General features: G+C 34.1%; 1 protein-coding gene and 1 non-coding gene across 2 annotated transcripts; both read left to right on the forward strand.

The window, feature by feature from the left end:
• The first annotated feature begins 47,383 nt into the window (after positions 1-47,383).
• Positions 47,384-47,490, forward strand: LOC145629628 (small nucleolar RNA R71). Its single transcript, XR_014111790.1, has one exon. It is a non-coding gene; the product is annotated as a small nucleolar RNA R71 (small nucleolar RNA).
• Positions 47,491-55,388: 7,898 nt separating this feature from the next.
• LOC145628097 (uncharacterized) lies at positions 55,389-60,526 on the forward strand. Its single transcript, XM_081680422.1, has 4 exons — positions 55,389-56,073; positions 57,042-57,623; positions 58,923-59,437; positions 59,999-60,526. Exons 1-4 carry the CDS (start codon positions 55,389-55,391, stop codon positions 60,524-60,526), a joined length of 2,310 nt encoding a protein of 769 aa, XP_081536548.1.
• Positions 60,527-60,948: the final 422 nt, after the last annotated feature.

Consider the following 60,948-nt stretch of genomic DNA (forward strand, 5'->3'; position numbering starts at 1 on the left):
TAAAAGAAGACCATAGTAGTTGGTGGGAACCATATATTGATAGAAAAATGTTAGACCCCAAGTAAGTTAATTTATGTAATTTATTTATTTCCATAACTAATTGTATACATGTCAATTTTCTGAAATAATTCTTATAATTCTAGTGAGAAAAAAAAGATCAAGGTAACTTTTATAATGTCAAAATCAATGCCAGAGACAAATCAACCAATAAGGTATCAAATTTTAATACTATCTTTAAAATTTAACATGTAAAATATAACCATTGTTTTCAAGTACATTTTCTATTTCAAACAATTTTAATAAAACAATTGGACTTAAAAACAATGCAGAGAAACAAATCAAGAGATGTCAACTACTGTTGATAAATCACAGAAAAGGTAAATGTTCATTTTAAAATCATTAAATAATCATTTACATAAATACAAATGATTGATTTTATACTGTTACAATTTTTTGCCTTTCAGTGATGAAGAAAAGAAAGAACAAACTCCTATGGCTCATGATGTAGAAAAACCCATGAACAAGGAGTAAGTATGCATAGAATAATACATGTTTATTAAAACTTTATAATATAAACATTTTCATTATTATTTACATTGACATATATAAATAAACTAATTTCAGAGATTCATTAGTCAGTGTACACAGTACTCCTGAAGTACATCAAAAACAATACAGAGGTATACATTCTACAACATCATAATCAACTGTTACAATTTTTATGCTGTTTGTATTCTAATATTTTTAGAATTATATGAAAATAATACAGCAAAATGGAAGCAATGCAACATGATGCAAGAAAAAATCCAAATTTTGCAAAAACAACTCAGAAAATTCTTCAAAAGCTGCAGAAGAAGAATCTGATGTTAAAATCAACAAAAAAGAAAAAAGAAAAAGTTGATGATGAGAAGAAATCAATTGAGGAAGGTAAACCTGTAGAGAAGCTGTCAAAAGAGGAAGGTGAAGGAAAAAAACCTATTGAAGGTAAATGTTCAAACATAACAAGTAAATTGAACATTTGTATGGGATTGTTTATTTGTCTTTTTTTTAATGTGTGAACATGTATGTATTTTAGGAAATGAACCAAAGGATTCATAAGATATTCCAAAGAGCCAGAGCCATAAAAAGAAAAAAAGCCCTCCAAAGGATAATGTTAAAGATACTCAAGGTAAAATGCTCAAACATAACAAGTAAATTGAACATTTGTGTGGGATTGTTTATTTGTCTACTTTTAATGTGTGAACATGTATCTATTGTAGGAGATGAACAAAAGGATTCAGAAGATATTCCAAAGAGCCAGAGCCATGAAAAGGAAAATGTTAAGATACTCAAGGTAAAATGCTCATCTTATTATATAAACTGATCAATGACATCTCATAAAATGAACATATTATCTGTTTTTACATAAATGTTCATTTAATATTCTGTATGTGATCATTTGACATAACTATTAAATTACATGCTAAAATAAATGCAGCAAAGAAAATATTGGATGATTTCATTATTGAGGATGAGACTGACCTCATTGATAAAGAAACGGAATCAGATAGTCTTGATGCTTCAATTGATCCTAGTGAAGGGTCAACAAAGAAGAAAACAAATTTTAAAATGGTTGCAAGAAGAGTGGGAAAAAAGAATTCCCCTTTGGTAGAGGAGCTGTCAATTGGTAGAGTTACAAGAAGCAAAGATAAAGGTATATATATTTTATATAAATTTGTAGACATAAAATGTTTTAGAAATGTCATTATCTAATTGACATTATCTAAATTTTGCAAATGTCCTATCTCAAGCTTCACAATCAGAACCTGCTGTGAAGGAAATTTCACCTAAACAAAAAAAGACAGCTGCTCTTGCTGAAGCAAAACAATCTGGAACTCCTGCAAAAGGTGATAAAATGCACATTTTATTATCTATATAAATAAAGAACATTTTTCTTTTTGAAAATGAAAATTTTGATTTAAAAAAAGATCATTTATGTTATTTTTATGTAGGAGGAAAAAGGACAACTGCTGCAGATATTAGTCCCATTCAAAAGAAACCAGGTGCTCCTGCTGAAAAAATAGTTAAAAAAGGTAAATATTCAATATGTTTTATATCATAATAATTTACTTTTTGAAAATGAACATTTTAATATCTAAATAAATAAAGAACATTTTTCTTTTTGAAAATGAACATTTTGTTTTAAAAAAATGATCATTTATGTTATTTTTATGTAGGAGGAAAAAGGACAACTACTGCAGATATTAGTCCTATTCAAAAGAAACCAGGTGCTCCAGCTGAAAAAATAGTTAAAAAAGGTAAATATTCAATATGTTTTATATCAGAATAATTTACTTTTTGAAAATGAACATTTTAATATCTAAATAATTAAAGAACATTTTCTTTTTGAAAATGAACATTTTGTTTTTAAAAAATGAACATTTTGTTTTAAAAAAAATGATCATTTATGTTATTTTATGTAGGAGGAAAAAGGACAACTGCTGCAGATATTAGTCCTATTCAAAAGAAACCAGGTGCTGCCGGTGAAAAAGCTGTTCAATCAGGAAAAAAGAGGTCTACTCCCACACCTGCAGGAGGAACAAAGAAAATTGCTAAGAAATCTGGTATAATTATGATCTTTATTAATGTTCATTTGCAAAAAACTTAATGATCATATATAGTAAAAGTTCATATTTATTTATTTAGATAAATTTAATTTATTAAAGTTCATTTTCAATAACTTAAATGTTCATAGTTAATGACTTTTATATTCATTTTCAGTTGTCAGCCCTGCAAAGAAGATTGCTGGGAAGAGGAAAAAAATAGAGGAAGTTCCATCTGATGACTCATCTCAGGATCCTTCTGATGAAGATTCCACTGACAGTGGTGATGACAGTGAAGATTCTGTCTACAAAGATGAAACAGAGCTTATTGATGATGAAGATGATGAAGATGATGAATTGGAGGAGGAGGAAGTTGAAGTAAAATCGAAGAAGAAAAAGGTAATGAAAAGGGGCCAAAGAAAGTTAAGGCAGAAACTGAGAAGGAGGAGAAAAAGTTAGTAGTGTATAATCAACAGAAGAGTGAAGGAAGAGGGAGAAAAAAGATGAAAACAGAAATAGTTTTGGCAGGTGAAACTGATGAGATTGAGGAAATTCAGGAAGAGGAGTTTGAGGAAGAAAGATCATCAAAAATGGGGGGACATTTCAAGTTCATAGCATGGGTAAATAAGATGACAAAAACCGAAAAGCAAGAAATTGTTGATATAGGTTTAGGATCACTTCTTGAAATCAATTTACCACAACTTGATCAAAAGTTCTGTAACTGGGTATTGGATAGTTTTGAAGAGAATAGTCAGAATTTTGAATTGCCAAAGAATATACAAAATTCAAGTTGAGGTAGAGGATGTGAGGGTAGTTTATGGATTGTCTACGGGAGAAATTCCAATTATTGAGGCAAAGTCTGATAAAGCTAGTAAAGAATATGCAGAATTTCTGAAGAAATGGAGAAAGTCATGAGGAGGAAAGACTCCATCAGTGAGTCAGGTATAATCACTTACTTTCTTTAAATGTTCATTTTTAATACACTAAATGATCATTAATAGTAATTGTCTTGTTCATTTGCTTTACAGATTGTGAATGGATACATACATGACAAATTCAAGAACAACAGACCACCAAGTGAACATTGCATAACCAATTTTTTAGCAGTTGCTGTGAACTGCATGATAAAGTGCATATCAAACAATCAATGTCCTTTCAAGTTTCTTTTTTCAATGATGGACAAAGAAAGAATAAGAAATTTAAATTGGTGTCAGTATGTCTTTGATTCACTAATAAAGAGTCATGTTGATTGGAGAAAGCAAAATGGAAAGGGGTTCTACAAAGGCCCTCTGCAATTTCTGATGGTAATATATGGTTTTATAAAATGTTCATTTATAATATGTAAAATGATCATTCATTTTATGATTATGTTCATTTGTATTTTCATTGATGTTCATTTTCTATTTTGTCTTGTAGCTGTTTTACTTTAATAGGGTTCAAAGGTTGGACAAACGGCCTCCAAGAACATTCCCCATTATATCTGTTTGGAAAAGAGACATGGTTCTTGAGAGGTTGAAAATAGAGTATGAACTGGGGTTTGGTAGAGGTAAAATCTTACCTAGAATTGTTGTAAAAGTGGAAGAAAGTCCAGAGGTTAGGAAAATGATCAATAATAATGACATAAATGTTCAGTTTATTTATAATAAATTTATTTTAGTAATTCTTATAATTTGATTTGCAATATAGGTTTTCTTGAATGATTTTGTTAGCCTAGTGAAAGAGACTAGTACAAACCTTTCAAGACTTTCAGGAAAATTGATGAAGGCAAAGGAAATATTTCCAGAAATCATTTGGTGAAAAAAGTTGATGAAGTTTTAGGAAGAATGGCTACAAGGGAGCAATCAATCCTAAGCTAAGATGAAGAGTTCTATGAATCAGAGGAGTTTTTGAATGCAATTGCTCAAATAGAAAAAGATCTCATGGAAGCAGCTGATTTGAACAAAACTAGAAATTGGAAAAAGCAAGATTATGATGTACGAAAAGCATTCGCCTTCCATTTAACTCCACCGTCTCCAGCGACTGGTAAATACAAATTATATTTTTTTAAAGCATCATGTCATCGGTTTTAATTTAACAACTTTTTTTAACTAACAAAATTTAATTCAAAACAGGAACAGGTCCTAGTTCTTCAACACAAGCCTTGATTCTTGAACCCCCAATGCAAACAGTTTCAGGATCAACTGGAAAGGCTAATGAAGGAACATCTGCTATAGGTTCAATATGTTCATACTTAATAATCATAGTATTCATTTTCAATATTTGAATGTCTAAAATAAATTGATCATATTACAGATAAAAGAAATGTAGCCCCTGCTACAACAGCAGCTGAAAAGACTACTGAAGAAAGTTCAGCTTCAGGTAAAAGATGTTCATATATAATGAATATAATGATCATTTACAAGTATATTTCATTATAATTGTTTATTTTCAATAATTGAATTTGTAAAATAAATTAAACATATTTTACAGAACAAAGAAAAGTAGCCTCTGCTATAGAACCAGTTGAAAAGGCTAATGAAGGAAGTTCAGCCTCAGGTATAAGATGGTCATATAAAATAAGTATGATGATCATTTACAAATACAAGAAATTGTTTATTTTCACATAATTAAAAGTGTTATTTTTTTAGGTGATCCAAAGAAGGGTTATTCTACAATTCCTCCTGATGATATTGATTTGAAATTGAGCATAGGAGGAAAGAATGAAGATGTATTGGAAAAAGACAAACAAGGAGGACAGGGGTAATATGAAAAATCTCACCAAACTTTCAAGATGTATTAAGTGGATATGTATCTTTAAAACAATCTAAATATGTAATAAGTAAGCCCAGTGTTTTATTTTGGGGATGAAGAAGTAGTGTTTATTTTGCTAAGAACAATTTGTGTTATGGTAATTTATTTTGCTAAGAACAATTAGTATTATGTATAATTGTTATATTTAAATTATGTAATTAAAGTTTTTAACTTTTTCAATATAAGAATGTTTAAAAATGATGGGTATTCTCAAGAGGTTATTAAGAATGAACATTTAATGTTGTATGATTGTACATTTATGTACCTACTAACTACCTTTGATATTTCAGTGGGAACAAGGAAAAAGATTCATCAGGGAAACTCATGGACAGGTAAACAATTTTAAATAGTAATGAACATTTTCAGATAAGTAAATATTCATTTGTTTTCAATGTTAAATTATAATGAACATTTATAGATTACTAAATGTTCAATTGTGTTGTTTAATATGTTCAGGAATGATGAAAAGAAAAACCCAATTGCAGAAAAGAGTAAAAAGGCTAGAAAGGAAAAAGTTGAAAGGTATAATTTCAAATTTATTTATATACATTTAAATATTCATTTAATGTTCTTAATATAACTATAGTAAATTTGATGAACATCAAGACCTCAACGTGAAAAGCAAACAATTCCTCATGCTTTCCGTTCTCCGTACATGATCAAGTACAAAGACCTATTCAAAGAGGAGAAAACAATGAACCAAATTGTAGTGGACTTTGCTCTCAGTGGTGAAGATGAAAGGTAAATACTTACTTTAATTTAATTAAAGTGGAATATATTATCTAACAATATGTTCATATATATATTACAAAATGTTCATATTGCAGTGCACTTTTATATTATGATGGCTTGAATCTCATCAATAGACAAGAAATGAAAACACTTGGAGATGATGTTCAAGTAACAAATTGTGTGATAGATGGCTGGGCAAGAGTTCTTAATCATAAAAAGCCAAAAAGCAAAATTTACTTCTCAACAATGCTTCACGTTAGTTTTACTTCTTTTTTTTATACTACAAGTGTTGTTTTATATGATTATTTTATACAAAATTTTCACTAATTTTGTATATCATTGTTTCTATTTCAACAACACATTATGTGTACAAATAGAGTTTGTAAAGAAGGTTCATCCATGGAAAAAAGAATTCATGCCTTCATAGAAAGAATTGACAATGAGTTGAAAATGAATAAGATTGATAGCCTTGTTGGATACAAACAGGTATTGCCATAAAGTTCATAATAAAAATGTTCAATTATGAATAGTAAAATGATCAATAACAATATAATATTTGTCCAGGTTTTCTTCCCAGTTTCAACTTTTGAGCATTTTTTTCTATTGTGCATTAATCATATGGAAGAGAAAATTCATATTATTGACAATAGGAAACTACCTCAACATATCTCAGTCCAATCAAAGTATGAAGAGCAACCAAAAATGATGGTTAGTAATTATGTTCATTTTTGTTTGGCTAAATGATCAGTTTCTGTTTCTATTTGTTCATGTATTCTACACAATGCCAAATTCTAAGTATTTTTTACTATTGCTTTTATTAGCTGAAGGGATTGGCAGGATACATGAAACACCTTGGGTATGAAGATGCTGATAGAATTGAAGAGTACAAAATTGTTTTGGAGAAGATGAAATGGTGTAGCAACGAGGATCATACAAACTGTGGTGTATACATTATGAAGCACATGGAAACCTTCACTGGTGATCCTAATGAAAGTTGGATATGTGATTTAAAACCAAACAATGTAAGTATACTAAATGTTCAATTATATAATATAGAATGTTCATTTATAAAAAAAGGTACAAAATAATAATCATTTTAATTTATTTTGTTCAACAGGTGAACCAAATTAGAAAGCTAAGGATACAATACGTAGCAGAGCTGATGCTATTTGAAGAAAACACTGAAGTAATGATAAATAGAAGAAAAGCGAGAAAGTTTACAAAGGATTAATTTGACATGTTCATTTACGAATATGCATATGATCAATGTTTAAATATAGACATATAGATTTTTTATTTTTCACAAAGTATTCTATGTTATATTTCTTATGGTTATTCGAATGCAAACAATATTTTTATCTTTTTAAGATACAGTTTATATGAAAATTGCAAATTTTATACATTTGCTCTTATTCTTGAATATAAAATACTTAATAAACAAAATAATAAAAATGTTCATTACCAATAGAGTATATGATCATTACAAAAATCAAATATGTTCAATTACATATCTTGCAACAAAATATTAAAGTGGAGCAAAATAGTTCAACAAAACAAGTTTTTACTTGTTATTTTTTGCCAACCTCTTAGCTACATTAGTATCAAAAAATGCTAAAAACCTATCATACTTATAAGAAACATGTTGACCACCACGCTTAGTGCCTTGAACTTGTTCATCATTTGAAGAAGCTGTAACTTCAATGCTTCTTGACGATGGAACAGAAACTTGAACAGGTTTTGGAGGTAACTGAACATTTCTTGGAGGTACTTGAACATTTTTTGAATGACCTTGAACATTTGTTGGAGGAACTTGAACATTTCTTGCAGAAACTTGAACATTTCTTGGAGGAACTTGAACATTTCTTGGAGGAACACTTGAAGAAGCATGAGCATTACTTGAAAATTTTAAATCCTTCTCCTGGATAAAAAATATTAAGCATTATAATAAATATAAATATACATAAAAAAAATTATAAATGACATTTAAAAAGAGTAAATAAACCTTAGCAAGAGCAGAAATATCTTCATCAAAAGATAAATTGGATCCAAAAGAATTTTCAACAGCAACCTACAAAAAAAATTACAATTAACCAACAAAACAAGAATACAAAAATTATATTTACATAATGCCAATAATTTTTAAAATAAAAAGAATTAAAAAAACAAATACCTGATTAAAACCATTAAAAATACTTTCATCAAAGTCATTAGAACAATAAGGATCTTTTTCTACAGAAGATGCCTTCCTAGCAACCTAAATTATAAAAACATGAAATATGATCATTCATAAAAACGTAAATGAACAAATTTAGGGAAAAAAAAAAAGTTATAAAAATATTACCTTAGAAGGTGGGTTTTTCAATATAACCAGTTCATCAGAATCACACATAGAATTAGCATAAGAAACAGGAAGTCCAATATCATCAAATTCCTAAAACAAAAAAAAAAAACATTAGTATCAAATAAAATGATCAAATATAAAAACCTTTATGTTCAATAGTACCTGAACTCCTGATTGACCTTTAGCCCTCATGTAAGGTGTATATAAAGACTTTCTCTTCCTCCAATTACCCCTAGCTTTATTAAACTCCTTTTCTACAGTACTTTTAGGCCGAACATTTCTCTCACCAACAGGTCGTTTTTTGGGAGGATCATTAACTTCATGATCAACAATTTCAACACCTTCAGCAGCCTCATTGAAATCAATTGTGCCCCTAACACTCTCAACTTTGTCTTTTAAAATATCAAAATAGAGGTCAACTTCAGCTCTTGCAGGCAAAGAATTTTGACAACTAGTTACCAACTTCACAAACTTCCTTAATGTTTGCAACCTCCAAACAGTAGAGGACACCAAATTAGTTCTTGAAGAAGGTTTATCAACAGTAGTATGAGTACACATTGCAGCCTTGGTCCAACGCTTCATAATATACTCATCCGGAATCTTAGGTACACAATGTAAATGATATACACGAAGAGAATGAGAACATAACAATCCCATTTCACTAAAGTACATGCATGTGCAGCATATAGCATGAGTTTCCTTGTTGAAAACAACTTCATGCCTAATCTTATCTTTACCATATCTCCATAAATGGTATGAATATTCAGGAAAATGAAGAACAACATCAGAATGTTCATAAGCAGTACCCTTAATGAACTCCTCTTTAAAAATAATATATGCTTGAATGGTGTACAAAGACTTAGCATGAACTAAAATGCTAATATAAGCAAAAGCAAGATGACGATTACCCCTCAATGTATTAAAATCATTTCCATTCACTTTGGTCCTCCACTCAGAGATAACATCAAGAAAAACATGGTAGAAGTCACACAAACCTTGGGTCTTATTAAGCCTTTCCGAAACAGATTTATTTGTAGTTTCACTTCGTTGAGATGATAAAACACCACAGACCAATGCTTCTTAGAATAGGCTGGAAACCAAATCTCTTTAATCTTGTACAAATCACACAACCAATCATCTTTTTCACATTTATATTTCATTAACATTCTGCATAAAACATATAATCATTAGATATTGTATAAATGAACAAATTATATTATAAAATGTACATATATACAAAACTAAATGATCATATTATATAACTAAAATAAACAAACTTTAAAATACATATTATAATTAAAAAAATTATCAATACCTTTTCCAAAAATGTTCAAATTCAGCAGGGGTTTCACAATACTTGAGCAAATAACCAAACAAATCTGTAAATCCATCCAAAGCTCTCAAAGCCCCAATATGCTTCTTTGAATTTTGCTCAATGTGCCAAACACAAAGACGATGATGCACACTTGGAGGAAATACATTCCGAATACCAGCTGTAATAGCTTGAGCTTGGTCTGTCATAATTGTGATATGACTTTTGTTTCCCATAGATTTCAAGAATGTATCAAAAATCCACACAAAAGACTCGGTTCGCTCATTGAAAATAAAACCCATACCAAACATGAGGTTATTAGCATGATGATTCATACCAACAAATGGAGCACAAATCATTCCATATTTATTTGTCCTATACGTGGTATCAAAAACCAGCAAATCTCCAAAATACTCATAATCTCTCTTCATCCGACCATCACGCCAAAAACAGTTAACTAAACACCCATCCTCATCTTGTTCAAAGTCATAGTAAAATTCAGCTTCATCAAGTTGTCTTTTAGCAAAGTATTTGATCAATTGATGATTGTCACAACCATTAAGTAAAGCTCGTTTTTCAGCAGATAAAGCATTATAGGCATCCGGTGCTGTAAATCCTAAATTAGGAGAGCCACCAACATTCTTCTTCATTGCCCTCAAGGCTGCATAAATTTTAACTCCACTACACCTCAATGTAGACATGAATTGCAAATTTTCTTTAGAAACATTCCTTTGAGACCTTAACAAATGTCTCTTTTCAAGAGGAATCATATGATGATTATGTTTCATGTAATGCTTTGTACATGTCCATAAACCTAAACGGTCAATCTTAAACTGAATAAAAGCCAAACAACCAGTTCTTATATTAAGTCTCTCATAAGTCCTTTTATTCTTTGCCTTCTCATCCTTCCAACCTTCATTGCAACAAACAAATCTTTTCATCTTCAAAGAGCCATCATTTCGACTTTTACTTTTATCAATTCTAATCCCAAATCCATGCTTAAAAGCATATTCATTATAAATATCATAATTAAGCTTCTTCTTCAGAATTAAAATCTTTATAAAGTAACTATGATTTAGTTGCCTCTTCAAACAGAATTTCATCACTAGTACCCACTGTATAAGTTTTTAAAAATGAACATAATAAATAACAGATATGTACAAATACAAAGCAGTACACATATAAATGATCATTTAGCATAATCAATATGATCAAAATATTTAAATAAAATAAATTACTGAATATTAGTATAATTGATAATGATCATTTAAAATTATTCAACTATTCAAAATAATAATACACAGTACCGTAATCAACAATCAAAATCACAAATCACAAATAAAACTAAATAAAAAACACAGTCAAATAATTATATAACAAATAAAAATAAAATAGAAATCAAAATCAGAGTACTCAAAATCAAGCTAAAACAGAGACTAAATTGATCTAAAACAAAAACAATTTAATCAAACAAATCAAAATCATAAAACAACTAAAACAAAAGCAAAATCAATTCAAAAAACTAGCATTAATCATAATCAAACAAATCAAATTCATTAATTAACTAAAACAGAAACAAAATTAATCAAAACAACTCACATTCATCATAATCAAACTAATTACATTCATAAAACAATCAAATCAAAATCAAAAATGATCAAAACAACTTACATTGATCAACAAATGAATTCAGCAATCCAGTAGAAGACGGAAAAACAACTTCACAATCACGATCAAACTCGGAAATCGAAGAATGCTGAAGTTCACAATCACGATCAACATCTAGAATCACGAATTCATCCATAATTGAGAGAAAAAGGAACGATCTAGAGAGAGAAAATGAACAAAAAAGAGACAAAAATACAAAAATTAGGTTGAAATTGAAATATATAGGTAGCTTGAACAGTAAGTAAGGAAAATTAAAAGAAAAGAAGGAAAGTCAGGAAAAAAAAAAGCCAAGAATGATCAAAACAACGTAGCTACATGGGGAGAGTAGACAACAATAGCTAAAGGAGGGTATAGGTAAAAATTTTCAGATATATGCATGGCATAGCACGAGCCACCACCAGGCATGGCAAGGCTCGGCCCGCGACGCCCCAACACAGCACATTGCCCACCTCTACTAATACTCCAACCATAAAAATAATACTCCCTCCGTTTCATAATGTTAATCCCATATGGAATCAGTCACATAAAATAAGAAAACAAATATATTTGGAATCTAACATTAAAGTACAACAGATTTCATAATTAGTTTACCTTATTTAATTTTTTTTTTTATTTTCATTAGGAAAGTACAATTCATAATTGCATAATTTAAGGTAAAAATTTCCTAACTTAAAGTCATGTCATCAATACACAATCAATCAATTAAAAAAAAATCAAGTTATAAATAAAATATATTCAATATGGGTAGATCTTTTGGAAACGCACAAAATAGTATATAGGACTAACATTATGAAACGGAGGGAGTATTTAATATTGAATTAATATAATAATAATTAATATTTAATAATAATAATAAATATATAATTATAATAATTAAAATTGAATTATTATTATAATAATAATAATTAATATTTAATAATAAAATAATTAATTTTTAATAATTTTAATAAATATAATTATAATTAATATTTAACGACAATGAAAATATTAAATATTAGTATTAAATAATTATAATAAATAAATAATATTTAATAATAATATTATTATTAAAAATTAATATTTAATAATAATAAATAATTAATATTAAATAATTATATAATTAATATATAATAATAATTGTGGGGAATATTTCAAGCGTTAATCCCCTTGCTTGAACCCCACTGTGATCATACACTAAAATACGGTGGCGTCCAAAAGGGAAGAAGATAGAGCAAAAAAGTCGCCAACAAATTTTAGGAACTTGTAAACCGTTCACAGGGTGAAGGTTACACCCCTTAACGATCCAAGAGATCGTCAACTCCATAAGGTCTAGAACCAAATAAGGGTTCGGGGATGAAGGTACAAATCCAACCTAAAAGAGATCGAACCTGCCCTAATAATAGGCCTCTACTTTATTCAGATCGTATTCATGTGCGCTTTCTGACTAACATGCAATCAATAGGTTTAACCCTAAACCTGTTTATCTATGTTGGCTGAATATTAATGCACAAACAAACTATTATTGGCGATCACTTGAATTATAATCAAATTAATTCTAAATAAGATTATTAATTATCTTATTCAGCGTGATTACAAGTACAAATTCCCTTAAACATGCATAAAAGGTGTGATCAAGCAATACCAATAAATATATCAAGCAACATAATAAATATATAATAATCATAATCATCAAAACAATAATCATAATAACAATCATATTAATAATAATAATTATGGCAATAATAAAATTATAATCATAATCATCATAAATAAAATAATCATCATCAAAATAATAATAATCATAAATTATAACAATTATAATCATAATCATGTTCATGTTAATATTAAAGCATAATAACAATAGCAAGATCCTAGGCATGATACTAACAAGATTAATAACAAACCCTAGCATGTCACTAAGCAATAAAAATCAAATCTTTAACCCTAACATGATACTAACAATCATAAATATTAGGAAGAACATAGGAAGCATCGTGACAATCATATTTAATATTAAAATTACCCTAGACATGATACTAGGAATATCATAATAACAATTTAAACATGATTTCTACATCATAACATCAATTAATCAATTAAAGTACTTACTTTGATGCATCGTACCTTTTTCTAATAACAAAATACACACGTTAGTAACTTCAAGGAAAATAATAATTAAAACAATTAAATTAAATAATTGAAAGAGAGATTTGGGACCAAACCCTCAGAAATTAAACCTTTCACGTCTAGGGCGAAGGCAACTTCGAATATGGCTAGGTGTTTCTAGATCTTGCGAATGCGGAATTTTGTATGTAAAAAGCAAGTTTAGAAAAGAGAAAGAGAAAGAGAGAGATGGTGAATGATTAAAAGAGATCTTGATGAGAATTAGCGAATGATTAAAGAGAATGAGAGAGAATTGAAAACTGGTTGTAGGTGAATGTAGATGAATGTTGATGAGAATTGGTGAATGAAAACGGAGTTTTTGATACGTTATTTATAGAGAAAATCAGCTAAAAAGATAAAATTAACGAAACAGAGCATCGGCGCACAGAAAACAGAGCTGGCGCCAGCACCAGCTAATTGGCGCCAAGCGCCAGGCTTGGTTCCAGGCGCCAATGGCTGGCGTTGGACGCTAAACCTGTTTTTGATGCGTTTTCTAAAATCAGATATATTTTGCCGTACAGGAGGATAAAATCGTATATTTTCCTCAAAAATGCTCTTTGATTTTAATTAAAACTCTGAAAAGTCAACAAAAGTCAATTTATCAATGCTAATTGGATTAGGAATTAAAAGAACCTTCTAGAAGAATCTAGAAGACTAAAACCATTCCCAATTGCATTAGGAATGATAAATCATATTAGGCCCTCCCCTAGATCATTGGGCCGCATATAAAGCTCAAACCGGGCCCAGTTTGGTAAATTGGTCGTAACTTCCTCAATATTCATCGGAATTGGGCTTATAATATATCGTTGGAAAGCTCTTGTCAATTTCCATCCAACTACAGTACTATTGGACCCATATCATGGACCAACCAAACTGGATTGACTGTTTTCTTAAAATAAGTTTTCAAAAACAGATAGAAGAGAAAAGAAATTAAAACTATCCGCAACACTAAACTTTCCACACTTTCGCTTCATTCGATTATGATTTGACGCGAAAGGTACTCATCACTGGGTTTGGTTTTGGGGAGACACAAATGGGTGTCTACAATAATAAATATATAATATTTAATAATTATAATAATAATAATAATTATTATTATTTAATTATTATAATATTAATAATTAATATTTAATAATAATAATAATAGTAGTAATAATAATATTAATAGTAATCCTTATTATTAATAATATTAATTATTGTTATTATTACTATTATTGTTATTATTCATTATATAAACATTAATAATTAAAGATAATAACTAAAATTTAAAGATAATAATAATTATTTAAAATATTTAATAATAATAATAATTATTATTATTATTATTATAATTATTATAATTATTATAATAATAAAAATTAAAATAGTAGTAGTAATAATTTCTTCTCATTTTCTTCGTTTGGGGAATTAAACAAGGAGGTTGTTGCGTTGCTGAATCGGGTTCAGAAATTCTCAACAACTCAGAACATCGGGGCACGTGCTTCTGCTCATATTTTTTATTAGGATAGGCTTTTCTATAGCTAGAGGAGTGGGGCCCAGATTGTATCTCGGTTTTTCACTAATTTTTTGTAGGTTGTATGACTTTATCTGTTTTTGAGATATAATAATAATTATAATACTTCCTCCGTTCTTTTTTTATTGCACCATGAGGGATTTCATGCTTGTCAATGCATTACTTTAGCTATTAATATCTTCAATTATACTTTTGTAAAAATTTGATATTTGAAAAGATGATTTTGAAATGAATACAACTAGATCCCACATGAATATATTTTTCATAATGCATAAATCACAAATGATGATCAAAGAAGATTAAGTGAATAGTGTAAAAGTCTTAATGGTGCAATAAAATAAAAACGGAGGAAGTGATTTCATAATAATAATAATGTATTATTATTATTATTATTATTATTATTATTATTATTATTATTATTATTATTATTATTATTATTATTATTATTATTATTATTATTATTATTATTATTATTATTATTATGAAATCTGCTTTGCTCTACTAAAATTTGCTTTGCTTTGCTTTGAACTGTCTAGAAGCTGTAAAAAAAAAAGGGCCTAAGTAAATTTGTAAAAGGGTGGGTGTCAATGTGTCGTAAAATAAAGAGGAAACTAATAGAGTGTGGGTCCAATTGTCTATGTTTAATTTAAGCCATTCAAATTCTACTCGTAATAGGTCTAGTTTACTACGTTATTAATACCTACATCCTAGTGTAGGGTATTAGTACCTACACCCCCCCTCCCCACATACACTATATAACCTATACCTACATCATACTGTAGATATTTTCACCTTTTCTCTCTCCTCTTATAAATTAATTTCCCTATAATTTTACCAATATTTTAAATTTCTCTCTCCTCATAATTTAATTCCTTTCTCTCTCCATTTTCTCACTCCTAAGCTATCAAAATCTCCCAAATTTGTCTTACAAAAAAAAAATAAATAAATAAAAATCAAACACTCTTAGATCTCTACCAAAATATAGTATGTAAGAGAAAAAATTGCAGAAAATTTCTACAAAAGAACGACTAACAATCAAATTGTAAGTTGATTTTGTTTATTTTTGAGATATATGTACATATATATATATATATATATATATATATATATATATATAGGAAAAATTGTCCGGAATAATCCTACCTTTGGGTCGTCCGCTGAAAATAATCCCACCTTTACCCCCCCAATCTTTTTTATTGGTCCCAACCGGTTAGTTAACTTGTTATAGCAAGTTACTAGCCACATGTCGGCACCCAATTAGTCCAAAAAATAAAAATAAAAATAAAAATAAAAATAAAACAATTAATTAATTTATAAATCACCCACCAGCCAAACCACCTCCCCTGCCACCAATCCCGGCGCGCCGGCCTCCTCTCCCCTGAACCACCCTCGAACCCCTCCCTTCGACCCTCCCTCACGAACCCCCACATAAACCACCCTCGAACCCTCACAAAACCAAGCTAACCCGCAACCGACCAACCCCATTCATGCGGCTTCGGCGAGCCAGACCTTAAACCCAGCTCCGGCTTACCCTCCACCTCCCGTGAACCACCAACCCTCTCCCTCACTCCTTCCCCCGCAAAAACCCAACCCTTAAACCCAGGCTCCGTCCGCAAAAACCCACCAACTCCTTCGAACCTAGCTCCGGCGCGCTGACCTCCCTCATCCCAAGATCTGCTCGCGTGGTGGGTTTCGATTTTTGAAAGGGTTTTGGGGTTGGGTTGGGATATTAGTCGGTTTCTAGGTGGCGGTGAATACGGGTTGGGTGGAGCGGTGGTTTTCGTTCTGGGTGGGGTGGTAGTTCTAGGGTCTGGGTTAGGGTGGTGGTGGGGATGGTGGTGGCTGTGGTGTGGCTTAGGTGGTTTTTTTTTATTATTTATTTTTATTTTTTATTTTTGTATATGCTTTTACTTTTTTTATTACTAATTTTATTTTTATTATTTTGGACGAATCAAGTTATGACACGTGTATATTAAAAAAAATTAAAAAAGAAAAAATTACCTTTTCAACCGGTTACTGGTCACCTGGGATCATTTTGAGCGGATTGGACATAAAGGTCGGATTATTAAAAAAATAATCCAAAGGTGGGATTATTTTGGGCAGACGGCTCAAGGATGGGATTATTCCAGGAAATTTTTCCATATATATATATATAAAATTCCAGTATTACTTCATGATTTCTTATAATTTCATCATAACAATGGTTTTTTTAATAATTTTTGTCATAACAATGATTTCTTATAATTATAGTAGAATGATGTTTGGTATAATAATCCACTTTAAGTTTAATTAATTTGTGGTGTATTATTAGCTTATAAATGTCCTAGACCAAAAAAAAAAAAAAAAAAAAAGAGTTTAATTGCCCTATTTTTCTGGATTTGATCTATTTCGTATGACTATAGAAAATAAAAATTTAGCTCGTATATGAAAGTTCATTTTCATTTTGATAAATGTTCATATATGTACTAATATATGTTCATGTGCATATTAATATACGTCATTAGAATCACAATAAATGTCCTTATCTCCATTTTCTTCCTATACTTTCTATTGATCTAATAAGGAATATCAGTTTATTGTAAATTTTCATTTTAGGTGGAACATTGATCATTTTAGATGGATTTCATGTTCATTTATATTCAATTAATTTTGATACATGTTCATTCTCTTTACATTATATATTCATTCTTATATTTAAAGATGTTCATTTGCATTGCAATCTAATTCAATATTTATTCTCCTATATAAACATTTTCATATAGATTTATACTTAGGGCCTGTTCACATTTACTGAACTGAGTTGAACTGAACTGAACTGATTGGAGCTGAACTGAACTGAACTGATTGGAGCTGAATTGAACTGAACTAAGCTGAAATGAATATTTTATGAGAGAGGGAAATTAAGAGCTGAACTGAACTGAACTGATTGGAGCTGAACTGAACTGAACTGAACTGATTGGAGTTGAACTGAACTGAACTGAACTGAAATTAAGTAAATGTGAACAGACCCTTATTCATTCATTCTCACATTAAAAGACATTTGTTCCAATTTTAATACTTGTTTGTTATCATATTGAAAAATGTTCAATTAAATTTTAATATTTGTTCTTTCTCGTAGTGAAAAATGTTTATTTAGATTATGATATTACTTGTTCATCTTCATATTGAACTATGTTCATTATTTTCTGGCAATATGTTAAAATTTTGTATGTTAAAATGTTTCTCTTGTTTACAGTACGTGTGTTTAGATTTTTACTAACATTTTACTTTATAAAATTTTGATCTCTTATCACACAGGACAATTAATTAAATAAAAAAAAAAGTCGAATACGATAATGTATGTATATTGATGAAAATATATGTACCAAGGAAAACACACACACATCATAAGAGTACGTAGAAGGGTATCTATTACCAGGAGGGATTACTCTACAAACTTTTTATGTATACCAAATGTTAAATTAGAGACGATGTTCAATTTATTTTGTAAGACACATATTTACCAAATAAATTATATGTACATTTGAAGTTTAAGATTTTCACTTTTGATTTTTTTCTTTTATAAAAGTTTCTACTTTTAATTAATAAATTGAGCTTGTGTACATTTATACATTTGAAAAGATAAAAAAGTTATGCTTAAGAAACAATAAATATATAGTATCATCGTATTAACAATATTGAACATTTAATGATATAAAACTGAACATTTATATCTACAAAAATGAACATTTATATATACCAAAATGAACATTTTACATATGATTCGAAATCGAAAAATTATAAGATGACGTCATTATGATGAAGAGGGGGTGCAGGTAGTGCTACCTACATAGAGGGGTGTATGCAAAAATTTGTAGTCACACCTTGAGCGCATGGGCTCCTTTGATGGACTTAAGACTTAACTAATGCCTTTGGACTAATCTGCCTGCATATTGGGCATGGTGACCCAATTGAGAAATGAGGCCCAAAATGGTTATCCATTTAAACAATGAATACAAAAAGTTACTCCGTTTGTTTTTTTTTTATATATAAGTTATAGTTAAATTTGCACATTTATCGAGACGCAACTTTAACCATCTATATCTTTAATTAGAGGTTGGTAAAAATTATGAAAATTTTAATTTTTAAACGTAAACATTATGACAAATCCAACAACATTATATATAGGAAATTCTCAATGGTAGCCACGTACTATTGCTTATCAGGGGTGAGCAAACCGGGTACTCGGTAAAAATTTTAGGACCCGGACTTGGAACTGGTTGAAACCGGGTCCTAAAATTCGGATCCGGAATTGGAATTGGTTCAACCGGGTCCTAAAATTTAGGAATCGGTGTTGGAACCACCGGGTACCGGTTCCGGTTCTGGGTACCCACTTATATATGTAATTGTTAAAATATAATTCAAATTATAATTCTTATTTTAGTTAGGTTCATTTTTAGCGTTTAATATATATATGCATTAAGCTATTTGTATTTATGTTAGGTATTAATAATAATTTTTTAATTTACAAATTAGATACATTCAACATATTTTTATTATTTAAAATTTATTTAGTTTAACATATATTAGGTAACCGAGTACTCAACCGGTTCCGGTTCCAAAAAGTTTAGAATTGAAATTGGTTATAACCGGGTCCTTAATTTATTACCCGGAATTGGAATCACCGGGTCCAATTCCGATTCCGGACCCGCCGGTTCCTAACCGGTTCCGATTCCAATTACGGGTACACGGAATTTATGCTCACCCCTATTGCTTATTTCCAATGGTAGCCATTTTTTTTTCCCGATTCTCAATGGTATCCTTCAACTTTGTAAAAGTTTCAATCATAGCCTCATTTACTAAAAAATCATTAAATAATTGTTAACGGCTTGTTTGACATCATTTTTGGTTTTCAGTTTCCTGTCTTTTTGAAAACCAAAAACCAAAAACATGAAACAAGAAAAAGGTATTTCCACTTTTTTATTGTCAGTTTTTAAAAATATCATGATTTTAATAAGTTTAAATAATTTTTTATTTATTATGGGACATATATTGTATACTTTTAAAAACAAAAAACAAAAAAACGAAAATCACATCAATGTCAAACGAACCCTAAGTTAACTGTTGTAATATAAGAAGTATTTTCAAGGCTACAAAAAATAAGAGAACAATAAGATTGAAAAGTTGATCTTGTAAACAATGGAACAAATATGGTGTGTCGTGATGCAAATTACTGACTTGAAAACGAAATTCCGACGCAATCGTGGTGCTCAATTGTATTCACCGGCACGTTCCATAAGGTTAATTCACCACTCTCATACAAAGACACTTATGGATGAGAGGTTGGAGTCGTATAAACTTATGCCCAAAAAGAGGAATGTGTTTAGTTTAAAGTGTTTGATAATTGGTTTTTTTTTTTCCCAATCATGAAAATATATAATAAAAGATGAAGAGCAAGAGGATGAATCTAGACATCAAAGGACGATTAAATCACAATAAACATTCAATTGAATAGGAGGTTTCAAGAGAATACAAGAGATAAAGGAAGAATGCCAAAAGTTTAATGTATGTAGACATGAAAAGTCTACTCCACAACCCACTTGTGGGCAATCGTTGTTAGCCAAAACCTACTTGTAGAGTGGCTGATTTCACCTTATAAAGTAGATTTAAAAGTCTACTTCACAACCTACTAGTGGGCAAACATTGTAGGCCACAACCTCCTTTTGGAGAAAACTAATCAACCTCCAAAAAACTTGGTTCTACTATTTTTAATCCAACATTAATTACAGTTAAGAAAAATAATTGTTAAATTTAACTATAGTTAAAAAATTTCTCTTTCCTTCCCTTCATCTTCATGGTTGTCACCCATCCACATTCTTTTTCATCTTCTTCCTCCTTTCATGGCTTTCATCCCTAACTCTTTCTGTCGTTCTATCCCACCGGCACCAACCAACCCCCACCCACTAACAATTCTCCCCGGCATCTAGCCCCTTCCTCCTTTCAAACCCATCTCCCTTCACCTACCCCCAAATGCACTCGCGATGATTTCGATCAAACTTGGTGACATTAATGGTAGAAGCTTGCACACGACCACAATCATCGTAATCGGCAAAAGTTGATCTTCTAAACAAAGGAAGTCATTGGATAGCAACCCAAATAAGGGCGTCTTCGTCTTTAGCGATCGATTCGGAGTTGGAAATTAGGGCTTGATTGAGTTGAAGTTTGATAAAATCGGGGGAATTAATTAAGGAATTATACAATTTGCACATGCATTGGAAGCATAGAAGTGACTTAACGGGCAAGTGTGAGACAATTTTGGTGGTTACTTCGGTCATGAATATCGCCATTGTTGCTTTAGCTTGAGCTTGAAATCAGAGGGGGTGAGGAAAAGGTGGGTATGTATCAGGGTGGGGGAAGAGGATGAGTTAGGTCTCAGGTAGAGTTGCCGGTGGAGGTTAGCCGTGCGCCAACGGTGGAGGAGGTGGGGAGAGGGTTGGTGGATTGGTCTGGAGGGTTGTTTTATTTTTTACTTATTTTGTTTGTATATTTATTAATTTTTTTTTTAAAAAAAAAGTTAACCTTGGTTTTAAATAAGGTTAGATCGATGTAACAAAAAATTAACGGAAAAAACATATATAAGGTTACGGTTGAAAATTTTAAAAATTTGAAGGATACCTTGAGAATTGAAAAAATAAAATAAAATTGGCTACCATTGAAAATAAGCAATAGTACATGGCTACCATTGTGAATTTCCCTTTATATATTATATATTGGTAAAAAAAATTGAGTCAATCATGACTTATGAATAGTGAAAAATCCAAACTCTAACCTATAAAAAAATTAGGGAGACCCATTATCTCAAATAGAGATACATTTTTTATTTTTCAAAATGGCATTATGGTAAATAGGAAGAAAGTATGAAAATTTTAATATTTTTTTGTACTATGTTTTTGTCCTTTTATTCTTTTTCCAGCTCTTTTTTATTTATTTATTTTTATCATCCTCCATGTTCACGATTACCTCTATCTTCTTCATGCTTACCTCCATCCTCCATCTTCACCTTCTTCATGCTCCATCTCCATCTTCTTCATGCTATCACCACTATATTTTAACGACTTCGCCGCTGAATTAAACTAAAACCCTAATAGAAAAGGGGAAAAGAAGGGTATGCTTAACCCTTATAAGGAAGGTTATGTCTTTCTCCATTGAAAACCTTCACCATGTTCGATTACCCATTTAAGTTTTTTAACTTTTCCAGTAATGTTTTTCAGTTCTCCATTGAAAACTTTTGATTTTGTTTGAAAATAAAGATTTTTTTAGAATATGAAAATAGGTAAATTCTACCCCGAACCCACAATTATATTTATTGTAACCAAGATGACATGTGGTGTCATAAAAAGTTTTAAACCAATTAATATTTTATTTGTTTAAATATTTTCCATCAAATTTTCTCCCTTTATCCATCAAATCAGACTAATTAAACATAAATACAAAGGGTAATGATATATGTATTCATAAGGGTTACATATAAGTATAAATGAATTTCCTAAAATGGTATAAATTTGGGAATTTATGGCAAAAATATATGTGGATCGGTGTAATTAGTGTTAGGTTCTTATATATAGCCCTTAGAGATTTGTTTATCATTTTCAAATGCAAAATAGAGATGATATATAATACTTAATTGTATATAATTTATACACCTCGAAAAGAAGATATACTATGTACTTCAACCCTTTTCTAATAATCGTAATATTGGGGGTTTACATTATTCATACACTATCATGTAACAATCTCCTATAATTTTTATACGAGAAAAAATATATTAGTCAAGTGAGATATTATTAATTGAATGAATTAAAGTTTCAAATAATACATTGAAAAGCGTAAAACTCTAATTGTTGGATTTTTTAATTTAAAAATGTAAAAAGTATATTGATAAATTTATTATAATTTTTATTTATAATTTTTTATTTACAAGTTGTCAAGTAAAATACGGAGTATAATGCAAACCTTGTCAAGTATCACAACCCGCCTTACTCTATGATTTTTTCACAACTGAAAACTACCCTTCTCTATGATTTACAACAGGATTTTTCTGGTACATTGTACCAGCGTGCGCACAAGCGCAAGTGCACAACCCCCTCATAAAAGGGGGGAAATAGGTGGTTTTGGGAATTTATTAAAAGAAATAATTCATTTTAATTTTTTCTAATTGGTTGAGAATGAAGTGTGTTGTTGTACTAACTGTCATTTACAGCGATTGCATATGAAAATATTCCGATTTACTATACAAACTAATTTACCTTTCTTTCTTAAAAAAAAAAGAAGATAATCGTCCTTTACTTGTAAAAATGGAAGTATTAGAGATAGGCATGGACTAGGTCGGCACAAAAATAGTCAGACCCTACATGAGCCCGTCGCGGTATGAGAGAAACGCACGATCTGTAATACTCCTCATGATTGCTTTAAAAGGATTTGATATACTACTCATATCAACAAGATGCATCTTCCTTTTAGGGAGCTCATATGCTAAGAATACTCCATAGTTAACCGTGCTTGGCTGGGAGTAGTCTAAGGATGGGTGACCTCCTGGGAAGTTTTCTCGGGGTGCGCATGAGTGAGGACAAAATGCGCCGGAAGGACTTGTGTTGGTCTGTGAGGACAGTTGTTGGCCCTCGATGCGCATTTTGTGACAATAGGCCCCTCCCTAATTTGTTTGGGGTCGGGGTGTTACAAATGGTATCAAAGCAACCCTGCGACCGCGTGCTGACTGTGGATAATTAATCTTATGTCAGTCGTCTAGCGGGGGAGAATTCTGGGGCCATATGGCCATAACCAGACTGGATGTAACACTTTGGCTACCCAGTTGCCATTAGGCGTAAAACTGGAGTCCCTAGCTTTCCAGGTGCAACGAGGGCGTTGCCGTTCTCAAGTGGGGGTGTATGTAATACCCCTCATGATGCTTTAAAAAGATTTGATATACTACTCATATCAACAAGATGCATCTTACTTTTAAGGAGCTCATATGCTAAGAATACTCCATAGTTAAGCGTGCTTGGCTGGGAGTAGTCTTCGGATGGGTGACCTCCTGGGAAGTTTTCTCGGGGTGCGCATGAGTGAGGACAAAATGCGCCGGAAGGACTTGTGTTGGTCTGTGAGGACAATTGTTGGCCCTCGATGCGCATTTCGTGACAATAGGCCCCTCCCTAATTTGTTTGGGGTCGGGGTGTTACACGACCAGTCCTCAACCTAAGCATGTCGGGTCCGATTTCGGCCAAATTTTATCCGATCCAATTAAACCCGCCCCAGCCAGATCACTTGTTGGTCGAATACGAATTGGGGTTGGCTGACCTAACTTAGTCCTCAACCCGACCTGGCCAAGCCTAACCCATTTGTTGGACATCATTATTAAGAAGTGATTTTTAATAAATAAGTATTACATAGTGTACTATAATTACTTTTATATTTTAAGAGGAACTTCGTTGGGCAACTTTATTAGAAAAATAGGTAAATTTTATTTTTTATCATGTTAAATTTTGTTTATTTTGTGGTAAATTTTCATTTGACGTACAAAGTGCACCATATACCAGCTTTATATAAAAGTTTCATACAAAATTCACTGTATACCAGCTTTATATAAATTTTGTTTATATAGGAAAATTTAAAATTGTGTAAAATATTGCTATATTGAGCGTTGGTATTTATAGAAGACAAATTAAGTTTTTATTTAGGAAATTTTAGATTTTAACACCATGCAAATCAATGAAAATTGATATTAACACCACCCAAAAAAAAAAGTTTAATTTAACACCACATAAAAAATTGAAAATTTGAAGTTACCACCGGATAACGGTTTCTGTGACGGAAAAGTGATGTGGGTCCCATGTTTTAGGTTTGCCTCCAAATTTCACACTTAGTAAACACGATTCTTCCTCTTCATTGATTACTTCCAACCATCTTCATTGAATTCACTCTGAATTTTCATCTACTCAAAGTAATATCTTCATCTAGGGCATTCAATTGCTTAAAATTTGTGTGGTTGGGGATAGGAAAGTACAAGGGAGCTGTCATTAGCAGAAGAAAAGCGTTCGAGGATTTCGTCATCCATCTTCAAAAAAAGGGCGAAAATTGCTGGCAATTTGACAATTACAGGTGAAAGATTCCAAAGAAGGTATCTTTTTTATCTTTTTACAGCAATTTCGTCTATTATTGGTGAATGGTTGATGTCAATTTTGCAATTTTATGCTTAATTGGGGTTACTTTGGCAACTGAAACTGAGAACCCTAGAAAAAGGGATAATTTTGAAATTGACTGCGAATTAGGTTAATTGGTGGTTTAGGTTGAAATTTGACACTAATTAATTGGGGTTTATGTGAATGAACTTATTGAAGACTGTATATTTGTGATTTGTTTATTGATGCATGTTGGACTGGATTATTTGTTTATTTGTATATTTGAAGTTAAATATTCAATTACTGTAGTTGATTAATAAAGTGTTGATATTATATGTCTTATAATAAAGTAATAATACTATTGTATCTGTGTTATTGGTGGGTAGATAATGGGTGACAATGAAGATATGGTTGACATCTGTCTAAGGGTGGGGGGTGCATTTGTCCCTAAAAGAGTTAGCAAAGATAGACAGCTGCTTTGTTGGTGTGGGGGGTGGTGTTATTGGAGAAGAAAAGTCTCAGTGTCTAAGTTGGATGTACAGGAGATTAGGTCAGCTGCAATTCATGGATTTGTTAATGGTGATATGGAGGTGCCTGTCTATTTCAATTGTTAGTATAGGCAGAAGGGGAAAACTTTTAACACTGGTAGAAGGGAACTAGTCAACAGTGATGAAGTGAGGGGCCTTTTAGAGACTAGAAATGGAGAGGGTTATGTAGAAGTCTTTGTGACAGCACAGCCTAATTTGAAGCCCACAACTAAGGCCCATTTCAATCCCTAGCCAAAGGATAAGGTTACTAAAAAAGGGAAGAAGGGTCAAAGTACTTCAACGGTCAGTATTAGGAGAAGCCCTAGATTTAAGAAGACTGAGACTGAAAGGGAGGAAAGTCCACCAAGGGAGAAACTAAAGGGGAAGGTTGCAGAAGCTGGAGTGTCTGGTAGTTCAAAACAAAAGAGTAAGCTCAAAGGTAAAGCCTCAGCAAAGGCTAAAGCATTGGTGTTTGAAGAGGATGATGATGGTGGCAATAAATCTGATTACTCTAGCTCAGATTTGAGTGATGAAGACCTAGATTGGGAACCAGGTGAAGAAGAATTTGATGAAGGGGATGAAGAATGGTTTATTGAAGGGTCTAAGGACATCTTAGGGAAGGTTAACAAGAATTTGAGGAAACTGCAGGGAAGTGGCATAGATGAGGGTGTTGTGAAAGATAAGAGGTCAGATCTTAAAGATGACCTGGATATAGGAACAGTTAGGGTCAATCTAGAGGGTGATGAAGGTGATTCAGAGAGTTCAAGAAGCTTGTGTGGATTTGATTCAGAGGAGGATACTGCTCCATGGTTTAATGAAGATGTGGACTTCCAGAAGCCCATCCAGCTGCAGGTGAGGCAGAAGTTCAAGAATGCTGCAATATTGAGAAGGGTATTGAGACTGCATGCCATTCAAGAGAGGTATGAGTTTTATTTCTTGCATAATGACTCTAATAGGATTACAGTGCAGTGTAGGTATAGATGTGACTATGAGTTCAATAGTTATACTTGTAGAATGCCTGCATGTACATGTGTGGGGGGGGGGGGGTAAAGTGTCATTTTAAGGTGTATGCATCAAAACTGGTCAAGCAGGATACTTGGCAAATTAAAAGCTGTAAATTGAAACACAGTTGTCTTAGAGTCAAGAAGAATAGGATGATTACTGCTGAGTTCATTGCAGACAGATATCTAGAGGAGTTTAGGTGTAATTCTGCATGGAGAATTAAGGATATTAGGGCTAGGGTTCTTAATGACTTAGGTATTGAGGTGACATACTTTAAAGCATGGATGGCTAGGTGTAGGGCTAAACTCATCATATATGGGTCAGCAAGGGAGCAATATGCTAAGGTGTGGGATTATGGGAGGGCTGTGATGAAGTATAACCCTAGGTCTGGGTGCAATGTGGTTTTGGAAGGTATAGACAGTCCTGAGCCCCCTATGTTTTTGAGAATGTTCATGTGTCTAAGGCCTTTGAGAGATGGGTTTGCTAAGGGTTGTAGGCCAATGATTGGGGTGGATGGTTGTCACCTCAAGGGTGCATATCCTGGAATTATATTGGTGGCAGTAGATAAGGATGGGAATAACAACCTGTTCCCCCTAGCTTGGGCAACAGTGGAGGCAGAGAATAAAGATAGCTGGGGTTGGTTCCTAGAGTCTCTAATGGCAATGTTCACACATGATCAAGGAGAAGGGCTTACAATAATGTCAGACAGGCAAAAGGTAACCGTTTTTTGCCTTTTTTTTTTTGCACATTTTCATTTTCATTTGTACTTGTTTTTTTGCACATATTCTTTTACGCTACAATACAAATAGATTAACATCATGCAAATCAATGAAAATTGATATTAACACCACCCAAAAAAAAAAGTTTATTTTAACACCACATAAAAAATTGAACATTTGAAGTTACCACCAAAATCTTGCTTCTGTTAACGGAACTGTTACTGAGCCCTACTCCAACGGTCACTTTTTACAAATAGATATACACCATGCATATTTGTATTGTTTTTTTTTGCACCATACAAATAGATATACACCATGCATATTTGTATTGTTTTTTTTTGCACCATGCTTATAAATAATGTCAGACAGGCCAAAGGTACATATTCTTTTTTTTTGCACAATACAACTACGTACCTAAAATTTTCATTGATTTTCATGGTGTCTTTTATTTTAAAAAATAAGTTGTCTTTCAGTAAAAATTAACGTTGTAATCTATTTGTATTGTAGCGTAAAATTTTACTCAGCTCGTAGTTGTAGCAAGGAAAACAAAGAATATGTAGATGTTGAAAATTGAAAGGAAAAGAGGAAATGACACAATAAGCGAAGTTGGGATGACTGACATTTTACATTATATACGTATAGCACAAGTTAATCATCCAAAAACATGTTACAAGTAGTTTAGGTACGTGAATCTCTTCTATTAGGCTAGTGTACTAGTGAGGACTAACATTAGAGTTCTAATAATACGACAGTAATAATAATTTTTTTCTCAAAAAACAATACAGTAAAAATAAAATTAAAAATAAAAATACTGATCATTGACGCTTTTTTAAAAAAATAAGTTGGGAGCACAGTTGTAAACCAGGGCCATGAGACCCTGTGCAAAAATAAAAATGAGTCCCGCCTCTAAATAAGAAATACTCATCGATCTCTAGTGTTAAAAGTCTTTGCTATCATACAAAACTAGTCAAGTAACACTATATGCATTAATATACAATATATATAATACATTTATCATCTTTTTTAAACAAATTAATTATAATTACTAATTATCATTCATATTAGATAAATTATATGAATCAAATCTGAAAGTTCATGTCTACTGTTCGATAACAAAACAAGCGTTGAAGAAATTGTTCAATTTTATTAATGAGAAAATTAGAAAAAAAAATACCCCAAATATAAAACAATTATGTGAATATTAAGATAAAATAAAAATGAGTTTGAAATTGGATGATTTTATTTAGATAAATTTAGACATATAAAACTGATTTTCAAATATTTAGCATAATCAAATCTCTGACTCTTTGAATTTAGGGAGGAGTCTCGAATTATTTAAGAAAAATGTGAAGAGTCAAATAAAATTAATTGTAGGTAAGCCTCTAAAAGTAAGATCTTTCTATTCAAACTCTAATTAACAATAATTAATCAAACAATTGATCAGGTTGCAAGATTAACAATAAAACACTATCAATTAGAGAAATCAATAATCAAAATATTAAAAATACCAATCAAGATTCATTATATAATCATGGATTCCCAAACCCTAGAAATAAACTACACTAGCATGAAATAAATATTTAAAACTAGATCTAAGGAAGAAAACATAATTAAAGTAAAGAAATAAAATTACCTCGATAAATTAATGTATCAAACTCAAGGACAAATCCATGGAGGAATCCATGTCCATGAAAAACTAGGGCTAGAGAGAAAACTACAACGAACGTAAAATAAAAAGTATAAAAAGGCATACGGAAAAATAATAATCCCTTGAAGTATTTATATTATCTTAAAACTAAAATAAGGATAAATAAATAAAATAAAATCAAAAAAATAGCAATCACATAAATTATATATTGTGATTGGTCGACTAAGGTGATAAGTGGAATCGCATTCGATGAAGCTTGTGAAGGTGGAAAGACGAGGCCCATCACGAGCTGCTTTTGTGCACGGCCAAACCAGCATCCACTGGATATCCATCGGGCCAAGCAGAAGCTCGCTCGTGACTGTGAGTACCAAGCTGCGCCCGCAGCTTGTTCGCTGGTTCGTAGGGTCGTTTTTCAGGGGCTATATCTCACGTTTTAGGAAGTGTATAGGAACGTGTGACATATTGTTGGAAAGATATTCAAGTCTTGTTTCCAACGGAATTTGAATCGGTTCAATTTGATCTGTAGAACTAAAGTTATGATCAAAAGAGTGAACAAGAGTTAGTTTTGCCACTTTGCAAACCTTCGTTTTTCTTCGTTTCTAACTTAAATTCTTTTCCGAAAAGTGTATAACGAACCTTGTGGATGCTATTATCATTCCTCCTGCATATAAATCTCCAAATAATCTTCTACAAACTCATATACTTCATTGATCGACCTTGATTCATCGACGTTTCATCATTTCATTGTCCGATTCTTCCAAAACTACTTCGAGAATAGTTATAAAAACTACTTGAAACATTAAGAAAACACAAACGAAGCGTAGTAGAGTACAAAACAAACAACTTATGCATTTAAGACCTAAAAAGCGACAAAAAGACCTAAAACAACTATAAAACTAGCATAAACGTGCCTACAAATCCTATATAAATGTGATTCATCAGACCCTATTGCACCACGAGGCGCTATCGCCGAGTCGGGTTGTTTGGTAATGTAGCCTCAAGTGAGCGGTAAGTTCCGTCCAAGGATAAATATCGGCAAGAGATCGATATATAGCGAGCAAGTATCGCAAAAAGATGAAAAGGACTTTGAAAAGAGAGTCAAAGAGTGCTTGAAATTGTCATGAGGGAAGCAAATAGGGGCCGGTGATGCGCCCTGGTCAGATGTGGAACGACCTGATTAGCCTATTAGCTCGAGGTGCGGACCGACGCGGATTGGGAGAGCATCTAAACTCCAGTTTTCTAGGAATGTCGTCCCCTCGATTGTGGTAGGCAAGGCGCCAAGCGTCAGACCAAGGAGTCTGACATATGTGCAAGTCAACGGCCGAGTAAACCCGTACATCATAAGGAAGCTAATTGACGGGATACCCTAGCGGGTGCACCGCTGGGCGACCTTGATCTTATGAGAAGGGTTCGATTGAGAGCAAACTTTTCCAGACCTAAAAGATGGTGAACTATGCCTAAGCGGGTGGCCGATATTGTGTGAGGATTTTCGTGGGTGTGGCAGTTGGTCTGTGGGTGGAAGTGGCCAGCCGTGGGTGAGGTTTTTCGTGGATGGGCAGCCATGGCTGGTCTGTGGGATCGGAGGGAATGGCCTGTCGTTGGTGGGAGTGGCCGATCGTGGGTGAAGGTACCTGATTTCACAGAGGAGGTGACTGCTTGTGGGAGGTGGTTGGTCTGGCTGACCGGGGATTAATGGAGGGGAAGGGGAAAAGGAAAGAGCAAATAGAAAGAAAAAATTAAAAATAAAATAAAAAGTTTTGAATAAAATTTAACTTTAAAAATAATGTTTGGACGAATCATAAATTGACACGTGGCATGTTAACCTATTATACCAGTTAATAACAGGTCAGGGACAATCATCATCCCTTTGGAACCTCATTGTCGAGATACGATGAGTTCCTTCCTACTATGCACCTTCAACTGTTCATGTTCCTATTGATATCAGGTAGGAACATGACCTTCTGGTCCTTTCGACCATTGTATCTTGGGTAGAGGAACATGTTGATTTAATCTCAAATTCTTCAACACCTTGTTAAAGTTCCTCAAATATTCATTCGAAAGATATAACCTGATGAATAATCAAAACCCAAGAAATTCCTTTGTGCATTTAAAATGTCAATAGGTTAGTCAAAAGAGATGGATTAAACCTAAAGCATAAAAAGTACTTGAGCATAGAGTTCCTGTAAGAATACTCCCTTTTGGATGTCGTTCTATAAACAAAATTATGAATCTCCAACACGTAGTCTAAGATAGTCATCATCTTGCTTCATCATCCTTCATAAGGGTCTGCAACAGGAATTTATGCTTTGTTCCAAGGAACTTTGAACGATAGGAACTTGACCGGAACTTAAACAAGAAGCTAAATAGATACTTATACTTTAACTCCTATTGCATCTTGATATAGAAGCTTTGTTTTTCCTATATCCCTAATTTGTTTTGTCATTCCAAGTTCACCAAGTTCTAGCAAAGTTAAGCACTGAGTTCCTAATAGAACAAACTAAAATGCACCGATTTATCTCAATGGAAAAACCTATAAAACAATCATTAATAACCAGCACAAAACTAGAAGAGAATTTAGTTTGTCATGATATACGTTATAAGCTTCAAACCAACTTCTCTTTTACATCCATTCACAAGTACCACCTTGGAAATATGTAATTGAAGTTCAAGAGGAATTTTTGAAGGATTAATATATATACCCAAAGAAAATGACCAGCTTTTACATAGAGATGTATAGGAACCTTACACACTTTTCAATATTGTTGCTTCACCTACTACAAACCTCTTATAAAGACTTTCTAGTGAGAGGAACTTGCACATAATTCCTTATATACAAACAATCACAATATCCTCATTATTAATAGGTTGTCTCCACTCACATAGCCTGCAAAATCAGTCACTTTTTGGCTTTGGTTACGTAATATATATTGGGTACCTTCTTATTAGTAATAGTCGTCAATAATCCATAATTAAAACAACTTCAATAAACATCATGTGTCTACATAATAAATATTCAGAATAATAAAAACACATGATAAGGTCATTCTTTGGAAAATATTCAAAATATATGTTTATTACCTTGCCTAAAGAATTAAGTTTCCATTCAGGGGTAGTCCAAGTTTCGAAAGACCAAATATGCATAATTCTAAACAATAAGTTCCTTGAACTATTTCTAGTAAACTGATTCTTTATTAATAAATCAATTTATAAATCTGAAAAATGATTTTCAAATACACTCCAAATCAGATTTGAGGTTACACAAAATTGATTTAAAAATATTAACAATAAAATCAACAGTTTAACTAGAAATACTGTAAGGAACTTGCACACATAATAACATGCATATAACAAAGAATTCAAAGACGAGACACTTACCTCCAAGATTTTAATCTTTGAATTAATTCTGCTTTACAAGCCGATTTTGGTCTTCATGTGGTGTTGGGAACATTCTCGGGCCGAGTTCCAATCGCTGCATTCCTCGTAGATATACATCCTAGCCTGAAACTTGCTCCTCGGGGATACCCGGTTTTCTCTAGAGCATTGGCTCTGATACCAATTGTTATTTCAGATGATATACTACAAGAGGGGGGGGGTGAATTTGAAGGAGTTATGTCTTCGTCGTGTGCAATTACTAGATATATAAATGGATCAAATTATGGAGATAATTAAGTTCGTACTTTTGGGTCGTCGTTTTGCCATAGCTAGAGGTACTAACGATCTCTGGACTAGTAAAATAGCCCAAAGCCCAATTGGACGGATCCTATAAGGTCACACAAAGGGGATAGATCGAGCATTAGAGGACGAGGCCCATCATGGGCCTCATCACTCTAGGTGGCCGGCCATATGAAGGATTAGAAGGAGTTTTGGGCTTCGTTCCTTAGTCTAATTATAATGAGATTATAAATAGACTAGGTGCCGAGGTTTGCATGTAAGCAATTAATTGATCAGTGTGATCAAACCCGAATTAGCAAACACGAAACCCAACCCCTCTCAAAGTCCTCTCTCTCACATGGCTCTCTCCTCCTCCTCACGTCGGTGGTGGTTCGTGGTGGTGGTGGTGGTTCGTGTGGTGGTCGGTTGTCCATAAAGGTGGTGATCGCGGTTTTCCTCAATCACTCGACCAATCTAGTATTGGTGGACGGCTCGTTCGAATCTCGTGGACTAAGTAGAGGAGCAAGACTTGGAGCTCTATTCTCTCCCTAATTTGCCTGTCGAATAGCTACGTGGAATTCACGCGTCAAAGGTATGTTTATGTGTCTTGTGTGTTATACATGTGATCTTGGGATTGGTACTTGATTGAATATGATTCATGTTTTTCCGCTGTGTAGTACCTATAAACTCCTACAGTGGTATCAGTTAGGCTCTTGCATGAACGCGCTAGATCATAATAATACGATTATTTGATGTCCACGTTAATTTTATAATCAATTAAGAGGGAGAAATTAATTTAATTATGGTTCAATTATTATTTTAATGTGATTAAACTTTTGGAATCGATTAAATGTGATTTAACTATGCTCAAAATAGCCATGAAGAGACCGAAATTTAGCCCTAAATTGTTCAAAATTTTCGAACCCCCTAACCCTATTTTTCGAAAACCCTAGTCCTAAAATATGATTTTTGTGCTTGATTTTGATTTAATTCGATTTATTTTATGATTCATAATTTTAATTGGATTGATTTATGCATAAAGGTGTTTTGTGTATGATCATCAATTTAATTTTAAAAGTTAGAATTAAATTAGTATAAATTTTATGAAGAACCGAAATTTTAAGAATGAATATTGATATAATTTTAAATTTTTGGACTGATTTAATTTAATTTTAATAAATATTATTTTAATTAAATTAAAAACACACAAAAAAATATTATTTTGGTCGGCAACCGCGGCTGGGTGGCGCAGGCACGACGGCTGTCGACTAGGTGGCAGTCCGAGAGGGAGGGAGGGAGGGCAGGCGGTCGGGGGTGGCAGTGGGCAGCAGCGTGCAAGCGTTGCACGGCTGCTGCCACGGCTGTCAGAGCTGCTGCCTTGCGGCAGTGGCTGATGTTGTGGCAGCTAGCCAACCACGGTGGCCGGCGATGGTGGCTGGCGGTATTTAAAAAAAAATCTGTTTTGAAAAATTATTTCAAGATAATTATGAATTATTTTGGGATAAAACTAGTTTTATTTTGGATAAGTTAAAATATTTTGAAAATACGATCTTTTATGTTAAAAGATAAAATTGGTTTTATTTGGATAAAATCTTTTATTTTAGGATAAAATCAAATACTCAAAAGTTGGTATATTTGATATTATCCATATTTAAAGTTGTTAAATTGGTAATTATCCTAATTAAAGTGGTTAATTTTGGATAAGATTGATTAGGATATTCTGAGAATATTCCAAAAGGATAATAATTGGTTTAAATAATATGATTATCACATAATTAGATTAGGATATAATTGATTATAAAATTATTTGATTGGCTAGTAATTAGGATAGAATCTCCTAAATTTGTTAGAATAATCATGGAAGATTAAATATGATTTATCTTTCTAGATTAAAATATGATTTGATCTATCTCATGACTAAATTAAATATATAATATTTTATAAACGGTCATGAATAATATATGATATTATCTAATTATGATTAAAATATAAGATATTTTAAGAAATGCGTTGACTTTATTATGAACATTCGATGTTGTAGTTTAGACAAGCATGTTGAGTGATTTATTATATGGCACTTTTATAATATATGATATTATGTTGCTGTATATAGACTAGTGTGGCCCATAGATTCTTAAATACGATATGCGCATCGTGATGTATTTTTGTAATCTAAATACGGTCTGCGTACCGCTAAGTATTTTTGTAAATTTTATTTAAAGTAAATAGAATAGTTATTTAAATAGTGTTAGTCCAAAGAAGCCCATGAAGTGAAGGCCCAAAGGAGCAAGGTGGATGGAGATCCATGATGATTCAAGTGGGAGTTTTTTCATTTCTAGTTTTCTTAGGACTAAGGGGTCATACTATGTCATGATTTATTGCATTAGTAGACTATGCATGTTAGATTTTATTTATGTTGATTGATGATGCGCTAGAGTTCACTAAATAATCACAACATAATAAATCTAGGTCCCAGTAACATTGAGATTGCTTTTCCAATTAAAAACCCGATGCAACCTTTGATGTTTATGATGGGTCATGCCAACGCTGGGTGTCATATTATATCTTAGGGGAGTGGGGGTAAAAAAAATTTTACACTTTTGATTGGTTATGCTCAACAAGGTTACCTAAAGAGTTTAGAACCTTGAAGCAAAGGGAAATAATTAAACATGTGATGATTAATTATTCAACCAAGAGTTACAACAGTTGTAATTAGTAAAGAGTTTACTCACCTTGAAAATGTAATGATTGATGGTAGGGCCAAAGTCCGGTTAATTATTGCACAAATAAAGGATCTTGGAGTCACTTAAATTCAATTTAGATCAATTAAATATTGAATAAAGTGTTTTAAAGTTACCAATGAATGCGTTTATGGTACTTTAATTTTAAATTTAAACATAATTATTAAACTTTGCCTTATTTTGACATAGATGGGTAGCCGTAACAATGATGACAATTCTTTACCTCCAACGATGATAACAAGGCTTAACTTTCTCAACTTCAATGATTGGGAAAGCGAACTTAGAAGTGTTATAAGGAACGAAAATCTTGAATTTTGTTTAGACTTACCAATCGAGGGCAGATTTAGTCCAGGCATGACTCTTGAGAAGCATTTGAGAAATGTTTCAGATTGTGAGAGAATTGCGCATATGATGTTGTCTTCTATTCCAGAGGATTGGGCTAAAAGATTCATGAACTATGAACCTTATCTCTTATTCAAGTGCTTACGTGATGTTTGCTATGGAATTCTAAATTCCCATGTTGATGGAGAAATGGATGAAAACGTCAAGGAAATCATTAATATGGTTCCCAAGAATGACGACTCTTAGACTGGAAGTATTAGGTTTGAAATCTACAAGCCCAAGGGCGAAATTATTTCAAGAAAACTCTTGTCAGGCCAGTCAGTACAGATTCATGTGGATACGATGGTTGAACTATTTGACCGCATGAGTATGTTAGGGAGACCATATGAAGATCATCAAGTTCATGATATAATTCTGCATTCTTTACATGATGGTTTTGACCTCCAGAAACTTTGTCAAGATGATGAAGATTCTGGAGTCAAACTAGTTGATTTACTCAAGAATCATGAAGAGGATTATCTGAGAGGAGAATAAGCCAGTGCTTGAATAAGGATGTCCTCACTAGGATGAAGTGACAGGTAAGAGTTACCTAACACTCTTGTTATAAACATTTTAAACTTTCACTTAGGTATGTGATACCAAGTTGCAGTGCTTAACATAGTGATATTGCGCAGGAACTGCAAACAAGTGAAGCTAGCAAGGAAATGGATCTTGAAGGTGCACTAGGAGTATTTGAGTGACCAGAGATAGCTTCATAGCTTTAAATTTTGATTAGTTCATCATGAGTTTAGAACAATTTCAAGTTTTGATGAGCTACTTTGAAGTTCAAGTATAGAGCTTCCGTATACATTAGTGGATTCCTTTGACATGAGTGAAACATTGATTTCATTCAATGGATGTTGAGACTGTGGTACACTCAAACGTCTAGCCGTAACTGGAGATTATAAAGGGTGTTTCCCGGTTATTTCAGAAGTTGAGTGGGAGTCATGTTACCACAAGATTGGATAGAGTCTACCTATTAAATTAGGAAAGGTGTCATGGCCTCTTGAAGAGGGAGAATTCAGAAAATATGTGGCCGCGTTCAAATGCATTACAAAGTAATCATTTGGTTTTGTAATTCTAACTCAGATTTCAAGAAACGATTTGTAGATTAATATGATCTCAACATGTGATGCAATCACATTATCAAATCGACACATATATTGACTTAAGGAATTTGAATATTGCACCCTTGTCTCAGACAAGTGGGAGATTGAAGGAGTTATGTCTTCGTCGTGTGCAATTACTAGATATATAAATGGATCAAATTATGGAGATAATTAAGTTCGTACTTTTGGGTCGTCGTTTTTCCATAGCTAGAGGTACTAACGATCTTTGGACTAGTAAAATAGCCTTAAGCCCAATTGGACGGATCCTATAAGGTCACACAAAGGGGATAGATCGAGCATTAGAGGACGAGGCCCATCATGGGCCTCATCACTCTAGGTGGCCGCCCATATAAAGGATTAGAAGGAGTTTTGGGCTTCGTTCCCTAGTCTAATTATAATGAGATTATAAATAGACTAGGTGCCTAGGTTTGCATGTAAGCAATTAATTGATCAGTGTGATCAAACCCGAATTAGAAAACACGAAACCCAACCCCTCTCAAAGTCCTCTCTCTCACACGGCTCTCTCCTCCTCCTCACGTCGGTGGTGGTTCGTGGTGGTGGTGGTGGTTTGTGCGGTGGTCAGTTGTCCATAAAGGTGGTGATCGCGGTTTTCCTCAATCACTCAACCAATCTAGTATTGGTGGACGGCTCGTTCGAATCTCGTGGACTAAGTAGAGGAGCAACACTTAGAGCTCTATTCTCAACCTGGTTTTCCTGTCGAATAGCTACGTGGAATTCAAGCGTCAAAAGTATGATTATATGTCTTGTGTGTTATGCATGTGATCTTGGGATTGGTACTTGATTGAATATGATTCATGTTTTTCCGCTACGTAGTACCTATAAACTCCTACAGAATTGTAGTATGTTCCTTGTGCCTAATTTTTGTGGAATATAAACTGATTGCTGTTAGGAAATTAGACAATGCAAAGCGGATTTTACGAGGAAACCATCGAGGGCCCAACTGGAAGTAAAACCTCGACCCACCAAGGGATTTTCAACACAAACATTTCACTATAATAGGGCAATACCAAATTACAACCTATTATACACAGACCTTTCTCACAAGTTCACCAAGGACACTTGCTACTCGATAGGTCCCTATCCTACCCAACCTAAGTCCCACACTTAGATTCACTCGTACTCCCAAAGTACTACTCACAGCTACAACTCGAATTTTAGAGAATTTCAAACTCCTCACACCCCAATACATAAAACACTCTAAACCCTTTTTCCCAATTACAAGATCTCAAAGAATAACTCTAAATACATATCAATGAATAAAGAGATAAAACTAATATCCTGGACACTTAAGATCTGTCTGGAACTTACTGGACGAACTGAAACCAAACATGAATGGAACTTTGACCTGGAGGTTTGACTTAGCTTTGTGGTGAAGGATGAAACTATTAAGCACGACCACTAAGCTTCGTCAGCCTCGACTTTGAATGAATACATATGAGCATATTTATAGTACACCCAAATCATTCTTTTCGTAAAAGATAAGTTTTCTCAAAATATATGTTTAAAAGATATTTACTAAAAATAAGTTTTTCCAAAAATATATTTTTGTTAAAATAATAATAAGATATATTTTCTATAAAATCAGATTTTATTTAAAACATATACTTTCCAAATATATTAACTTATATTTTTCAAAACATATACTTATCATAAAATCATTTTTATTCTAAACTTATATTTTCCAAATATACCAGCTTATCTTTTTTAAAAGATATACTTATCATAAAATCAGATTTTATTCCAAACTTATATTTTCCAAATATACTAGTTTATCTTTTTCAAAGATATACTTTAATAAAATCATATTTTATTCTAAACTTATTTTTGCTTAAAATACTTCCCAAAAATAACTTATCTTTTTCGAAAAGGGATTTATTAGAAAATAAATATCTTTATTCTGTAAAACCAAATCCCTAAAAGATATGCATGTATTAGGTAAATATTTATATCATTAAACCGACCTTTAACGACGTGCAGACATAAGTTCCGATTAGGTTCTGGAACTCTGACAATCTCCGAGTTCCTGACAAGTCAGTAACTCTAATTTTATTGACTATCAGGAGTTCACCTAGGTTCTGTAGACTTATTCCAGACTGAATTTTATGTCCAACATACTGACATGAATCCTAGAGCAATATACTTTGATTTCTCCGTCTTCATGTTGTTTCTTTGAAACTCTTGATCTGGAATCTTGTAGTATTGATTTATTCTAGATCTTGGGGCAACGCTCGAACCGCAGGCCAAGTTCCTAACTGGAACTTGCTATCTTCAACGCAGACCAAGTCAACTCCTTAACTTGTTGTCTTCAAGTTCCTGTTAGGGAACATGCTCTGGCTTTCGTGAGAAAGCCTGCCGAAAGTTCCTTTTGGATCTTGTTAGAGAATACCTTCAGGTTCCTTCGTGGTTTGGTTCTCATGGGAGAACTTGCTTTAGGTTCATTTATTCTCTCTTGTTCCTCTTGAAGTCTTCTATGTTCCAACCCATTGACTTCACCTAAGTCAGTTCCTGTCTTCACATAAACACTTAAGAGAAACATTAGATTAAAGTTTGTTTGTCATAAACAAACTTCAAGTGAGAGAACTAATTAAACTTAAAGCTTATGTAAATACTTCTACACATATACAGCTCATGTATGCATAGTGTACTTACCTCATGAAGCTAACATATGCAAACACCTATTTACATAGTTACCTTCATGGTTCTTTAGCCATCATCATGCTTATCAACCATGACACTCATCATTGTTCTTGTTTCTCTATTGCTTATTGACAGGGTAAAGTCGTATTCCCTAATCAAAAATAATTCCTAAGTCCTCTAACTAAAGCAGATAGGGAAGTAGGGTCGATCTCCACAGGGAAACAAGTCTTTCTATTCCTAATTACCTCAAATAATCTAGATTATGAAGTAACCAATAATTATATTTGAGTATGAAACTAAACTACAAAGAATGAGAATAGGGAGAAAACTATATATAAAGGGATCTAGGGCATAGGTTCACCAATAAATAATATTCCAGGGTAAAATATAATAATCATTCATCAAAGCATACATCAATCAGATTATAAAGGGCTTTCGCTACGTATTATAATCACACAATTAATTTACCGGTATTAAATCTCATCTTTCGAATCTCGACCTAACCATTTATAAATTAACCTGCCTATTGAAACTAGACCTAAACATCAATTCTCATCTGTCGAATCTCGAATCAATATTGTTAAAATCATGCATAAAAGATCTGCGCAAATCTAGTCACAGAGCATTAAACCAATCAATAGGAAATTAATCTAGCATTGATAATTAACAACAATAAATTACCCTTTCATATTATTTATGGATCCCCATAAACCCTAGAAATAAAACTACTCACACATGGTAAAAACTAAACTAATTAAAGCAATAAAATAAGACATGATTAAAGAAATAAAATAAATAACTAAGATTAAGAGAAGAGGAATCGTTACCAAAATAAATCTGGAATTAATGGAAATAATCAAGAACAAGAGTTGAGAGAGAGAATTCTAAGAGAATAATTAAGAGAGTAAAGAAAGAGTAAAAGGAGAAGAAGAGATACTAAAATCGTATTACGGAGGAGTATTTATACTCCGTACAAAAATCCTAAACTAAAACAAATTAAAACGACGTTAAGCGTCAACTAATAAAAACACGCGCTCGATCAGGCGAGGCATCGCCCGATCGGGCGAGCCTTTTTTGCTCCCTAATACTAAACTCGCGCCCGGCCGGGCGCGTCACCGGGCGCCAGCCTAAGCTTCTCCCGCCCGGCCAGGCGGCTCAATTGGGCCAATATTTTGACTACAATTGGGCTCCAATTCTTCGGGCCAATCTGGATTTCCTCTTCCGGTCTTGAATACTCGGTCCAAATGCCCCGGTATCACCTATATCGAGCCCTTAATCACCGGTTCGATGGCTCTAACTATAGAATCTGGTCGTGCTTCTCCAATGTTTGTGATTGCTCCAAAATATCTCGGGAAAATACTCCAAAAGCGTAAATCCCTGCAAAAGTCAACCAAATCTACGAAAACACTAGAAAACACCAATTAGTAATAAAAGTGGCTCTAACGAGCCAAAAACACTACTAATTATGACCAAGGGACGGGGGTAAAATACTGTATAAAATAGACACATCAAACTCCCCCAAACCAAACCTTTGCTTGTCCCTAAGCAAAGATCTCATCAATGAATCAATAAATATGCTTCACCCCAAAAAGTAAAAATCAAGCACAAACGATCCAGAGTAAATCAAATAAACATGCTTTAGAGTCAACCAATCAAATCCATCCAATTACCTTTCTACCCTAACAATTGTCAAATAGAGCAAACCACAAGAGCATATAGAATTCAAGACTAGTGCTCACACACTCAACTCTCATTTTTGTGGCGAGTAAAAGATGTACTCGATCGCTCTCCATCCAACCCCTTTATGTGAACAATGCCCTCCCAACTCACACTCTCGTGTGTATAAAACAATGAACGCTCAAACCTACTAGTCGACTCGAAATATGCCAAATCATAACTTGCATTGATAAACAACACTTTCACATTCATACAATTCTATGCACAGAGGTCAGAAGGTCTTTAAAGCTTGTAATGTAAGGCTAGGGTAAAGGGTATGATAAATTTGGGAATAAGTGAGAGAAAAGCTATGCTTAAAGGAGCCATATCCTAATAAAACCCATGATCAAAATAAATAGTGATCATACATCTCCTACATAACCAACTCTAACATCAACCAAATATACTCCAATCATAATAAACAATCCCAACACTTACAATTTCACTCATAAAAATATAATAATGAAGAAATAGAGTGAATAAACAAACTTTATTTTCCAAACTTGAATTTTTTTCATTGAGGCTCAAAATTATTTTTCTTTGATCAACCTCCAACTAGAACATTTGAACATTGAGTATTTTTTTTCTTTTCTTTTGAAGTTCACTTATTTTTTACATTTTTTTTTCTTGAACTTCTCTATTTTTTTCCATAACATCATGCTTTATTTTTTCAAGAAAATATAACTCTCAAACTCATCAAAAATAAACATGAATAACAACAAAACAACTTCTCAAATCCCACCCAAATTGTGCAAATAATAAGCACACCACAAACTCCCTCACCTCACTCACTAATAGCTCCCCGAAGCCAAGCTTGGGACTAGTAACCAATTGGGCAAAATAGGCTTGTAATGCGGCTAATAAACAACAAAAGGTCAAGGCAACAACATGGGTAGCAAGAAGGGAACAAATGTAACTACAATCACCTGGAGGCTACCTAAAAAGAACAAATTCCTTCGTTCTACTCAATGTGCATAAAATGAATCATATAAATATTACTAATAGTTGCAAACCAATACTCAAATTCATTGACATACCAGGAACTATGGAACTATCACACATTCCTAACCAAATCAACTAGTCAAGCACTATATTCACAAGTAGTTGGACAAAGTTGACGCATGTTAAGGTTTCAAGGCAATCAAACATCAAATCATGATCAACTAATCCACAATGCTTATCATCAAATACCAAGAATCAAAACAATTTTCTCAAGTAAGGGGCACAGGGAAGCATAATTTATAATTCATTGGAACGTATTTTTGGATTTTTTATTTTTCAATTTTTTTTTATTTTTATAAATATAAGAAAGCAATAAAAACTACCCTAGAAAGCAGGAAATCTAACCTAAGAAAACACACCAAAAGAAAAAAAAGAAAAAGAAATATACCAAATCAAAATCTCCCCCAAGCCAGAATCACACAATGTCCTCATTGGCTCGGGAACTAGCCCAGCATAGCTAGTCCTCATCATCCTCATCCATCGAGCCAAAACCTACACCTCCACTGCCACCTGCACCACCTGCACCAGAAGAGCTACCACCAAAATAATCAGCGTGAAAACTCCCTCCCCCCGCCGGTCCCCCAAAAGGAATGTCATGGCCGTACCTGAAGAAAGAAGAATAGTCAGTGTAAATACAACGGGCAGTGGGATCCCTATCGTATCCCTGGGGTGGAGGCTGAAACCAGTCAGGGTGAATAGCGTCTTCGGGAATGTTGCCTCGACGAGCATAATCATCGTACATAGGGTAGAGAGCTCTACCCTGGTTCCTCTCTAGGTACCCTAATCTCTGGTCTATGGAGCCTACCATCCTCCTAAGGTCAGTATGTGAATGCTCGATACGTCCTAGGGCCTGACCTATACTCTGAAGATCCCAAACTGGGTCAGAGTCAACATGAGGGACGGAGTGGGACATGCGAGGTGGAGAGAAAGCCACCTCGGGCTGAGGCTGGGGTGGTGGAACTGGTGGTGGTGGTGCCTTCCCCCTAGCGTTGGCAACTAAAACATCACAAGTGTAAGAAGGTTGCCCTGGGGGAAAGGCGGTCAAGTCAGGACTAGATAGGGGAAAAATGGGCAAAGGTTGCTCGTTCCCAGTCCGAATACACCAAAAGGGTGTTTGCTCGCTATCCGGTCTAACCCACCCCACATCCTCAAAATACCTAGCAATCATGTAGGTATCTGGTCCACAGTTAGTCAGCTGGTGGGGTCCGTCTACTACAAAACCGGCCTTTTTCACTGCTATTCGAGTGATAAGGCCACCTAAACGGATAGGGGTCTTGGAAGTGGTGCTGGCTGTGGCATGCCTACTCAAATGGTGAACTATAAACCTACCTATGTTCAATTTCCCGTACCCGTACACATAGTGTCCTATGAAAGCTAGTTTGTTAGATTGAGCGTTATGGGGCTCGGCCCTACCTAAAAAACACAAACCCGCAAATCTTTGCCAGATTTTTGGGACAGGGTGGTGAATAGGTTTGGTACTAGCATGTTGGGGGTCGGGGGTAGGTAAACCAGTCAAAGCATAATATAAGTCACCCATTTTATAGTCTGCATGCCACTGGTGAGATAATTCAGAATTTAATTCAAAAATTTTACAAAATTCTACAAAAGTTAAACTAATATTTCTATTATTTAACCTGAAAAATAAATTTGGCCCATTTCTACTACTAACAACATGAAAAGTGGACAGGAATTCACAAGTAAGTTCTCGGTATGTAGGATAGTGCATATCAACAAATTTTCTCATGCCAATGTCATTCAAAAATCGTTTTACAAAATCATACAAACCAAATGATTCTAGGGTAGGGCGGTGTAACCACTGAGAAGGAATTACCTCACGACCGATTAAGTGCTCTAGTCGTTCCTTTTGTTCTCGGCTCACAATCCGGATCGTCGGCCAGTACGGGAGTTACAAGTCCGGGTCGTATTCCTCCCTCGAACTGGAGCTCCTACCAAAAATGGACCTAGCCCTCTTTGAAGCCATGTTCAAGAAACGGGTTTTGAAAATTTATTGAATTAAAACTGAAAATTTTTTATATGAAAGTGTAGAGGATGAAGAGAGGATCACAAATATGTAAAGATTTTTGAATTTGGGTAAGAAATGGAGGAGAAATCTTAGAGAGAAGATAGAGAGAATTTGAGTTTTAGAGAGAGAAAGTAATGGAGGAAAGAAGAAATGGAGAAAGAAAGAAGAAAAGAAAGAAGAAAAGAAAGAAGAAGAAGGGGGCGGATACGCTCGCGCCCGGTCGGGCGATCTTCTTTTTTTAAAAATTGTTAAGCTCTCGCGCCCGGTCGGGCGCCAGTCGCCCGGCCGGGCGATCTAAGTTGCCCGATTTTGACCAATTCTCGCGCTCGGTCGGGCGATCTATATTACCAATTTTCCTTTGGTCTCGCGCCCGGTCGGGCGCCCTTCGCCCGATCGGGTGATCTTGAGGTTCAAAATTTCGCCCTTCTCGCGCCCGGTCGGGCGAGGCTTGCCTGATTGGGCGGATAAATTAGTCCGTATACGACGAATTTCGCGCCCGGTCGGGCGAAATTACTTATTTTCAGATCCTTTCTCTCGCGCCCGATCGGGCGAGCTTCGCCCGGTCGGGCGAGCTTCGCCCGGTCGGGCGAGCTTCGCCCGGTCGGGCCCGAGACTAAATCGGCGAAATATTAATTTTCTTCTTTTCTCCAAAATTGGCTAACTCTTTTCCTTCAAACCTGTACAAACACTCATAAAACTCATTAAATTCCCTCATCTCTCCTCTCATAAGAAAAAGAAAATAAAAAAACTAGACTAAAAAACATTAAAAATACGGGTTGCCTCCCGCAAAGTGCTGGTTTATCTAGGTCCCGCACGACCTTCTTACCAAGTATAATTTCTAGGACCCTTGGCCTAACGCTTGATCGGGTGGTTTCTCACCCGGTCTAGCAATGCTTAGGCTGCGATGCGGCTTCCTGACATACCTTGTGGGACGCCAAATCTCCTTATCTGGTGGATCCTCCTTGACTTGGACTAGGGGATCTTCAATGCTACGCACCAAAGATCCTTCTTTGATCGAGGATTGCTTCAAATTGTCATTGCGTTCAACACTTGCAACTCGATCCGGTGGAACACTTACCGTAGGCTCGGTTTGCACACTTTGCTTGATCGGTTCCACCTTTTCATCCTCAAAACCAAGACCAACATTGTAGAGTGCTCTTTCTATTGCATCGACTTCCTTTTGTCATTTGTCTATCTCATCTGAAAAGGATGCAACACAAGATACCGCCTCCAAGGGATCTTTATCAAGAGCTTGGGGCTTGTTAGAATAATTTACAACCACATTAACACTGAAAAATTTCACCTCAGTCATGGAGCTTTTAGGGGCATTATTCAGATTAAAAACAACTTTATCATCCCCTACTGATAATGTTAACTTACCACTTCTTACATCTATGACTGCTCCCGCAGTGTTAAGGAATGGTCTACCCAAAATAATTGGGGTTTGCATATCCTCAGCCATATCAAGAACAACAAAATCTACAGGTATATAAAATTTACCTACTCTAACGGGGACATCCTCTAAAACACCTAAGGGGTATTTGAAAGAACGGTCGGCCATTTGTAGAGTTATATTGGTAGCTTTTAATTTACCCATATTCAATTTAGAACACACAGATAATGGCATGACGCTAACACTAGCACCCAAATCACATAATGCATTATCAATCAAGAGATTGCCAATATGACAAGGGATAGAAAAACTACCCGGATCTTTTAATTTAGGTGGAGACTTATTTTGAAGTACGGCACTACACTCTGCAGTGAAAGCTACTGTCTCTACCTCACTAATAGACCTTTTCCTCGTCAATATTTCTTTCATAAATTTTGCATACGAGGGGATCTGTGTGATTAATTCAGTAAAGGGCACTGTTACCTTCAAATCTTTTACCACCTCCAGGAACTTACCAAACTGCTTATCCAAGTTTGTCTTCAATTGACGATTGGGGAAAGGAAGTTTGATAATTGGCTTTGGAGCATTATTATTCTTGTCTGGAGTAGCCACCTTCTCTGGAGTTGTACCCTGCAATGTAGAATTAGATATGTTAGTATTATCCTTTAGCTCTGCAGGGCTATCAACTACATTGTTTGGTTTAATGGGATCAAGATTAGCATTATTTGATATAACAGGTTCATCAACTCTGGGCATAGAGAGCCCTTCATAGTTTGAACCACTCCTTAGAGTAATTGCAAATGCTTGATCCGTAGGCCTAGTAGGCTGTGCCGGCAAGGCTCCCTGTTGGCGGGCTTGTAGAGTAGCGGAGAGTTGCGCAATTTGATTATATACAATTTTATTATGCGCTAGAATTTGATCAATTGTCGCATCTCTGCTCTCCATGTGCTTTTGCATATTGGCCAACATTGCTCTAATTTCCACCAGAGAAGGGTCAGAAGATGAGGAGGGTTGTTGTGGTTGGTTATTCTGGCTAGCATTGGGATGATAATATTTCTGCTGCTGTTGCTGCGGCGCCGGTGGTTCTTGTGGTAGTGGATTTTGAACATTAGTGCTCCGGTAGGAAAGGTATGGATGATTCCGATACCCAGGATTGTAAGTGTTGGAGTATGGGTTATTCTGCCTATAAGCTTGGAAGGCATTAACTTGCTCCACGAAACTCCTGCAATTCTGCTCCCAATGACCTACAATACCACAATTTTCACAGAAAGCCTCATTAGAATTATTATTAATCGCAGAAACATTAGCTACATTAGTAGTGCTCAGATTATCTAATTTTTGGCAAATAGAGGTTAGTTGGGCCTGCAAAAAGGATACAAAGTCGACACTATGCTTCCCCTTGTTAGCAAATCCTCTAGGGTTCCCATATTGGGAATTGTGTATCGCCATGTCTTCAATAACCTGGCCTGCATCATCAACATCAAGATTCATAAATCTCCCACTAGCTGCAGAGTCTAAAATTATTCGAGAAGAATTTCCAAGGCCATTATAAAAGGCTTGGATTAACTTCCATTGCGCTAAATTATGGTGGGGGCAATCTCTTTGTAAATCCTTGAACCTCTCCCAAGCCTCATATAAAGATTCATCGGCTTCTTGGGCAAAGTTCTGGATCGCACTCCATAGTACGGTTGTTCTCTCTGCAGGATAATACTTGTTATAGAAATTCAGAACAAGAGTTTCCCAGTCAGTTATACCAAGTGTAGTTCTATTTAAACCATTAAACCACAATTTAGCTTTTCAAGTTAATGAGAAAGGAAAGAGAATCTCCCTGATTTGGTCTTGAGTGACCCCGGCTTGCCTGATGGTGTTGCAATATTGACAATAGTCGGCAATGTGAAGATTCAGGTCTTCACCCTTGGCTCCACTGAATTGCTTCCTCTCTATCATCGTTATAAATTGAGGTTTAATTTCAAATTGAACCCCATCAAGAGGCGGAGTAGGGGTGAGATGTAGAAAATTCGTAAGCTTTGGTTGTGAATAATCACTAAGCTTCTTTGGAGCCGTCATCTCTGATTCTACGTCTGGTGATGTCACTGAATCGCTAGAACCAGTTGGAGGATCGCGGTGATTATTGTTATTATCACCAGAATCCTCCAGGATTTGCTTGTAGAGATTTTTCTGTCTATGGAAGGAACGTTTGATCTCAGGATCGAATGGGATGTAACCTGATCTGGAACACCTAGGCATAAACAAAAAAAAAAAACTAGAAGCAAATGTGAGATTTGTCTTAGAGAACTAACGCTCTCTAAGACAAAAAGGGAAATAATCTAGACTACAAAAACAATCAGAAATAAAAATAGAACCGTTTCCCCGGCAACGGCGCCAAATTTTGACAGGGTAAAGTCGTATCCCCTAATCAAAAATAATTCCTAAGTCCTCTAACTAAAGCAGATAGGGAAGTAGGGTCGATCTCCACAGGGAAACAAGTCTTTCTATTCCTAATTACCTCAAATAATCTAGATTATGAAGTAACCAATAATTATATTTGAGTATGAAACTAAACTACAAAGAATGAGAATAGGGAGAAAACTATATATAAAGGGATCTAGGGCATAGGTTCACCAATAAATAATATTCCAGGGTAAAATATAATGATCATTCATCAAAGCATACATCAATCAGATTATAAAGGGCTTTCGCTACGTATTATAATCACACAATTAATTTACCGGTATTAAATCTCATCTTTCGAATCTCGACCTAACCATTTATAAATTAACCTGCCTATTGAAACTAGACCTAAACATCAATTCTCATCTGTCGAATCTCGAATCAATATTGTTAAACTCATGCATAAAAGATCTGCGCAAATCTAGTCACAGAGCATTAAACCAATCAATAGGAAATTAATCTAGCATTGATAATTAACAACAATAAATTACCCTTTCATATTATTTATGGATCCCCATAAACCCTAGAAATAAAACTACTCACACATGGTAAAAACTAAACTAATTAAAGCAATAAAATAAGACATGATTAAAGAAATAAAATAAATAACTAAGATTAAGAGAAGAGGAATCGTTACCAAAATAAATTTGGAATTAATGAAAATAATCAAGAACAAGAGTTGAGAGAGAGAATTCTAAGAGAATAATTAAGAGAGTAAGGAAAGAGTAAAAGGAGAAGATGAGATACTAAAATCGTATTACGGAGGAGTATTTATACTCCGTACAAAAATCCTAAACTAAAACAAATTAAAACGACGTTAAGCGTCAACTAATAAAAACACGTGCCCGATCGGGCGAGGCATCGCCCGATCGGGCGCGCCTTTTTTGCTCCCTAATACTAAACTCGCGCCCAGCCGGGCGCGTCACCGGGCGCCAGCCTAAGCTTCTCCCGCCCGGCCGGGCGGCTCAATTGGGCCAATATTTGGACTACGATTGGGCTCCAATTCTTCGGGCCAATCTGGATTTCCTCTTCCGGTCTTGAATACTCGGTCCAAATGCCCCGGTATCACCTATATCGAGCCCTTAATCACCGGTTCGATGGCTCTAACCGGCCCTGGGCTATAGAATCTGGTCGTGCTTCTCCAATGTTCGTGATTGCTCCAAAATATCTCAGGAAAATACTCCAAAAGCATAAATCCCTGCAAAAGTCAACCAAATCTACGAAAACACTAGAAAACACCAATTAGTAATAAAAGTGGCTCTAAAGAGCCAAAAACACTACCTGCTGATGTTAGAGCTGAAAAGATAGCCAAAGGTCTTTGATATTACTGTGACCAACCCTATAATAGAGAACATAGGTGCCAGTTCAAGAAACCACAAATTTTTACAGTTGAGATTCCTGGTGAATATGAGTTTGGAGAGGAGGAATTGGAGTCAGATCTTGAGGTGGATTCTGAACCAAAAATATCAGTCACTGCTTTAGCTGGAAACCAGTCATTTCAGACTATGAGAGTGAAAGGGTTGGTAATGGAAAGGATATTCATATCCTTATAGATTCTGGTAGTACTCACAATTTTGTTGATGTTAACTTGGAAACAAAATTAGGGTGTCAATTGAACCAAATCCCTTTCCAATCAGTCTCAGTAGCTTATGGAACCCATATACCTTGTCAGTCCATGTGTAAAGGGTTCACTTGGGAAATGCAGGGTCATAGATTTGAGGCAGATGTTCTATTGATTCCTTTGGGAAGTTGTGATATGGTGTTGGGAATTCAGTGGTTGAGGCTGTTGGGCCCTATATATTGGGATTTCCAACAGTTAAGGATGGAGTTTACTTTGAAAAAAGTAAAGTTTGTGTTGAAGGGAAATCCTTCTAAGAGGCTTGCAGTTTTGGAAGGGAAACCTGATGAAAAGGTTTTTATGTCTGCGGCACAGTTGTGTATTCTGCAGGTATTTGAGGTTAGTTATGACAAGGAACAGGACACATTTGAATTGTCTCATTCTTCTGAATTAACTGATTTAAGGCAACAGTTTAGTGTGGTGTTTGATGAACCTACTAATTTGCCACCTGAGAGATGAGTATTTGATCACTCAATTCCCTTAGTTCCTGGGAGCACTCCAGTGAACATAAGACCTTATAGATATCCTTTGAAACAAAGGGACATCATTTAACACAATTGGTACAAGAGATGCTGGACAGGGGAATTATACAGAATAGTTCAAGTCCCTTTGCTTCACCTGTAGTTCTGGTTGGTAAGAAAGATGGCACTTGGAGATTGTGTGTAGATTACAGGTAGCTTAATAACAGGACTGTCAAGAACAAATTTCCAATTCCAGTTATAGATGAGTTGATTGATGAATTAGCAGGGGGTAGAGTTTTTACTAAGTTGGATTTAAAAGTTGGTTACCATCAGATGAGGGTGAATCCAAGTGATGTGTTTAAGACAGCTTTCAAAACTCATACAGGTCATTATGAGTTTTTAGTCATGCCATTTGAACTGACTAATGCTCCTGCATCTTTTCAAGGTTGGATGAACCATGTTTTCAGGCCACTTTTGAGGAACTATGTACTTGTCTTTTTTGATGATATCTTGGTTTACAGTAAGACCTTGAAGGAACATTGGAAGCACTTAGCTGAGGTGTTTTCTTTGATGAAGGAAAACTGTATGTTCATTAAGGAGAGCAAATGCATCTTTACTACAAACAAGGTGGAGTACTTGGGACATTATATTACAGAAAATGGTGTAGAGACAGACCCAAAGAAGGTGGCTGCAGTCTATAGTTGGCCCACTCAATCTAATGTCAAAGAACTTAGAAGTTTTTTAGGATTGACTGGTTATTACAGAAAGTTTGTGAAAGGATATACAGTCTTGAGCAATCCTTTAACTGATCAGTTAAAGAAAAATGGTTATAATTGGACTGAAGAAGCACAAACAGCTTTTGAGTTACTAAAAGCTGCTTTGGTTTCAGCTTCAGTCTTGGCTATTCCAGATTTTTCTAAACAGTTTATTCTGGAAACTGATGCTTCTAAGTCTGGTATTGGGGTTGTGTTAATGCAGGAAGGGCATCCCTTAGCTTATATTAGCAGAGCACTGGGTCCAAAATGGCAAAAACTTTCTGTTTATGACAAGGAATTGCTAGCTATAGTCTTTGCAGTTCAGAAATGGGAGCGGTATCTTGTTGGGGGCCATTTTATCATCAAGACAGATCAGAAGAGTCTCAAATGGTTGCTGCAACAAAAGATTTCAACTCCATTTCAACAATTCTAGTTATCAAAACTGATGGGTTTTGATTATGAAATACAGTATAAGTGTGGGAAGGAGAATGTAGCAGCTGATGCTTTGTCCAGGCTACAAGGTTCTGAGATTTTGTGTTTGGCTGTGACAGTGTTAGATTCAAATTTGGGATCTCTCATTGCTTCCAGTTATCAGTTGGATGACAATTATACTGCCATCATACAGAGTTTACAAAATGGAGTTTTGGTTACAAGTTTTCAATGGGATGGAACTCTTCTAAGAAGGAAAGGAAAAATAGTTGTAGGTCTTGACAACCAACTTAGACATAAAATCTTGTCTTGGCATCATAAGTCTCCTGAGAGTGGACATAGTGGTAGGGAACTGACATTGAGAAGAGTAAAAAGACTGTTTTGCTGGAGAGGGTTAACCAAGGATGTGAGCTCTTTTGTGAGGAAGTGTGTTGTGTGTCAAGCTGCAAAATATGATACATCTGCTTCTCCTGGTCATTTGCAGCCTTTGCCAATCCCTGAAGAAGTTTGGATGGACATTTCTATGGACTTCATTATAGGCCTTCCTAAGTCTGCTGGAAAGGAGGTTATTTTTGTGGTAGTTGACAGGCTGAGTAAGTATGCTCACTTCATGGCTTTGTCTCATCCTTTTACTGCACTCCAAGTGGCTCAGTGTTACTTAGACAATTTTTTAAGTTACATGGATGGCCTAGATCCATTGTAAGTGACAGGGATTCTGTATTTTTGAGTCAATTTTGGAAGGGATTGTTTACTTTGCATGGCACAGAGTTGTTGTTGTCTACTGCATATCACCCTCAGACAGATGGTAAAACTGAGGTGGTCAATAGATGTCTTGAGGCTTACTTAAGGTGTATGACAGGTGATCAACCTCAGGAATGGCACAAGTGGTTGTCCTTGGCTGAATGGTGGTATAACACCCATTTTCATACTGCTATTCAACTGACCCCTTATGAGGTGGTGTATAATCAGCCTCCTCCCTTGCATTTACCTTCTTTAGCTGGAGAGGTAAAGAATGATGAGCTTGACAGAAGCCTACAGAGGAGAGAAAGAATGATTGCAGACTTGAAATTCTATCTAGCAAGAGCTCAGAATAGGATGAAAGCTCAAGCTGACAAGCATAGATCTGAGAGGTCTTTTGTGGTAGGAGATTGGGTCTGGTTAAAGTTGCAATCATACAGACAACATTCAGTCCAGAGGAGAGGAAATCAGAAGTTGTCTTACCAGTTTTATGGACCCTTTCAAGTTGCAGCTGTGATTGGAAAAGTGGCTTATAAACTTAAAATTCCTGCAGATACAAAGATACATGATGTTTTCCATGTGTCTCAATTGAAGTTGTTTCGAGGAACTTTGCCGTTAGTTTCTCATATTCCACCTGTGTATCAAGGCTTTGAAGTTGGTTCTGACAAGATTAAGCCTGCTGCTATTCTGGACAGAAAGATTGTGAAGTTTCAGAATAAACCTCGGGTGCAATATTTGGTTCAATATGAGGGTTTTCCTGTTTTTGAAGCTACTTGGGAACCAGCTGAGCAGTTTGAGCAGAATTTTCCAGAATTTGTTGTTCCTTAAGACTTGAGGTCAAGTCTTTTTGAGGGGGAAAGCTATGATATGGCAGATTAGATAAGGGTCTTTGTTAGCTATTTTGCGCGGGAAAAATTAGTTACAATTTTGTTAATTGTTGCTGAATTAAGTCGGTTAGTAGTAGAAGATGACGTGTAATTCCACTTACGATATATATCATGTAATAAGTGTGAGTTAGTTGGCAATTAATAACAAACTCAATTCTTCCCCAATTATGTATGTATATATATATATATATATATATATACCTTTTAAACCACTTATTGGCACACAAAAACAACAATTGGGGCTTTCCACCGCTAAAGCCCGATGGAATCCCCTTCAAAATTCAACAATGGGGGTTAGGGTTTTAGAGAGTTGAGAGAAGAGAGGAGAGGAGAGAGAGGCTAGGGTTTTTGCCTACTTATCAAATTTCAAGTGTGTTAATTAATGGTTGTGTTGTTGTTGGCCATATTTATGAGTTTTATTTAGTTATTTAACCAGTACTAGCATTTTACAATATTGTTAGTTTTTTTTTTTTTTTTTTTTTTTTTTTTTTTTTTTTTTTGGAAAAAAATGGAATATGTATTGAGCTAGTTTATCAACAATTTTTACCAAGCCTATACATTGTCATTCCTCTACTTAAATTTTTTTTTATTATTATTTTTTTTTTTTTTTTGGTGTTTAGAGAGCCACAAAGGGCGGGGTGAGAATCGATCCCAGGATCTCCTGAAATCGGGAGGGAAGCTCTAACCACTTGAGCTATACCTCACTCTCATTTTTTATTTATTTATTTTTTTTTAACCTCATAGTTAGGTATTTGTTTATAGATGAACTTTTTGTGAAGAATTACCTTATACAAGTCAGATTTGTCAAAAACTATCTTATTAAAAAAAATGTTATAAGAAACTACCTTTTAAACAATAAATGTTGTAAGAAACTATCTTATAAAACAATTAATGTTGTAAAAATCTATCTTTTACCGAATTATTGCATTGAATAAGAGATGTTTAATGACCCATTTCAATTGTTTTTTTCTCCTTTTCCACCTAATTTCTCTATAGCCCCCTTGCAATCCTTGATTCCCCTTCTCTTTCATTGTTGAATTAAGCACATGATAGCAATTTATAACATTTAGTTTTTATAAGTTAGTTTGTTATAACATTGTTCTTATAAGGTAGTTTTTCACAAAAAAAATCCTTTATAGATTATTTTTCAACAACAACCAATATAATATCCCACAGGTAGGCTTCCTTGATTGTATTCACCCCTCCCTCCATGAAAGACTTTATTTGATGACAAGAAGTGATTAGGGGTCAGTTCTGATTTATTGAACTAAGCTAAACTAAACTGAATTGAACTGAACTGAATATTTTATGAGAGAGAAAATTAGGAGCTGAACTGAATTGAACTGAACTGCACTGAACTAAATTGAAAATAAGAAGAAGAGAACAGACCATTGGGGTAAATCGCTTATGGATGTGCTCATGAAGCCACTATATCAATAATACGACAATGTCGTACTTGACAGCTAGTTCTCTACTTCTCTTAGCTTGGATGCAATTGATCACATTTCAGGAGCGCATGGGCTCTTTAGGACACATGTCAAGCCCTGAGCACATGTACCCCTTCGATGGACTTAATTAATGCCTTTGGAGTTTGGACTGATCTGCCTGCATTAGCCATGACTTAAGCATATTGGGCTTGGTGACCCAACTGAGAAATGAGTCCCAAAATGATTAACCATTTTGGCACCCAAACAATGAATACAAAAAGTGATTTTGAAAGAGATCTATTTTTAAAACAAAAATAAATAAATAATAAGAAAAGGAAAATAAAAATAAAAATAAAAAGGAACATACGTATGAGATTAGGTAAAAGTCAGAATTTTAAGGATACTAAAAAGTGACTAGTGATCTTATAATATAGTCTTCCTACCCGTGATTTCCGCGTATAAGTATATAAGTACTACCTCCGTTACAGGTTATGTGCAACGATTAGACATTTTTCTTCTCTGCTTTATGTCAAATCGTTGCACATAACCTGTAACGGAGGTAGTATGTTATTTTTAATTAAGTAATAGTAGTAGAATAAAATCAATACATTTGTGTGTGGATAGATAGCAGTGTAGCGCATGTTCCGGGTCAATAGGTCACTAATACTATATATGTAGATTCAATGGATTAAAATTGTTTACTACTACCAAAAAAGTGGCTTGACTTTTTTTTTTAAAAAAAAAAAGGTTTATAGATGAATTAATCAACTAAAACAAGAGAGATAACACTAGTAAGTACTGAGTTTCCAACAAGATTAATGGTGGCAGAGCAACCAGTAGCAAGTGCTAGTAAAAGGGAGGCGGATGGTGGTATGGACTCAGAGTTAAAGGAAGCAGCAATATTTGGAAATGTAGACTTGTTACGAAAAGCTCTTGACTCTAAACCAACTGAATACTTCCTATCCTGGGCGCCTCCAGATCTATGTTACCAAGGTGGTAACATCTTCCACCTTGTGTTAAATCGATTTGGATCATGCTGTAACCCTCTTCCTTTCATAAGAGAAGCGATTCTGAGGTTACCCAAACAGGATGTCCAACTTCTCCTCTCCCAACAAGAGACGAGGGAAAGTAGCAACCCTCTTCATTTAGCAGCTTGCTGGGGCTGCCTTGAGATCATCCAGCTCATGCTCAATGTTTATAAATCTGACAGTAATGATCCTATTACTGAAGATCCTCCTGGCGGAAAACCATGGTTAGCTTGTCAATCGCATGGTGCAACTCCCTTGCACATGGCCCTCGTGTATAATAAGGAGGGATGTGCTTTGGAAATTCTGTCAATGGATATGGAATTGCTTTGTACCATGCTTGACAAAAATGGATGGGATCCTCTCTACATAGCTGTGCACAACGGATTGAATGTTTTTGTTGCAAAGATCTTGGAATCCGATTGTTCTTATAATGTCATTGGTGAAATGTTTGAAGGGGTAGTAAAGAATTGCTCAAGTAAGTGCCCTCTACTCACTGTTTTATCTTTTGCTCACTGTAGTAAAAGAGGGTAGTCTTTGGTGGTAGACTAAGGAAAAGAAAAGGCAATAGAGAGAAATAATATCAACGAAATCACCTGTTTGAACTAAAATTTTTCCTAGTTTTACCCAAATTAGATTTCTAATCTATATTTCAGTTTTCTTATCAGATCAAATTAGACTAGACAAAAAACACTTTATTTATTAAAATCTATACTATAGTGCTCTGTGCTCCGAACGTAAAGTAAATCAGCAGAATCTAAACTTCCATCATAACTTTTTCAAGCATAACTGTAATTTCATTGTAAAAAGTATATATACTTAACAGAGAAAAAACAGAGAGAAATTTTCGGCTGATTTAAAGTTACAGTGTTATTATTATCTCATCAAATGATTTATAATCTGATAATAAGCTAGCTAATCTTATATTATGTATTTATGTGAACTAACAAACTAACTATACGCTAGACTAGTTTGTTTTTGAGTTGTCATCTTCGTTTAATTAAGGTAGTTTTTACTTCACCTGGATATCATTCATCTAAGAGCATCTTCATTGATAAATTGATAACTTGTAGCTTACATTGATACATCAAGTTTAATTTTTAAGCTATTATATTTTGTACCTAGATTGTGCTCCAATGGTGAATTGCATATTCTAGTTTGGAAAAATAAATAAAGTAGTTTTTATCTAATTTAACTAAAGTTTTCTTTGAAAAACCAAGCAACCTAACTTATTTGAATAGAGTTGCCTAATCTAACTTGTAAGCAAGTCCCTTTTGTATACATTAAGAATGCTCTAATCTTATGTAAACTTATTAGCCTCTTATCTTATTTGAGTTTATTGGACCTAAAGTTATTTTATCTTAATCGAACTTGAATAACACTTATTTGCCCTAACCAAACATATGCATGCTTACCCTAAAAAGTCATTATAATCTGTTATTACAGAAGAAGTTTGGGGAATAATGTACAAGAAGCACTCAGAACTTCTGCTGAAAACTGATCAACACGATTTCTCGTTCCTCCATTACTGGGTACACATAGGCAAGTCGTCATGGCTACTTCAATTATTGGAAGAGGTTGACATTAATGCCTTGGAGAATTTAAGCCGTTCAGTAGACCAAGAAGGTAACACACCTTTACATGCTGCTGTAAATCATGGTTACCAAGAGTTTGCATCTTATCTTGTGGAAAAATGTACGCCACTTGATCCCCCGCTTTGGAGATGTGAGAACAAAGATGGAATCACCCCTCTTGACATGGCATTGCGTAATAGAGATGAAGATCTAGCATTTCTGTTCATTTCTAAAGACTCTTGGACTTACATAGAGCATGACAGTCATTGGCAATCGCGGCTCTTCCTCGCTATTGAAGCTGGAATGGATCGAGTAGTGCAACAAATATGCAGCTGTGTTGCTGAAGGCTCTCTGAAATTTCGTATCGCTGAATACTCAGCGTTTTCCAGAATTGGAACTACCAATACGGACCGCGAGCAGCCAACGCTCTTACACCTCGTGCTCAAGTGCCAAGGTGAGAATCTAATTGTTAGTAATCTGGTTTTAAAATCACGGTTTACAAATGATGCATGTCATTAAATATGTTAAATTTGAAATGGTGAGAATTCATCATCATTCTCCTATGTTTTATATCTTCTCTGGAATAATGTCTCACGCACTACTATAAACTTGAGGGCGAAAATAATGTAACAAAAAAAAAAGTTCTAAAGTTATTTGTTCATCGTCTAAAATTTTGGTGAAATTCCTTTTCAATAGACATTTCCGAATTTACTGATTTTGAATTTTGATATGGTTTTTAACTTTTTTTTTTCCTTAAAAGTCGACTAAATGAATAAATAAGATTAATCTTGCTAATTGAAGGGTTGAGATCAGATTCACTCAATTATAGAGGTCACAATGTTATTTGTACATATTGTATACAAATTCTTAAATGGACCTGGTTCACACGCCACTAACATTAGAGAAAGTATGGTTGTTTTATTAATGAAAAAAAAGGGTCACTATAATTAAAAAAAGGTCACTATATTGAAATAAAAATCATTTTGGTAATATATAGGCCTAAGTGGTTATTTTTGTAATGAAATATTTTATATACTGATCAATATGAATAATAAAGGCCACTATGTTAAAATTAGGGTAATAGGATCGTATTTCAAGTTCAAAATATTATTAAACGTTGTAGTAGTTTTAATAAAGGTTACTAGGTTAAAAATAAGGTTACTATGTTAAAAATAATGGTCACTATATTTAATATAAAGTCAGTTGCATGTGTATAGACCTTGGGTCCACAATAATATTATTGTGGACCAGGTCCACGCAAGTCTTGATATTGTAAAAATGTCCGGTTATTTGGTAAATCTAGAAACAAGATATCTAGCAGGACATAGATTAATTACAATGTATTATTTTTTTTTTCAAAATATTGATAGTGTATAAATATACTTATCCTATTCAAAGTCATTAAACGTTGAAATTATACATTAACAAGCGAAAGTAAAAAAAGTTACTGTCAGATAAAGTATGATGAAACAACACCCTTGATTGAAGCTAAGCGTTCTTGTTTTGTATAGGAGTTAGAAAGGTTATTTTGCTTATCGAGTTGATTCAATTCCTTCCTATTGAACTAGGACGTATATTACATGATGATATTGTAGGGTGGCTTTGCCACGTTTAATTTCTGTTTAGTACTTTCTTGTTTGTTAAAAAAAGGTTATTTCGCTTATCAAGCAAAATGTAAATCTGAAAATTTCAAGTAGCAAAATGTAAATCTAGTACAAAATGAAGTATAATAATGTTGAAAGTTTATTTGCAGATACTACAGCCAAATTGTTGCTAAAAACATTTCCTTATCTAGTGTTCAATGAGCGTTACCCAAACAAGAAGACAACCATTGAGATGACATCAGAAGTTGGTCCAGAATGGCTTACAAAGTTGTTGATAACAGAACATCCATCCTCAATCAAAAGCTCCCCTAATGTTTGGATCACACTTTGCGGTCGAGGTCACGTAGAAGCTCTTGAAGCCTTCATAAAGTATCACCCAGATTTCAAGAAGCTTTGTATAGCAGAACAAGATTCACCCCTACACCATATTAAATTGGCTAGTTACCAAGACTATGAAAAATTTCTAAAAGTTCCTTTTATTTGGGAAATGAGAAACAGTCCTGATAATGAAGGTAAAACACCTTTGCATTGGGCACTTGAGAGAAAGGATATCTTGCTAGCAGAAGTACTACTAAAAAATGGGGTTGATCGCAATATCAGGGATAAAAAGAATCAAAGTGCTGCAAAATTGTTAGCAAAGCTATGTAAACGAGATTATGAATGGGTACGTCAACTTCTTCTAAACTATTACTCCCTCTGTCTCAGTTAGTTTTATACTCACCGTGTCACATACTTTTACATAAGAAACCTTTTTTGCCACATTTTTTTTATGTAAAGATTTTTCTCAAAAAGTCGATCACTAAAAAGGACATTTCTGACAAATTTTAAATTAATTGTTATGTTAGGCTATGACCGTGTACATATGAGAATACTAGCTTGCATGATTGCTTTCTACCCTTTGATATTCATTATGTTTAATGATCAATTTATTTGCTGTAGTGTCTCCTAATCCCCTTTGTAAATGATTATAAAACTTGTGTCTAACATAAAATTTACGAAGCAACCTTGTTTGATTTTACTATTTTTTCTTCTTAATTCATTCTACAATTCTTTAAACTCACTATTAAAGTTCAAAGCGATTTGGCAATGGACATCTTAAAACAAGTTATGTCATTTAGGGAAAAAAAAACTAATATTAGGCTTATTTATACGTTCATTCAAATTGGATGGTAACAACGAACCTATTTTAAATTGTGTGGTATTTTGTTTAAATTGTTAATTGAAGGACAAGATGTCTAGACGTTTGGGAATCAATCCAAGACTACAAAATCTAGGTTCATCAGCCACAGAAATGAGAACTACACTATCAGTCGTGGCGGCCCTTCTTGCAACACTTACATTTGCAGCTGCGTTTACAATCCCTGGAGGCTTTAACCAAGATACCGGAGAAGCTATTCTAGCAACAAAGGCTTACTTTATAGTGTTCATATTGGCAGACACATATGCTATGTGTTGTGCAATGTTAGCCTTATTCTGCCTAGTATGGTCTATTGTCTCGGATCAACATGAGTCACAGGTACTAATTGACCGCAGTGTGCTCGTACTCGTGCACTCTTTTTATGGAACCTTGATGGCGTTTGTGACTGGAATCTACGCTGTGATACACCAAAAGTCATTATGGGCAGCCATCCTTGTTCTCTTCATGTGCTCTCTCGTAGCCATAATATCAAGCAGAAAGTCTTTTTTATATAAACTACTTGATAAATTGGTCCCTACTATAGATAGGAAAAAAGAGAAAGAATGTGTCGTATAATCATGATTTCTTGATTTTTCCCAATATCTCTCGTTCTTTTGGAATTTAGTTAGTTTGATTCACTTCAGTTCCTTTCAGATTAGTTTACTTCAATTCAATTTATGATTAATTTAATATATTTCAATTCTGTCCAATTCAACTCTATAATTAATTTATGATTATTGTGATGTAATTATTGATATTATTTATTAGTACTTATTATTATATTATTAGTTATTATTTATTTTGATAATTATTATTGTTATAGAATTACTATAATTAGAAATTTATTTCAGAAAAAAAAAAAAAAAAAAAAAAAAAAAAAAAAAACTATAATTATGAAATTTATTACATTACTCATCGTTACTATATATTATCATCATTCTTTAATACTATATTTTATTATTACATTAGTATTATTATAATTCTATTTTATTATAATT

Source organism: Chenopodium album, chromosome 4, assembly GCF_948465745.1.
Source record: "Chenopodium album chromosome 4, dcCheAlbu1.1, whole genome shotgun sequence".
NCBI lineage: Eukaryota > Viridiplantae > Streptophyta > Magnoliopsida > Caryophyllales > Amaranthaceae > Chenopodium > Chenopodium album.

Excerpts from the sequence above, each read along its gene's own strand:
- LOC145628097 (XM_081680422.1), top strand. The coding sequence starts at position 55,389 with ATGGTGGCAGAGCAACCAGTAGCAAGTGCTAGTAAAAGGGAGGCGGAT. Across the intron at positions 56,074-57,041 it reads GGTAGTAAAGAATTGCTCAA|AAGAAGTTTGGGGAATAATG; the intron begins GTAAGTGCCCTC and ends CTGTTATTACAG. Across the intron at positions 57,624-58,922 it reads CCTCGTGCTCAAGTGCCAAG|ATACTACAGCCAAATTGTTG; the intron begins GTGAGAATCTAA and ends GTTTATTTGCAG.